Genomic DNA, 72,089 nt, shown 5'->3' on the forward strand with positions numbered 1-72,089 from the left:
GTCTGTGTGTGTCTCCTGTGTATTTGTGTGTGTGTGTTTATGTATGTGTGTGTCTTTCTCTCTCCTGTGCATTTGTGTGTGTATGTGTGTGTGTGTGTCTCTCTCCTGTGCATTTGTGTGTGTATGTATGTGTGTGTGTCTCTCTCCTGTGTGTGTGTGTGTGTGTGCCCTTCTCTCCATCTCTCTCTCTCTTGCTCAATAAACAGATCCCCTATTATTTTTAGGTCACTGAGCCCTCAACCAAAGCTTCAGCCTCTGTTTTCCTATTGGATGTCCTTTAATTGTAACTCTGTACACATCCCATAAATTACATCTGGCACTAGTAAACAATCTGCTTTTTAAGCAAGATCTGGAAGGTTGCTATAGATTTTACTGTAAGGATTCCTTCTCCCCCTCACCCCTCCCCCCCAAAAGAACTGTTTCCATCCATCTGTAATTATGCAGGATATAACAATTTGTTCAAAACAATTGCACGAATAAACTCTGCCGAAAGCCGTCAATCACCAAAATAAAAGTCAACTTGACATTGTAGATTATCCAAGTTCCTTCGGGACCAGTCAAAATGATTTAAAAAGAACATTTCACACACTGCAGATAGGGCCCGGAATGTGATTAAGCTAAGTTTAGTTTCATTAAGTAGTCTTTAGTATAGTGCAGTAACTTAGCCCCAAAATTATACTCTCCCCCCAACCCCTGTCCCCCGACTGGAGAATTTCTGTAGAATTGTCAGCCATTGTCTAAAGAGACGGCAGCCCAGGCTGTAGCTGAACCATGTAGAGCATGAAGGTCCCAGGTTAGATCTCTGGTCTGCACTGAGCGTGTTGATCTCAGTCAGGGCAGCACTTTAATACTCTAATTGGTCTCAACATCACTTGTCTGGGGAATGGAGGGGAGTAAAGGAATCGGACAAATATAACCATACACGTTTGGTTCATTTTATCCGCTTTGAATCACTGTCCAATGCCATCAATTGCAATGCTAGCACATGTGGACATTGATGAAGACTGGATCCGATTCTGACCCTGATCAAATACAACAGCAACTTGCATTAACGTAGCGCCCCTAAAGCAGGGTAGCGTCCCAGAGCGCCTGACAGTAGAGGACTAAGGCGCTGAGCCGGTAGCGTCCCAGAGCGCCTGACAGTAGAGGACTAAGGCGCTGAGGGGGGAAGATGACCGTAGGTGGGTTTGAACAGGAAGGTCTTCAGGTGCAATTTGAAGATGGGGAAGGAAGGGGCAAGGCAGAGGGATAGAGGAAGAGTGATTCAGAGTTTCAGGGCGTAGTGACTGGAAGTGCAGCCACCGATGGTGGAACAAAGTACACGAGGGTCATGCAGGAGGCCGGAGTCAGTCAGCGGGTAATGGGTTGGGGAGTAAGAAGGTCGGAGAGCTGGGGAGCCCGATGAGGAGGGCATCACCTCCTGTGAGGCACTTCGAGAACGACCTCTTTCTGTGTTGTAAATGTTTTAAGCGACTCGAGTTGCTGTAGCTTCTTCGTTGCCAGTTGCATTTGCTCTTCCCCTTCCCTGTTCTCGAAACTGTTTTGCAACATTGCAGCCAACCCCACTCTCACTTCTTTCTTTCTTTCTTTCTTTCTTTCTTTCTTTCTTTCTTTCTTTCTTTCTTTCTTTCTTTCTTTCTTTCTTTCTTTCTTTCTTTCTTTCTTTCTTTCTTTCTTTCTTTCTTTCTTTCTTTCTTTCTTTCTTTCTTTCTTTCTTTCTTTCTTTCTTTCTTTCTTTCTTTCTTTCTTTCTTTCTTTCTTTCTTTCTTTCTTTCTTTCTTTCTTTCTTTCTTTCTTTCTTTCTTTCTTTCTTTCTTTCTTTCTCTGACCTCCTCCAGTGTCGTGTGTTATTTCTTACCCCTTATGTCACTGCTTGCGTGCTTCCTTTCCTTTCCCAGTCGCGCGTGTGCGCACGTGTGTGTCTTGCCCGTGTTCGGGATCAGTTATATCAGCCCATTTAACGTCGCAGTGATTTGGAAAAAGGACTGAAGTTTTCCTGTAAGGTGGTGGGAAGGTGCTTTAACCCTTACAGCGCCACGGAGTGAAAGCATGCCCAACTGATCCTCTTATAACTGAGCACGGGCCGGCAGAGAATCGAGAGGAATTCCAGGGATGGAAAAAAAGTGGCGGGAATGAGATTAAAAGATGTGCCGTGAGCTAAAATAATGGCGCAGTAGTGGCCTGAACATACCATGTTGCCAATGTTCCAAAGTCAGTAACAGTAGAAAAGAAAGCAAACTGGTTTAGTACTGTTGCGATTTCATCAGGTTAGTATATTTGTGAGAACAGTCAATCCACTTTACAATATATTCTGTGAAGCGCTTTGAGACATCAAGCGCTTTGATAAGGAGCTATATCTTATTAAAATATACATGGGCATGTATGAGTTACTAGCGCAGTTGAGGCAATCCGTGCATTTCACTAGGTGTATTGCTTTAATCTTCCTGGCTCCCATCTCTGGACTGGAGCATTAAAATCAGTTGGTCCAAGGGTATAAAATATCTTGGAGTTGCTTTGTCTTTCCCGAGGTATTGTGGCTGAGCCCAGTCTTGCGCTCTCTCTTGTTCTTGCACGTGCGTACACGCAAGTGCACTTGCAGTCCTGCAGCTCAGTGGTTAGAGCACTCGCCTCGCAAGCGAGCGGACCTGGGTTTGGTTCCCGGGCAGGGCGACATGTTGGGCAAGTTTCTTTGCTCCACACGCCTCTGTTTACCTAGCAGTAAGTAGGAATCCAGTTATTAGTCAATCGGCGCATCGGTTTTCCGGGCGTAATAATATAATAATTACTATTAAATATTTGTAATAATAAATATAATTACAAATAAATAATAATAATTTGGTCACTCAGTCCATGACCGTTTGCGGGTTACTGCTGTGCACAATTGGCTGCTGCGTTTTGCCCGCAAAGTGTACGGTCAGTTCACTGAGTATTCTATGTATAGTATATTCTGTGAAGGGCTTTGAGACGCCTCGAAGACACGATAAGGCGCGAGTGATATGAAGTGCAAGGATTATTATTATTATTTTCCTCCAGATAGCGATCAGCAGCACACAGAATGGATGTATTTTGCCCCTCCCCCTCTCCAGCCCAGGAACCACTGAGGCTAATCACAGGACTGTTTTCATTACTGTTAAAAAACACAATTAAAAATAACTGTCAATGCGTCAACAGAGTGAGAGTACAACGCGTTGTCGATTGTGGCTTTGCACCCGTTTCAATGCAGAAACACAGTAAAGTATCTCCCTCCTCCCCCCCCCCCCCCCACCCGTGAAACACTGGATGCAATTTATAGCCGAATGACTATGATGCACAAAAACTCTACAGCTGGAGCTTGCGTGGGAGAGAACCATTTGTGGTTAGAGCTTGGAAGAATCAAAGAATCTGAGATGGAGTCTGCAGTGTATCTGAACAAGGCATAACAAAAATCTCGATATCACCGGTCAGTCTCTCAAATAGATTGGGGTGGACCTCACTGAGTAATTTGGTTCCCTGATGGGAAATTGTGGGCCACTGAAGGCACATTCAACAACAACAGATTGTACTTATACAGCACCTTTCACGTCGGGAGGACATCCCATTCAAATATCACTGTAGCTTCCCACGCTCCTGCTGGTCGGTGCACTGGGACTGCACTTTAACAAGTTATCTGGGGTGAAATTTGCAAGCTTTCAGAAGTCGTAAGGAAATGAAACACTGCGAATTTCACCCCATGTGTTCATTGAATGGAATCCGGACTGGTATTTACTGTCTCCTCAGCATCTTTATGCTCTGAAAAAACCAAAGGCAATCTGGTGAGAATTAATCTAGTCTGGATTGAGTTACAGCTGTGTTAACTTTCAATTTAACTCTTCAGAAGTGGCTGTGCTTGGGAAAGATTCTCTTTCCTCTCCCCCTCCCCGTATGAATACAAAGAATAAACCTCTAGAACTTAAGTTGTAGTTCAGGGAAATAAATAATAATAATCCTTGTATTTGATATATCGCCTTATCACATCGGTGACTTCTCAAAGTGCTTCACCGAATATACTTAAGTGAATTGACTATATTTTGTGGGTGAAAAGCGACAGCCAATTGCGCACAGCAGTGTCCCACAAACAGTTGTGGATTCGAGTGACCAAATTATTATTATTGTTTTTTTTAAGGGTTTATTACCTCAGAGAGCGATTGTTGGTAACTTTGCCTGTTCTAACATCATGGCGATCCTGCTCGGGAGGGTAAGGTTTAATTCCCATTATCACCTTGAGGAATCATTGTTATTCCAACAGGCCACAATTACCATTGATCAGAGGCCGTGGGCAGCAAACATCTACAACTGCTTGATCATTATCAGCTCCGTCTCATGCTCTCGGGGCTGAGGCTTTTGTCAGGCAGGATGTCGAATCAACGATGATAATAATAATCCTTGCATTTGATGTAGTGCCTTATCATGTTGTTGCGATGACTCAAGATACTTAAAAGAATTTACTAGGGAAGAGTAGTGTTTGTGCATTTTGTCGACAAACGAAGCAATCCAATTTGTGCACAGCAATGTCCCATGAGGTGACAAAGCGACTGACCAATTTTATGATAATAATCTATGCATTTGATATAGTGCTTCATCACATTGTCGAGATATCTCAAAGTGCTTCACCTAAAAGTACTGTAAAGTAGATTGACTGTGTATTTTGTCGGTGAGATGTGGCAGCCATTTGTGCACAGCAGTGTCCCACCAACGGCCACAAAGTGAGTGACCAATTTTATCTGTTAAGAGTTTCTGGTTTCTGAAGCTACAGGGGCAGAAATGAGGGCCACAAAGTTTCGTTAAAACAAACTTTTGGTTGTCGTTAAAAATGGTACCATGGAAACTGGCAATGAAACCTCAGCAATCGCAAGCAATGCAGTTTCAGCTGGTTAACCTCCAGCAACATCCCAACACACACTCTGGGGTCCCTGAGCCTTGCCAACCTGTGCCTAATGCTGTACTAGGAATCCTATTTCAGTAACTGCTTTTCTTGCCAGTGGAGGTGTGTTCACCTGACAAAGATTGATTAAATGTTTTCAGAACTTAGAGACCAAGGAATACTCAGCTTTTTGAAGCAAGATAAACTGCCGCTTGTTTAACTGTATTTTAACAGGGTTAGCAAACATAACCCTTTCTCGCCCAAATGCCTTAGGGATTTTCTTACGTTTTTTTCGGTCTAGAGGCAGCTAAGCCTTGTTTTCAGGCGGGAAATCGACTGGCCAACGATTTTCCCCAGATAAAATGTGGTTGTTCACTTCACAGCTGTTTGTGGGACATTGCTGTGCGCAATGCACTCCTGCGTTCACTTGCAAATACACACTCGTATCACTGTACAGGAAAATGCTGTGAAACACTTAGCCATCTCGACAACGGGATATGGCACGATATCAGATGCTAAGATTATGATTTATTCTCTCTAAGTAACATTGCACATTATATTCATGTGATAATCCCTATCCCAAACTTAAAATGTAGTTAATAGTTAGGAGGCGATCAATCCAGCACAAGTAGTGATGCTCTTTAAGACGTCCTCCTGATGTGAAAGACATACTATCAAATGTCATTATTATTATTTATTATTTCTCAGTGAGCTCAGGCCATAATTATTTGAAAGCTACCTTACCGTGAGGTATTGACTATAACTGAGTGCATTTTCCAACTTTGGAAGCAGAAATTCCTCTACTCTCTAAGCAAGAATTGATCTCTTCTTTTTGTCCCTGCTCTTTCAAATTCCCACCTGGAGTCCCTCGTGCTTTTAATCGCGTTCCCACCAAGCTCGGGTTTAGTCAGCGCCGTGAAATGCTTTGAGACTTCCTCTTGGAGTTAAAGGGTGCCATATAAATATAAACGCTTGTTGCGTGCCTCAGATATTCAACAAGGTACCCGGCTACCTCCTCCTCCTTTTCCCAATCTTAGAAGTTCTTCATGGTTTCACTGGAATATAAATTACTCCCCAGCTTTCCATTCTGCACTTGAAGTTCTGAAACAGCCGTGAAATGAATTGAGAACCTCTCTGGCCATTCAGGTGGAACACTGTTCATCAGTTGACTCATTGAAGATCGGTCTGGCATCAACATCTGGTTCTATTTGCAAATCCGATAGAAACATTTTATGTCGTATAAACCTTGGGTAAAATATACTGGTGCAATTCAATGCAATCATGCCCTTGTTTATCAAAGCAAAGACAGTTGCTCCCGGTGTCTGAGCCAACATTCCTCTAGATCAGCAAAATATTATTTTTCTTGATTGAATATTTCTTGATTTATGGCAGTATGGCTTCCTCTGATTATTTTGTTGCCCAACCAACCAAAATGTTGGTTCTCCACTGCTCTAGATTAATTAGTCGTTCAATTCATGTCTGTTTGTGGGACGTTGCAAATCACTTGCAGTGCTTGCCCACACAATCAATACACCTCCAAATGAAGGGTTTTAAGATGTTTTGATGTTTGCTCTTTGACGTTTTGGGCACCTCACCAAATGCAAACATTACTTATTACATTCAGTCCCTGATGGTAAAGGCCAATTGTTGCAGCAATGACTGTTATAAGATTAAGAAAGTTCTGTCCTGTGGATCAGGGCTGTAATTCATAAACCCGAATGCTCGAGCGCAGGTGGCAGAAATCCGGCCTTACCATTCACCGCCAGCTGTGGCTCGAGCACCTCCGCACCTACCACATGCCTCTCCTTTTCACAGGCCAAAACTGACTTTTTTGCTCCAAAGTCATCCTGGAGGCAAATAACAATCCAAAGTCGTTCTTTTCCACCGTCCATCACCCCCTCAAGACCCCTCTATCCTCTCGTCAAATGCCAAGTGCGAAGAGGTCCTAGGCTTCTTCATCTCAAAAATTAAATGCATCTGCTTGGCTGCATCGTCCTCTTCCCCCGACCACTCCATCCTCCGCCACTGTCTTCTTCCCTCATCTACCTTAGTGGGACTGCACTCGCATGGTCTGAGTCCTACTTAACCAACAACCTCCATTTCATATCAGCAAATGGTTTCTCCTCCGCCTGGTCACCTGAGGGTTACCCCAGGGCTTCATCCTTGACCGTCTTCTTTTCCTTATCTATATGCTCCCTCTGGGCGAAGTCATCCGCAGACAGAGGGTAGACTTCCACATGTATACAGATGACACCCAAATCTACTTACCTCCTCCAGTTATCTACTCCAGGTCCACTGATGTCCTATCAGCTTGTCTGGCAGACATCAAGGCCTGGATGAGTGTAAACTTCCTGCAGCTGAATATGGACAAGACAGAAGCCATACTCCTTGATTCCCGTCAACGTCTTCACTCCTGAAGATCTGAACTCCTCAACTTCCCTGGGATCTCCCTCAGACTCACTGGACCAGTGCACAACCTAGGCATCCGGTTCGACTCCCAGCTGTCCTTCCTCCCCCACATCCAGACCCTGACCAGGACTGCCTTCTTCCACCTCTGTTGCATTGCATTTCGCCCACAAATATACAGTCAATTCAATTTACATCATATTCTGTGAAACGCTTTGAGACGTCTAGAAGACGTGAAAAGCACTATATCAAATGCAAGGATTATTATTATTATTGCCCGCCTCTGACCGTACCTTACTCCAAATGCAGCCGAAAATCTCGTGCGTGCGTTTGTCACCCCCTGCTTAGATTACTCCAATGCACTCCTCGCCCGTCTCCCCAGCTCCACCATTCACAAGATCCAGCTCATTCAAAACTCTGCCGCCCTCATACTGACCCGGACCAAACTCCATACCCACATCTCACCAGTTCTGGCCCAGGCTCCACTGACTCCCCATCACCGAACGGATCGACTTCCATTCACTCCCTGGCACTTCCCTACCTCTCCGACCTCCTCACTCCCCAATCTACTATCCGGCACCTCCGTTCGACTGGCATCGGCTTCCTGCTTGTCCTTCGCACCCTCTGCCCCACCATTCGAGATCCCGCTTTCAGCCACTATGCTCCAAAACTCAGGAACATTCTCCCTCAATCCCTACGCCTTGCCCCCTCTCTCCCCTCTTTCAAGTCCCGCTTTAAGACCTTCCACTTCGACCGTGCTTATGGCCACCTCCCCCTGGCTCAGACTCTGCCATTTTAAGCGCTCTGAGGCGCTACCCTTAGGCTGCTATATAAGGGCAAGTTGTTGTTGATTGCCTTGTAATGATCTCGTACATGGAACCTCTAAGTTGCTTTTACAGCCCCGTACATGTATTGCGGGCACCAATATCAGGCTGACGTGATTGCTGGTCTGTCCCATATCATCCTTTGCTTCCCTTTTTAATTTTGCCCATATATTGTCCATGTAATTTCTTCTTCTGTGTTAGCGCTAACCCATTTCAATCTACTAGCCTGGAAATAGTATTGCAAACCCCAGCAGTTCTTTGACCTTCTTAAATGAAATGATAATTGCACTGCCAGGAGGTAATTTGCTGCGACTGCTCAAAACACGTTTGAGTGCAAAAAGAGACCTCTGATGTGTTAGATTGTTTGTCCAACGTGTTGCTTGTGGTTTTCTTGCTGTAATGATAGAGAGGTTTGAAATTAGTCATCTCAGATTGACTTTGGTACAAACCAACACTTTAATTAAAAACGAACAATAGGTTGGTGAGCAACATGGTGCTTTATTGACCGAAGACAAACACCAACGACAAATTGCATTTATACCGCGACTTTCACTTCGGGAGGATGTTACAAGGCACTGGACAGTCAAGGGTTTGCATCCGAACTGGGGGTTGGAGTCAAGAGGGGTGGAGGGCAAGAGGGATGGGGGTGGGAGGGTGATCGATGGCATGGTCCAAGAGGAAGGTCTTGAAACTGGCCTTGAAGGAGGCAAGGGAGGGGTTGAGGTGAAGTGACTCTGGGTTAGAGTTCAGGGGGTGGGGGCAGAAAGGCTGAAGGCCCAACTGCCGATGGGAGGGGGGGCATGGCGGGAGATAGGGAGAAAGCCAGTCACTGCCGAGTGGAGGGAGCGGGCAGGTTGGCAACCGTGGTGGATTAATGATCAAGCTCAACAATTTGAAAGGCTGTTCGATGCAAAAACATCTGCACAGGCTGTCTTTGTTCACTATTTTTTTCAAAAAATGCGATAGATCTCATTTTTATTCTATGTTGTTATTTTATGTTGAGAACTGGATGCGGGAGAACAGCAGTGCTCTATCGAACAGTGGGTTCTTGAGTTAACTGAAACTGGAGATCACGCCACAGTTTGTCTCAAAATGGGGATGTCAACATCAGGGTACCATTCCTGTGATGTGTCATAATTGCCAGCAGATGACTAATTTGCGCAACACTCTGTTTCACAACCGTTTCCTACACCCAACCTAGCCCAGCCTGTCAGCCGTCCTGAGGGTGGATTTCTGAAGCCTTTTTCAAAACCACCGGTTTATCACCTGCTTTCAATTTACCCTCCGCCCAGGGTATGAAATGTTGCTTTGAATGATCGGACCTCGGTGAATAACACACTGGTTTTCCTTTATCCCAGAGTTTGCATCGCCCAATTCAAATGAGATTGAAGCTCCTCCTGCGAAGGCTCTTCTTACAGTTTGTGCAAAGCTGCATTTCGCAATGACGTTATGTTTCAATTGGTGCAGGATTAGGTTCAAAACTGTTAACAAAGCATCTCCATCCAGCTATCACAGGGTGCCTGCCTCTGGACCTTTAGAGGAGACATAAGATGCAGTGCTCTCAGGAAATCTGCCAGTACAGGACAGCAGTTACCATTTAAATAAATGATTTGCATCGCAGGAGATTCTACTCTACACCACAGACAATCCAGTAAAGTGTGACGGCGTTCACGTGACATTATAGTGCCGAGATAATCGGGGGCGAAAAGATTAGCACTAGCACGCTGCTCTGACGCAATCTATTTTAATGTGATCAACTGGTCATTGCTCCCAGATGTGCTGCACCTCTGGTTAGCCCAGGTGTCACTTTTTGCAACTCTTTGCTCTATTTTTTTTATTTTGTAAATTTGCCATTTGACACCTCAGGGTACAGTTCACATCCATCGTAAAGCGTTTGGAGTTGTTACTCTTCGTGGAGGACGCTCTATAAATGCGAGCTGTTTGTTGCCCTTCCCAGGCCTGGTCTGTGAAGGTTAATTTGGAGCCTCCGGATGCTGTGACCCAGTGGGTGATGACATACACCAGTGCTCCATTCCAAGTGTTGTATTTAAGAAAAGCGCTAACGGAATATTAGGTTGTCTTTGGTTTAAGTCTGACCTTTCCTGCTCGTGTATTGAACCAATACTGTTACTGTTAAATCAGTCCGTCACTACAGTGTGAATGAAGGTTGTAAAGATTCCGAGTGAGTCGGTGCCACAACAGATTCTATCCATTCGGCCCTCGGATGAAAGTCAGTAGCACACTGGGTTGCTTCTGGTGCAGATCTCCTCGCCATTAATAGTAACTGGATATTTGTTTGGTTTTGAAGAAAAAGATAACCAGTGAGTTATCGCAGCAGGATTAGCGCAAGTCTTATTTTCAACACAGTTAGCAATCAGAAAACCAACCAATGGTAATGTAACCACCAGTTGCTGATTGCGTGTGTGTGTGTGAAACCATTTCCTTTGAGTTTTCATCATGATCCATCTTCAGAAGAAATGCCACACGCCAAGTCTTAAAACCTCTGTTTAGTGCTAGTGCGAGCAAACTGGGACTTGATAATAACTTGCGATTACCCTGGGGGAACATCTGCTCTCCCCCAACCCCCCCCCCCCCCACTCCCGGCCCCGAGCCCCACTTTGATCACCAGATGAAGCAGCTTAAAATGTATTGTATTGCAGCTGATGCAGCGTCACTATCCTGTGCATTTTAAGCGTGTGATTGCTTTGAAACTTTCAGTCGATTAAACGGAATGGGTATCAACCTCAAGTGTCACACTTCATCGTGGAATGTAGAACTCGATTTAACCCATCACGGGCAGTGCTGCTATTCCAATTCAATCTGAGTTTGCGGCGAGCTGATTGATAAATATGAGCTTTATATAAAGGGAGAAAAGAACCTCCCTTTTTGAAGATAATTTCAGTGATCACTTCTGAACTCTCCGAATTGAATGTGAATGTCTGGCTGTTGTGGTGCCCACGCAGTTATCTGCAATGCCAAAATACTGGCGTTTTAAATGTTTCACAATCCTAACGTTTCATAATATACTTAGTCATTTGCAATCTTGCAGTGTGTATGCACAGGGTTGGTAGGACTCTGTGTATTCACAGTCCAGTATAACTATATCGACAGTGACTTTGCAGAACATCTTCCTGTAGCGTTCTCTTTTGGTAAAAGCCAAAAGAAAATTGCGTTTCATAAGTAACTTTAAACACCTGTATCTAATGCAACATGTAGTGTCTTCAAAAAGTTCCACTTTGGTCTAATGGAAAAAATATGAGCTGTCTTTGCCTATGATAGAAAGTCTCCATGTCAAATCCAAAATCATTTTGTTTCGTTCTGAATATATAAATGTGGGTGTGTTTGGGTTCATGAGATCACAAGATTGAATTGAATGAAGAGGCCTTTTGGTCTATCTGATCTCCTTCTACAATACCACCCTAATGTCCATTTCCCCTCCCCATCACACATCAAGCTGCTATTTAATTGATTCCAGTGTCCTGGAAGCTTGAAGGGGCATAGAGATAAGGCAGGATGGTGGGATTGAATGAACACCTTACTCTGAGAGCTGATGCAGACTCGATGGACTGTCGGGCCTCCTTTTGTGCCATAAATTTCTATGATTTTTTATGTTCATGCAAGACACAGCAAGCAACAGCTAAACTGCAGTTGTCCATTGATGCAAGAAAATCAGTTTGCAATGGAACGAGAGAGTCCCAGTCCATGTGACCAGAATTACTATATACAAACTATATAGGTCAGGTCCTGTCACTGGTTACTGAGGCCCACTGTTTTCCATTTGAAACCCTGACGTTCACACCATTGACTCTCAACAGCTGGGAATAACACATTCCCCTCTTGTCCCTGTGAATAGTGATTCGGTGACACTCCAGATTAACCTGCATTTCATTTGATTTTCTTTCAGAACTGGTTCATAATGCTCCAAGTACATCCTTTCTGTGGAAGATAACATTCGCATCTTAAGAAGTGAAGACTTCCCTGCCCCCCCTTATCCTGGTTTTTACCACCTCGTGTGAGGTGCATGCATTTTTGACTCGAAGCCAGTCACTTTGGTGCGAGTTTCCTCACATCGCAGGGAGCGAGGTTTCCGAGGCTGCTTCTGTAACACTGACTACCTCCTGGAGCAGAGAGCGAGCCTCAATTCCCTCAAGTGTGAAGCATTCCGTCTCGCCTCCGTTCTGGAGAGCTGCTGGAGCCCTCGATCTCAGCGTCATGGCTGCGGCTGTGCAACACACCGAGCTGGTGTTTGAATTCGCCAGTAACGGGATGGATGATGTGCACCAGGTACGTTCAGCAAGTTCAATGTCAATATACATCCTCTCATTAAATGATCAATAGACGGGAGTTAGATATTTGGGCGCTAAATTCATCGCTGGTCCAGCTAAGCTCAGATGAGGATCCAGTACCTTGGGACGTCCTCCTGACATGAAAGACGCTATGCAAACATAATTTGTTGTTGTACTCCACTCGAGCGCGTAGCATAACTAGACTGACATGAGACGAGATGTTCTCAGCTGTCCTAACTCAGCTTCCTCCTTAGCCTCCTTCAAGTCCCGCCTCAAAACCCTCCTCTTCGACCATGCCATAGGTCAACCCCCTTCCCCTCTCCCCTCCCTGCTCCCTTCCTGACCCCAGTTCGGGTCTGAAATTCTGTGCACTGTCCAGCTCCTTGGGACGTGAAAGGCGCTATACAAATGTAATCATGTTGTTGTTGTTGTTCTGCATCCAACAGTATGCAAGTGTGTTCCTTTTTTTGCTTTTCTGGTCACTTAGTGGTTGGGAAACATTTTTAGTGGATTGCATTCTGCCCACAGGCGCTTAAACTGTATTTAAATCTGCACAGTTTTTCTTGTTGTCATCCCTGCTGTTTACTATAGTTGCAGAATGGCAGGGTGATGTTATCAGACAAGAACCAGACAATGGAGGAATTAGTGTTGGGTAGAATACAAATTCTTTCTTGTTGACTGTTTCTACATGTAACCCATCCTGCAGTCTTCCTCTATCTCCTCCCCCTCCCTCCGTTACAAAAATGTCCATTCAAACTATTGCTTTTGCAACCTCCGATACAAATTTAATATACGAGAAGCTGAGGTTATGCTATTAACCTTTATCAGGGCTTCTCAGATAAAGGATAGTTTTCTCATCAAATGATCAATAGAAGGGGTTAGATATATGTTCACTAATATCACCCCTAGATCTGCTAAGTATAATTTTCTAAAATTAAACCAATACATGACAATCTCGCTATTGTGCTGTTCCGGGAGCTAGTGTGACTAAATGAACCTGTTATCTAGATTACCTCCAAAGCTTTTGATGTAGAAATGTAACATGGCATTTGAGGATCTGAATAAGTCTATTGTGCAATTCATTTTACACACTCTCTCTTTCTCTGCCTCACACCAATTTTCTCCTAATGGTGTTTGACTCCTTTTTTCTCTTGACCACTTTACAGTTCTTATCGACCTAAAAGAAAGCAACAATGCAACCAAAATGATCTAAAATCTTAAGAAGTAATTTAGTGACATTGAGAAGAAGTGGGGGAGGAAAGGAAAGAGGCCAGTGAACATGGTCTGTGCCACTTCAGCGTGACTGTCCATGTGAAATGCATAGCACTCTGGAGGGAAAGTCCTTCAAACTTGGTAATTGCAGTGAAGGAACAGTGATGGGATCTGTCCTACTAATGGCTGGTTTTAGATCCACATCAGAAAAAGGTTGGATCTTGGCATAGGCGGCGGGTGAAAATAATCTTGGCCCGCGGGGGTCGTTCCACTTGGAGACAGGCGTAGCTTCCATGCCAGTGCCAATGATGGCCACCTCCTCCTCCCTTCTCCACACCACGCAGGCTTCGTGCCAGCTTCAAAGATGGCTGACCCCACCCTCCTCACTGTGCAGACTCCGGCATCCACCTGCTAATCAGAGGCAAGGCCGCCCCGACAAGGAGCTGCTGGAGTGAAAGTGGATAAGTTGGGAGATGGGCAAGAGGAGCCTCCAGGTTGGACTGCTTCTAAGACAGGCTATGGTCCTCCCCAGTCTCCGGGCTTTCCCCTCCCATTCCCCCATACATAGGTGACTGTAGATAGATTGGGGGGAGGGCTGAGCCCCCTCTAGCTCTAGTTACCTGCTGCCTGTGGGTCAAGGTTGCTTGGTTACTTTAATGAGGTGGGCGATAGTGAGTGTTACAGAGGCGCTGGGGGAAGAAGGCAAGTGGTGAGGGAAAAATTAGAAGCATCAATAACATGACAAAGTCTGACAAAGCGATGACTGATATAACTGGCCCGTGTGCTTCTTGCCTCAGGCACTTGTTGATTTATTTTGCAAATTCAGGGCCAGGCAGTTTGCTTGAGTTTGGTTTTCAACTTCCTTTAATGTGCCAGGTTTTCCATTCTTTGAAAGACACTGTTCCGTCCATCATATATAAAAGCCACGGCTCAATAAACAATCTTTTCACAAAGAGAACTTTCAAGTTTGTGCAAGTCCTGCTCCTCAGTGCTTGGGGGGGGTGGGAACAAGCTCTTTGCTTTTTCACTTGAAACACAATAGCCGAGTAGCTGTTTTTGGTTTACCTTCTCTTGGGAAACTAAGATGATAACAATAATGCTTGCGTTTGGTAAAGGATTTGCGATTTGCTCTAAAGTGTAGTGTAGTGAATGTGTATTTTGTAAGCAAACACAGCAGCCAACCTGCACTCAATAATGTCCCACATACAGTATGAAGTGAATGACTAATTTTATCTGGTGGATTGTTGGCCAGGACACTGGAGAGTGGGGAGTAGGGGAACGTCCTTCTCTTTTCAAACAGTGCCATGGGATTTTTAACGTCAACCCAAAGAGGCATATGGAGCCTTGGTTTAATATCTCATCCACCTCTGACATTGCAGTGCTCCTCCCAACACTGTATTGGAGCATCAGCCTTGACCGTGAATTCAAAGACTCCACATGGGGTTTGAACTCACAACCTTCTGATTCTGAAGTAAGAGTCCTACCAACTGAGCCAGGCTGGGACTTAACCATAAAACCATCATAAGTACCCAGATTGCCACAGGTTCAATAATACACCTGGTCCTGATTGTCCCAGAGAGATGTCAAAGGCGGCAGTCCACAGCGTTGCAATATGATGTGGGAAAAATGAGCTCATCAAAGGTAAAATTATAGAAATTGAAATCAAACAAACCAGGTGCGTTTTCTTATTTTACTTTTAGCGCCCGAGGAAGCTATGCCTTTGTCCGTCAGGATTGTGTTGTGTGCGGGGCGAGACCCTGGGAGCAGATTTAGTGAGGCCTACTTTCGGGGTTAGGTCAGCCTTTGTGTCAGTGAAGTTGGCTGAAGTTGGAGCGCGACCTGGGTCTGGATTTCGCAGCCGTCTGCCGCCCTCTGCTGGACGCAGCTCAAACCTGCCCGTCCCACCAACAGTACCCAAGCCACCCCGGAGCTGCAGCAAGGCAGACAGACAGCTGGAGCCCTGGGAATCGGGGCTGGGCTTCTGAAGATTTTTAAGCTGTTCCCTCCACCGGTTTTGTTACTCGATGCTGGGTGGGGAACGGTTAGCCTTCAGTTTCGCCCACAAAATACCATACAATGCAAAATTACATTTGTATCGTGCCCTTTCACGTCGGGAGGATGCCCCGACATGAAAATATATAGTCAATTCACTTTACAATATGTTCTGTGAAGACCTTTATTGTGCCTAATCTGCCTGTGAGTGTGAGAAGTGCTGCCACCTCAAACCCAGGCAGCATCAGTCCCTCACTCCCTCCTGTAATGGAAATTGTGATCTTATTGGATGAGTGATACATACACTATAATGGGAGGTGATTATTTTACAACAGACTGATGGATGGTTAGATTGGGTGGGGCCCAAATCCACTGAAAATCGAAACACGAATGCTTTTGACCCAGTTTTAACAGAGAGGTGGATTGGTAAATGAGCAAGAAATAATTCTAACATCAGATCACATTCAACAGAAATGTCTCCTGTCGCTTACAGATGCTTTCAGAGACTCCATGTTCCACAGTCTGTTTGGCTTAACCGAGGCAGTCTGAGAGGTGCCATAGAAAAGTCTCTGTTCCGAATAGAATAATGTTTGACGAGATGCCAATCACACCGGAGGCATCGTTGAACTCTTTCTGGGAAGTGTATCTGCCTAAACTGATTGACAAAATAATAACGGATGATAATCTTTGCTTTTCCTCACGTTGTCGAAATATCTCCAAGCGCTACATAGGACTTGTTACGAAGTGTTTGTAGGCGGCCAATTTGTGCTCAGCGATGTCCCACACAGAGCCGTTGCAGGGAATGACTAGAATTTTAAGTGTTTGATTTGTAGCGTGAACAATCCGCAGTGTCGTGTTGTGATTGAGCTGGGCACACGCCAGAGATCAAAATGTTGGATAGGGACTAGAAGAGTCGTAATGGGAGAGCCAACTCTGGCCATGGAATCAGAGTGAATCAGAAAAAAAATATTCTGATGGGAGCGGCTGATATTTGCTTTTCACAATGAATGAAATCTGTTGCTTTATACTTTTCTTTTTTTAAAGTCTTAAAAATCTAACACCTGACCTCGATACATGATTGAAATCCAGTTTGTCCTTTGTGATGAAAGTCTGCCTTTGCCTCTCTTCCCTGAAACAAAGCAACCTGACTTGCTCCTCAGTAACCTGTGTGCAATTGATGGTTGCGGTATAAATAATGATGAATGTTCCAGTAAATGACCTCCCGATCTCAATTTCTACAGGAAGAATCTCTTTCCTTGGAAGAGGAGATCACTGTCTTTGTTTTTTTTTCCCTTCTCTCTCTCTTTCACTTACTCCCACTCTCTTCCCTTGCTTTACTCTTGTTTACATCAAATGCAAGAATTATTATTATTTTTTTTATCTCAGCTTGAAGACCCCATGTCATTCCCGGCTGTGATCGTGGAGCAAGTGCCAAACACTGACTTGTTCTATTCTAGTCTGGATTGTGATGAGACCTCCACCGGAATGATGGATGATACCTCCTTGGACGTCGTGGAAGAACATATCATTGAGGACAGCATTGGGCTTTCAGGTGTGTGTGCGTCTTTTCCGCATTGGATCCACTGCAGTGATTTGGCTTTACAGTGGGCCGAGACAGAAGTGCCTCATAAATAAGACCATTCATTGTGATTTACGGCCCGTTCCAAAGCATTAGGATATGCTTGAATGTGAACGTGCGTTTCAGTCTATTTTTTTCTCTCTCTCTCTCAAACGTCCCTGTTGAAATGCAAGTGCTGATCCTCCATCAGGGTAGTTAGAGAGGAGTAGTCACTGAATGGCACAGTGCTTGAAGCTGAGTTGACAGATCAAGTTAGTTTATTGGCTTGCATACACAGATTCCGAATCAGCTCTCTCAGGGTATCTCGTTCAAGAACTAATCCCTGCTTATTTCCACCATCCCCCCCCCCCACCTCTTGAACATCTGCTTCTTAACAGGAATAGTAAACCTCCCTCTCCCAAATCAAGATCCTGTTCAAGGAACAAGGAGGAAATACTTCTCTCCCTTTGCTGGCAGATTCACAAAGCTTTTGTGACTGGTGCTCTCAACGGGAAATCCTTGCAGGATACTTGTACACAGAACGCTAAGTGTACCGATGAGTGGATAATAAAACCCCAAGGAGTCCTGGTGGTGAGACTTGCTCAAGGAGGTGAGGGCAATGTGGTTTGGAGAACAGCTGAATTAAAACCTGCTTCGCTGTGATGTACGGGAGTGGTAATAAATACAAGAGAACTCACAGCCTGGAGAGTGCTGAGAGCAATACAGAATTGAGATAATCTCACAAACCATTAAGTGTTTGTCCACAATACCCTGACCCTGTTGTGTTTGTTAGTAAGCTATAGGAACCCTTTAGCTTTTGCATGTTACGTGATTGTCACATTCTTTAATCTTCTGTGTGTGCATTTTATCCACTCTGTCATTCAATGGGGGTATTTAAGTACAGGAATAACAGTGCAACAAAAGGGCCACTTCTTTCTTCCTTCAAATGCCACACCAGAGGGCAGTCGTGTTCACCTGGATATGAATTCCTGCTGTGCACTCATTTTTCTGATGCCTTTATATGGACAGTTTGTACTCACAGCGCCTTTTAATGTAGGATGGTTGTCTCAAGCAAGGGAGGGGTGTTTGAGGAAGCTGAGCAAAGGCATGGTGAAAGGGATTGTTTTGAAGTTGAGGAGTTAAAAAGACTTTTGCCAGGGAGTTCCAGAATGGAGGGTTTAGTGACTGAATGTCCAATGTCCCACGGTAGGACACAGGAACGCAATCATTATTAATACATTCGGAATTTCCGTATCACGTTAATTATTGCTCTACATTGAAAAAAACTCAAGTAAGCGAAGGATCACAGCCAATACTGATTGCAAAGTGCCCTGTGACCACTGGCGCAGGTAGCTACTTATGTTTTGTTACCTACAAAATATGCAGTCACTGCACTTGCCAGCAAAATCCTGTGAAGCGCATTGAGCTGCTCTCGCCGTGAAACTCAATATCAAATGCAAGCATTATTAGAATAATTAACAATAATGTTTCCATTTGATACAGCACTTTATTGCCTCGACTTTCTCAAGAAATTTCTCAATTTCTATGTTGAAATAATAAGTAAAATAAAGCTTTTAAATTTTTTTTTGAAGTGTAATGGCTGTTGTTCGTTAAGCAACTGGGACGTCGATCTGTGGCATCAAAGCCTCACAAACGGCAGTGAGACAGGTGATCACATTCTAATCTGTTGTTTTTCCTCTGGATTGTGTTGAGAATGAAATGTGCAGCCAAGACGTCAGGAAAACCCATTGTTCGTCTGACAAAACAGTGCCATAGGATCTTTAACGTCCATCTGCACCACCAGAAAGGGCAGATAGGTCCTCGAATTTTAACGTCTCATCCAAAAGACAGCACCTCTCTTCGTAGGGTGGATTTTAATGTTGACCTTGTGTCCTGAAGTGGGACTCAAACTCACAATCATCTGACTGAAAAGTGAGAGCCCTTCCAACTGAGCTAAACTGAGACTGCCAGCTAATCCGCCCACAAAATGTACAGTCAATTCACTTTACAGTGTATCCTGTGAAGCGCTTTGAGACGTCTCAAATGCAAGGATTATTATTATAATCCACTTCCACCTGATTACCATTGGTCCTACCACTATATTGTCACTGATATCGTTCATTTCCTCGGTAACTGCAGGCTGTTTGTGTGAAACAGCCCCAGTCTCCTCCATGGCCATGCTTCAGCTTGTCTTACCTGACTTGCTTCAGAGTCTATTGATAGGAGTTGATGGTGCTCAACCAGTTATAATCCTCCTGAGGATCAGTAAATTTTATTAATGTTTAAAAGCCTCGCCTTGGCAATGTATTTGCGTGGAATTGACAACATGAGAAGATTTTATTCCTGTAATTTCAGTGCCTGGTAGGTGTTTGTAATGCCACGGTGCTTAAAAAGCATTTCACTTTGCAGCAGTATGATTCACTATCGCTGCATGAATATTTATTATTCATGAAACCGTTTTGCAGTTTGCTTCGAAGCTAGCGGTGTTTTTTTGGCAGGAAAGACACCAGCGGCAGTGAGTATATTAAGTGCTGGTGGGGGTGGGGGCTACACTTTGTTTCTCTGCCCAGCTGATGGGTGAGAATGACTGTGTTTGTGGATCTCCAATGTCAAGGCTGAAAGTGTACCTGTTCCCAAACTGGAAATCGCGGGCTGATACTGACTTTGCCTTTGTGAGTTTCCAAACCTTCGTTGGGCGTTTTGGGCCTTTATTTGGCCGAGAAAGAGCCGGCGGACAGCACAAAGATGTGTGTGATGGCAATGTGGTGAATATCGATTGTGTTTTTAACTCCGGTACCATGTCAGGTGGGCTGGAGATTGTGCGCTGCTGAGCAGGGAGATGCTATGCTACCGGGCTTGGCTTTCCTTTCCCTACAGGTGGCTGTGTGGAAATCCTGCCAATAACAAGCGGGACTTGAAATACTCACCATACGAAAGTGAATGCAATAGAATAACAATGCTTCCATTTGATGTATTGCTCTTTGTCATTAAATCCCACCTTAAAACAACGCTCACCTCCCCCGTCTCCCTTGCTCAGACTCTAACCCTGCCATTGTGAGCTGCTCCGAGATCTTATCCACGGAAAGGAACCTATATAAATGCAAGTCGTTGTCAATGTCTCAAAGCACTTCACGGGATTTACTATAAAGTGCAGTGACTGTGTATTTTGTAGATGAACGTGGCAGCCAATTTGCATGCAGCAATCACCCCACAATCAGCCATGAAGTGAATGTCCAATTTTACCTGGTGGATTGTCAACGAGACCATCGGAAGAAACTCCCTTCTCTTTACAAATACATATATGTGTACATAAATAATTCCTGCCGGGATATTGACAGCATGATGAATTAAGGAGTTTACTGTAGTGTGTTTATGGGATCTTCAGCATCAACCTGAACAGGGCAGAAGGAACAATGTCATACAGCTTGAACCCACAGCCTTCTGACATGGAAGCAAGACTGCTACCAACTGAGCCAGGCTGACACATGTCAGAATGTGATTTGTGTCCATTTAGTGTTCAATGGTGGGAGGGGGAGAGCGTAGGGTAAAAATGGTGCTTATTCATTGCTGAATTTACAGATCTGTTATAAAGGCTGATACATTGGTAGATCTGCTTGCAAACTTTCAAAATTGTTTGACTTCTATCAGTCTTAAGGGGACACTCTTTGTCTTCGCTTTTTCACAATGTGCAAATTCAGTCTTAACCAGTTCTTGGGTTGTTCTGAGAATTGCAGAAAACTGGCTTCAAAATTGATTTAACCGGATTTAAGAATTGTCCAAAGATTCTCACGTTTCTGAAATCATAGGTAAAAGGTCTAAAATGTAGATTGAGGCTGGAATTGGGGTCTTATAGCATCGTGGTTAGAGCGCACGCCTCGCAAGGAAGAGAAACTACCTGAGTTCGATTCCCAGATGATGCGAAATCTTAGGCAAGTTTCCTTGCTCCACACGGTTTGGATGAGCGAAACAACAACAACAACAACAACAACAAGATTCCATTTATAAAGCGCCTTTAATAATAATAATAATAATAATCCTTGCATTTGATATAGCACTTTTCACGTCGGGAGGACGTCCCAAAGCGCTTCACAGAACACACTGTAAAGTGAATTGACTGTATTTTTTTTGTGGGCGAACGCGGCAGCCAATTGCGCACAGCAATGTCCCACAAACAGTCGCAGATTGAAAATGACCAATTTATTATTGTTTTTTTTTTGGTTTTGGAGGGATTATTATTAGGCGTGTGGAGTAAGGAAACTTGCCCAAGGTTTCGCCCTCTGCCTGGAATTCACGTCAGGAGGACGTCCCAAGGCGCTGCACAGTTGGGTCATGACCCGAGCAAGGGGGAAATGGTCAGGGTGAGGGGAGGGGAGGGAGCGAGCGAGGAGGGGGGAAATGGTCAGGGTGAGGGGAGGGATGGGAGGGAGCGAGGAGGGGGAAGAGAGTCGAGAGGGGAGCTGAAGGCACGGTCAAAGAGAAAGGTTTTGAGACCGGCCTTGAAGGAGGAAAGGGAGGAAGCGGCGAAGGCACTGGGGGATAGAGTTCCAGAGCCTCGGGGCTGAGAGGCTGAAGGCCCGACCACCGATGGTAGGGCGGTTGGGGCGGGGGACGTGGAGCAGACCGGAGCCGGAGGAACGGAGGGTACGGGCAGGTAGGTAGGGGGATAGTAGGTTGGAGAGGTAGGAGGGAGCAAGGCCGTGAATGGCCTTGTAGGTGAGGATGAGGATCTTGAAATCAAACCTCTGGGGGATGGGGAGCCAGTGGAGGCGAGCGAGGGTGGGAGTGATGTGGTCCCGAAGCCTGGTGCGGGACAGTACACGAGCTGCAGAGTTCTGAATGACCTGCAGTGTGGAGGGAGGTGGCGGGAAGGCCGACGAGGAGAGAGTTCCCATAGTCCAGCCTTGAGGTGACAAAGGCGTGAACCAGGGTTTCAGCAGCGTGAGGGGTGAGGTAGTGCCGTAGTCTGGCGATGTTCCGGAGGTGATGGAAGGCGGTGCCAGTTGTGGTGCGGATGTGAGGGAGAAAGGACAGCTCAGGGTCGAACAAAACGCCGAGGTTCCTGACCGGCTTTGAGAGGTGGAGAGTGCAGCCTTGGATGCTGATGGTATCGGCGCCTGAGGTGCGGAGGCGCTGACGCGAACCAATCAGGAGGGCCTCGGTTTTTCGCACAACCCGGTGGTTAGTCGATTGGTGGATCGCTTTTCCGGGGGGTGATAATCCCTTGCGGTCACTCAATCCACGACTGTTTTGCGGGACACTACTGTGCGCAATTGGGTGCCACGTTTGACCTACAAAATACGTTGTGAAGCGCTTTGAGAACATCACGAAGGTGCGATGAAGGACTAGATCAAATGCCAGGAACATCATCATCATTATTATTATAATAAACGCTTTTAGGTGAATTGGAAGCACGAGAGCGCTCGTGTTTGTGTGTGTGTGTGTGTGTGTGTGAGAGAGAGAGAGAGAGAGCTGTTATGATCAGCGTCACAGACCATATAAATAGCTGGCAATTTCACAACCAGGTCTGGGTGATGTGGGGGGAGCAGAGAGGTGGGGTGTGTGTGTGTGAGTGAGTGAGTGTATATGTGCATGTGCAGTGCATGTGCTCTCCTGCTCCATTGCGGGAGTGTGTGTGTGTGGCTCAGGAGTTGGGACAGACAGAGAGAAACAGGGCGAGGGAGATTTTGGGGTGGAATTCCCAGTAATCCAACACTTCCGGTTTGGAAGAGCAAAAAAAAGCTAGGAAGGAGAGAGGGAGGGAGGGAGAGAGAGAGAGAATGTTAAGGGAGGGAGGGAGAGGGTTATTATCCCCAAACAAGCAGGGTGAGAAACACACAGACTCCCTTTGGAAGTAGCTTCTGAGACTTTCTGAACCAGATGTGCCAGCAATTTCTATACAATCCCAGTGGATTTCCTCTCTCTCGCTCTCTCTCTCTCTCTGTGTATATAAATATATATCAATATAAATCGGGGTTTAATTGCTGCCAGATTTGGAAACCATGGCGTTTTCTTTTTACCGAGAGATCAGGAACCCGTTAGATTTATTGATCAGAGCAGGTAAGTAAGTAAGTAAGCAGTAAACTAACCTAAGCCAGGGCTGTTGGCTGGCGACACAACGCTCCCTTTCTCTCTCTCTCTCTCTCTCTCCGCCCCCACTCCCCCCCCAAAAAAAAAGTTGTTACCAAACTTGCCAAGAAGTTTTCAACCAGTTTTTTTGCACTGTGTGAACGTCTCTCTCTCTCTCTCTCTGGAGTTCAAACTTTCTTTCTCTTTTGTGTGTGTGTGTTTGTTTTTGTTTGTGGTATGGTTTGTGTTTTTGTCTGTGTTTGTGCATGTGTGCATCTGTGTGTTTGTGTGTGTTTGTTTTTGTGTGCGTGTTTATGTGTGTCTAGGGGGAGGAGGTGGAAGACAAACCGACAGGCAGGGGGTGGGGGCCAGTAGAGAGAATGTTGTATTTTAAAAATAAATCAAAACACCGTCTAACATGGATTTTAAGGGTAATAATAGATTCAGAAACTCAAGCGGTGCAATGGTGCTTTAATTTCATGTTGCAAGGACTGTCTGGCACACACTGATTCTCTTCTCTCACACACACGCACTCCCCAACACCCTGAGGTTAACTTTTGTCAAAGTTAATTACAGCTACTTTTTGTGAACTGTTGTTTCCTTTCATGGGGTTTCATGAACCATCAATGGCAGTAAATGTTTTTATAGCAATGAATCCACGACTCACGACTGGCATCGAGAACCCCATAGGTATCCTTAAATCTGATCCTTTCGCCCACAAAATGTAGTCACTACACTTTACAATATATACTGTGAAGCACTTTGAGACGTCTCGAAGGTAAGGCGCTGTATCAGAAGCAAGGATTATTAGTATTATGTAGCTCTCTCCCTCTGTTTCAAATTCTCTGTTGCATGTGGATTTAAAATTGCTTTTTTCACTTGCTTCTATCTGTTCTTGCCAACTAGAGGCAGAGAGAGCTGCAACATATTATCAGATTCACGGATGCATTTTGGAAAATTTTACACCGTAAAATTGTGTGTACCTTGTCTGTGTGGGGAATAACAGTGCCGATGATCTGTTGGATGTCTTTCCCCCTATTCTTGTGACAAATGATGAGATGTATAACACCAACAACAACTTGCATTTATATAATAATAATAATAATAATCCTTGCATTTGATATAGCACTTTTCACGTCGGGAGGACGTCCCAAAGCGCTTCACAGAGTATGCTGTAAAGTGAGTTGACTGTATATTTGTGGGCGAACGCGGCAGCCAATTGCGCACAGCAATGTCCCACAAACAGTCATAGATTGAAAATGACCAATTTAATTATTGTTTTTGGTTTTGGAGGGATTATTATTAGGCTCTGTGTGGAGTAAGGAAACTTGCCCAAGGTTTCGCCCTCTGCCTGGAATTGAACTCAGGTCTCTCGCTTGCAAAGCGAGTGCTCTAACCACTGAGCTACAGGACTCCACGTATATAGTGCCCATCACGCAGGGTGGTGTCTCGGAGCGTTTAAATGTGCCTGTTTCTGAGACCTTATTGTGCGCAAATTGAACTGCCAGTTTTAGTCTCAAGTACCCAGTCTGGGCACTAGGCAGCCGTTGCACAGGAAGCTCTTGAGATGTTTGGATTTGACAGGCACTGATTCAATTCAAGGCGTTTTTGGTTGTTCATTTATTTATTTGTTTGCTTATTTATCGATTAATCCATTAGTCCACAAAAATAAATCTATACAGTCAATTCACTTTACAGTGTATTCTGTCAGGCATTTTGGGACGTCTCAAAAGACGTGATAAGGCGCTGTATCAAATACACGGATTATTATTATCTATTTGTTAATCAATTAATTAATCAATTAATTAATTATTGAGTGATCCTCAATAGACGAGCTGTGGGGTGGGGGGGGGGGGTTGGAAACTTGCCTTACGGGTATTTTATGTGCTGTAAAAAAAAATGTTTTTAAGTCAAATCACCAGTGTGTTTAACAGGTGGGATTTTTTTAAAAATTAGTCAGACTGGCATGTCACAGCTTTGACCTCAACATTCGGTTTGCACGTCATCAGTCTGTTTATTTCAGTGAGGCTGATGGCCTAGCTATGTCTACATTTAAAAAAAAAGGGGGGGGCGAGAAAATCAAAGAACAGCAACAACAAAAAAAGCCTATTTAGTGACAGCTCATCCTTCACCTAGGAGCTGATGGCAACCAGAGTATCACGGACTTGCCTTCTACAAAAACTATTCCCTCTCGTTGGAGTGATATTGCACCATTATAACGCAGAACGTTTTCTAAATGAATGACCAAGGGAAAAGAAACTACCCCCAAGTAGCGTAAGACGCACTGTTGCAAAGTGTTCAGAGTTCAGTACTGTTCCTGTGACTCTTTTTTTTAATCACGACGCTGGTAGAGGCAATGGCAGATGGAAGTTGAATTTAAGGCAATCCAATGAAAGCACAAAGGAGAGCATACTCAGCCTCTGGTGCTAGCTAATCTGTGAAGGACAGCTTGTCGCAGCGATGCTTGCTTGCTCAGCAGTACTGCAGGATTGCACTTGATGGTATTGTAACAGGATTTTCATTGTAGCAACTTTGATTTACTCCACAAAAGGCTGGTAATAATGTTACGCAGGATAATTAAAAGCCTCCTCTCACGATTTTAAAAACGTCATTTGAAAACACGACGCTATACCCTTGATGTGCGGCGGTGGTGGAGAGAAGCATCTGTAAAAAAAAAAGAAAAAGCTCTTAGCTGCTTTGAATGTAAAGTTTATTGTATCGCTGCTGGTACATTGTCGCTCAGGAGTCATTTGATGTGAGGGCCTGCTTACGCACACCCCTGCTGTAAGAGACATCAGTTAATTCTATAAAATCCTCCCTGTGTTTGTGACAAACTGGATTATTAGACAGAAGGACGATGGACAGACAAGATGATTACAGACTGAATCAAGTCAACAGATTCTGATCATGACGGGAAGTGAGTGAGTGAACGGATGAAGTTGGATTAGTTTGTAGCGGTCATCTTAACCCCTCGTTTAGGTATGAGCCTAGTCATCCAAACACACGCTGTAATCTGCGTGGAGCTGCGCTGTGTGTGTGTGTGTACTTTTTTTTCTTACTGAGCTCTGTGAGTGTCGCTGTGATGATATTCACACTGAAGAGTTGACAATAGAATGCTATAAAGTGACGCAGAAAAAGGACATTCAAACTATCAAGTTATACCGATGCATAATTTCCTTCCACATGATCTTGTCTAATAATAATAATAATCCTTGCATTTGACATACCGCCTTATCACAATGTTGAGACATTTCAAAGTGCTTCACAGAATATATTATAAAGTGGATTGACTGTGTATTTTGTGGGCGAAACACAGCAGCCAATTGCGCACAGCAATGTTTCCCAAACAGTCATGGATTGAGTGACAGCATTTTTTGTTTAATCCCATTCACCTGTTCACGCCTCGAACCCTTTAATATTCCCCCTTCTTCACAATAACAATAATAAAATAACACTAATAGAATAATAAACAAAAATCCTATTGCTGTATTTGATTTCATGTGTGGGGAAGGTACATCTCAAACTGCTTATAAAGTGGAGTGACTCTATTTTTCTGGGTTAAAGATTAACATTATCCTTTTTAAAAGATTCCTATTTATTATTATTGATAATAATAATCTACAAACTAATCCCACTTCATTATTCTGCCTGAACTACAATTTATGGTGGAGAATGCCAAGATCTCTCCACCCTTTGTTGGCTAGATTTTTTTTCTCAAACCTCTGGTTGTCGGCAATAAATGTTTTTTTCTTAAAATAATATATAACGACACTGGTTACATACTAAGTTACAGCTGACTTTTTTAACCACTATTCAGGGGCATTAAGAAAAAGCACTGTTCAGTGACTGTCCCAATGACTGTGAGCACTGCCCCTGTTTATATCCGATTCTCACACAGATGTTGAGCAGTGAACTTTAAACAAAGATTTGTCTCGAGAGAGAGAGAGAGAAGCTGGTTTCGAAAATTGTTCAGGAAGAGTTACCCAGCAATGTACTTTCAGTAACTGGTTCATAGTAACATCATTCCCTTTGGATTTCGATCATTACTGTGTAAATATCATCAGAATGAATATTATCTATATGTATATATATATATATATATGTAAGGCATTGGGTATTGTGTGGCGCTGTCTTTGTATGCCAGCAGGCTAACAGTAACTCTGGTTTTGTAATCACTTCAGCAGACAGTAAATGCTTGACTGAACCACATCAGCATTGTTAGAGACACCACAGGAAGGTAACCAGCTTGCTGTGCCGTGTTTCTGTTGCAGTCCAGTGTTCGGCTGCAGTGCTGTAATATAAATGAGGCAGCACTGTTGCCTGCAGAGGGCAGTTATTACTGTCTCCAGAGGTAGCTCTTTACCTTGTCTCTCCCTGTGGCTCAGCGGCTCTGGGGATGTTGGGATAAATGTTACTTAGTTCTTACAGGAGAATAATACGGCTCGTGCTCTCTACCGAACTTCCTCGTTGATTTGGGAAAGGTGGATTAAGTTGCGACTTGAAATGGCTGCTTGTCCTGTGAGTTCATATGTGCCCAGTTACTTTGGTGGTGTGATTGATAGGCAGAGCAGAATATCATCACTGAGGATATCAGCGCCGTTCTGTCAGTACCATCTCTAAAATGTACTACAAAATAGATAAAGCATTAAACTCCTGGTGGGACTCTGAATCTTAACTAGGGGGTAATCTTAAGAGAATCTTTATTGTGACTATTAAGCCCATCTCACAGTCTGATCACCAGATCCACTGTTTCTCTCGCACTTGCAGTGTCATCAAATAGAGCCCTGTATTGTATTGGTTTGAGCACTCGCCTCGCAAGCAAGAGGACCGGGTTCGATTTCCAGGCGGAGTGAAACCCTAAGCAAGTTTCCTTACACCACATGCATCTGTTTACCTATTAGTAATTAGGAACCCGGTTGTTAGTCAATTGGCGGATGACTTTCTGGGAGTAATAATCCCTTAAAAGAAATGTGATCACTCATTCCACGACTGTTTGTGGGACACTGCTGTGCGCAATTGGCTGCCGTGTTTCGCCCACAAAATATACAGCCAATTAATTTTACAGTACATTCTGTGAAGTGCTTTGTGTCGACTCAATGTCGAGATAAAGCGCTATATCAAATGCAAGGATTATTATCATCAGATATGCAGCAAAGTGAGTCCTGTCGCCTACTGAGCTCCCAATGTCAGGCTGTTTGGTTATTTTTGCGTGCCAGGTGGTTGCTACTTGCTCATTTCACATTATAGCATCACGATTGCCTTATAGAGCTGTAGATCACAGTGCAAAGTGCTGCTGTCTCTTCTCTGGGTGAGATTTACAATGGCGGCGACTGAAGAATGTCACAGTCCTTCACTTGCTTCAAAGAGCAAATCCATTTACTCTGTTGCTTTTGCACTCAAGTTGGCCACAGTTTCTGCTCCGTGGCTGGTTTCCTCTCTCTCTCTCCTCCATAGGAAGGAAATCCTGTGGCCAGTTCCAAAGGCTCTACCTCCACCCTGCCTGAGATCTGCTAACTCAGCACAGGAGTCGGCATATTGTCTGATGGAAGTGAGGTTTATTGCATCGTGACAATAGAGTGGATGAGAATGGACAGGCCAATTGAAAGCGATGCTTAGTTCTGACATGCAGTAATGATATCCACTATACGTCTGTAATTTTTTCATTAACCAAGTGGATTATAGTTAATATTGTTTAATGCACACATGACAGTAATGCAGGATCTGTTCTGTAATCTTAGCAGGATTTAAAGAGACTAATATGTATTACATACAGCATTAGCCAGTGTCACCAGCAGACCCAATACTGAGTTACTGTGTGTTGCTTCCTGTTCTTGGTTATGCGAGTGGGATCTTTCTTGGACTTGGTCATTCGTTACCTGCAGTTCCGACTGGTTCATACATATCTGATAATAATCCTTCCAAAAAAAAATCCGATCATTCAATCCACGACTGTTTGTGGGACACTTCTGTGTGCATTGAGAACCCCATAGTATGACGTATCCTTCAATCTGATCATTTCGCCCACAAAATACACAGTCACTATACTTTTTACACTATTCTGTGAAGCACTTTGAGAACATCTCGAAGACTTGATATGTCAAATGCAAGGAGTCCTGTAGCTCAGTGGTTAGAGCACTCGCTTTGCAAGCGAGAGACCTGAGTTCATTCCAGGCAGAGGGCGAAACCTTGGGCAAGTTTCCTTACTCCACACAGAGCCTAATAATAATCCCTCCAAAACAAAAAACAATAATAAATTGGTCATTTTCAATCTATGACTGTTTGTGGGACATTGCTGTGCGCAATTGGCTGCCGCGTTCGCCCACAAATATACAGTCAATTCACTTTACAGTGTGTTCTGTGAAGCGCTTTGGGACGTCCTCCCGACGTGAAAAGCGCTATATCAAATGCAAGGATTATTATTATTATTAAGGATTATTATCAATATTGTTGTTCCAATGTTAGAAACTGGTTTGAGGGGATTTGGGAGTATTTCAGGCAGGAGGAAAAATAAACAGGTGGTTGTGCATTCATGCTTAAAGTCCCGATTCCTTTAAAGATATGCAACTGAATAGTAACTATGACGTAGTTTTTGCTATAAAGGATAAACTACAGTTATATCACAGTCGCTGTGGCTCTATATTTTTTGAAATTTTTTCAATTATTATGTAGCCGTTTTACTATAAATCCTGTGAAGTGCTTTGAGAAGGACATTCATTTTTTCTCAACATTCTTTTTATTTACATTGTTATTTTTCTGTGTTTTTCCTCCTTTAGAGTGGTCTTTTCCTCCAATATTATGTAGTTGGAGGCTGGGACGTACAGGCTGCTAGTGCTGGTACAATGTGCCAGCGCTGCTCTCCTCCCTGTTCCAGCTAACTGCATTAAAGCTTTGGCTCAAATTCCAGTCTACAAACTTCCATTAAATCGATGCAGAACAATTTTCGCAGTCTTTTGTGTTCCTGTTTGATGCCTGCCTCCACAGCTGGAATCATTCACTCTTTGCGGGACATTGCAGTGTGCAAATTCGCTGCCCCGTTCACCAACAAAATACACACAGTCACACCACTTAACAGTATATCCTGTGAAGCACTTTCAGATATCTTGCCGATGTGTTAAAGTGCTACTTCAAATACCAGGATGATAATTTCTTTATGTTCCCAAGAGTTGGATTCAGATACGTTTATCTGCTGCCTACAGATTTCCAAGACCTACATCATAATTAACACTGAATAATACTCCTTCCACTTGATATAACGCCTTTCGTATCAGGAGGATGCCTGAGAAGCATTGCATAGGATTCATTGTAAAGTGTAGTGACTGTATTTTTACTAGGCAAACATGGCAACCAAATTGCTCTTAAACTCATCAGGTGGACATTAAAGATTCCATTACCCCTTGAAAAGAGAGAACTGTTTCTCCCGGTGCCTTAGCCAACCAATCACATCGTGCCGAGTTGTGGTATATTGCTGGCCTTTCTTAACACACACAAAAAAACAGTCACCACACTTAACAGTACATCCTGTGAAGCACTTGGAGATGTTCTCCTGACTTGAAAGGCGCTATATCAAATAGAAGGATTATTACTATTATTTGGAAATCTGTTTGCCCATCACTAACCTGGTGTGCTTTTTCTCTGCTCTCCCCCTCTCTCTCTCTTTCTCTCCCTTGCAGTGGAAGCTTCCTGTCAGAATGAAGATGAAACGATTGAGGCGGCCGAAGCACTTCTCAACATGGAATCCCCAAACGCCATCTTAGATGAAAAAAGAATGTGTGAGTATTAGTTGCGCCCCTTTTGCTGCCATTTCTTTCAACTCTTCACTCTTAACGCACGTGCATTTATTTGTTGTACGAGTTAACCCAGCATGAAACGAGTGTAGAAGACACGGAATGGATCTGATTTCCTACCGCACCGGCCGTTCTTTGACCTGTTTCTTTTGGGTCTGTCAGTATGAGCAACACTTCACAAGGGTTGGAGCAGTAAAACAAAGTAATGCCTCGGACATAGAAAAATCTGCAGAAATGAATGCAGCTTGCGTGTTAAGAAGACGTGTTATAAAAGACTCTTTGTGTTGGCCGGGGAGCCAGGAGCAATCTCTATGCTGGTCCCAAACCTAAGTGTTTTGCAAAAGGGAGAGGAATTATCCTCAAATCAACCTCTTTGAGACGTCCTCAAACCAAGTGCTATGTGGCATCCTCCTGATGTGAAAGGCTCTGGATAAATGCAAGTTGTTTTCTCTGCAAAGCCTGAATGCATTGCCTTTTGTTTCCCCCCCACCCCAACCCTGTGTAGTTTCTGGAGTCCATGGATTTATGCATTCGCTGGATGACGATATCGAGGAGTCCATTGCTCACAAGCCTGACAGGATCTCCGAGATGATCAGGAACTCTTCGTTTCAGGGGCTGGGTGAGGATGAAGATGAGGATGAGTTGCCCAGAAAGAATTTACACAAACAGAGGAAAAAGAGAGGTAATTCCCATCAACCAGAAATTCAACTGGGTCTGTAGATTTACTCTCTTCATGAAACATTTTTGATAGCGTGCAACATTTGGCAAATTGTTGAACTCCCATTCTCAACTTTCACAAATTTTTCTTTGAATCCAGTTCTTAAAAAGAACTTATAATTTGATTATGAATTTCACCAATTCCGGACGTTTTGGACTGCTATGTTCTTTGAATAAATCTGGGCCCGGTGGGATTTTCTACCCCTGTATCTTTGCAGAGAGAAAAGACTACGTTGTACAATCCTTGCATTTGATATAGCACCTTATCCCATCGTTGAGACGTCTCAAAGCGCTTCACAAGATATACTGTAAAGTAGATTGACTGCAGTTTGCGCTCAGGAATGTCCCACAAACAACCATGGAGTGTAGTGACTGTTTATTTGTGGGTGAACGCGGCAACTAATTAACACACAGCTAAGTTCTGTGAGCTGTTGCTGTCAAAAGTTCTGACACAGGGCTTGAACCCACAACCTCTGACTTCGAGACGGGAGTGACTTAAACTGAGCCAGGCTGAAACCTGTCATTAACAGGGCATTAGCACTGTTGGCAGAAACCTGTCCGTATTTGAGAGAGTGTTAATGTTTATGGACTGTTCACACAGGTGTACATTCGTTTAGGAAATCCTGTTGGTTGCACTGACCACTTTCCTGTGCAACTAAAGCAACATTTTACCTCTAGGTGCCTCCTTGGAACCTTTTTCCACTCCCTCACCCCTTCCAAATTTGTATATTAATTTGAGGAGATGGGTAACAATGGTATCTCACTTTCCTGTGAAACCAGCATCGCACTGGACCTTTCCTCCTTGAAATATTGCAAGCTGCAGATCGCGGGGTTTACAATTGATGACGCCTCTTGATGCCGGTTTAGCAGTGAACCTTCAGGATCAACCTTTTGACTGTGTAGATAACTCCATGTAAATACATCCCTGATCTAAGCTAAGAATTCCACCTTTCGAAAACCTCTCCACTCATATACAAGCTCGCCGGTCTCGGGCATAAAGGTCAAAATCCTATCGGTGGGGGGGGAACCTTGTCATCTGTGTAGAACATTTCTGCAAATTGCATTGATGTTTCTTTGCTATCAGTGAGGGACGCGGTGTTGAGACCGCACAGTGTGTCCCACACTGCCGATAGCAGTGTTAATCAGGACGTAGCGGGCGTGAGCAGCGAGTGACAGGGATTTTTGCTTTCTGTTTTCCCAGCGCGTAAGGTGAAGCCTGCTCGGCCATCGTCTCCCGTCACGACTCCGCACATCCCCTACAGGAAGAAAAATAAAGACGGCAAAGGTACAGATCAGGGAGCGTCCGCAGTGATGTGCTAACCGTACAAGTTCACCTGGTCGTCGGCAGAATCCCTCCCCATTGGTGGCGCTGAGCGAGGGGACAGACTGCCGATGACTTTGAAAGCTTGTTCCGCGCGAGGTTTAGACTTGCGCTTTGCCTGTTGGTTGTTGTTGTGGTGCTTGTGGCGGACCTGTGACTGTTTGGAGAGTAACAGAGCCCTGTGACTCAGGAGCAGTGACTGACCCTGGAGCTCTGTGGGTGGCAGCAGGCTATTGGTGTGTGGCTTGTACACCCATTTCTTTAGCCACACTTTTCAAGGATTTAGCATTAAAAGGCTCGTGCGCATCTTACAGCAAATCAATTTTACCTAACCTCAGAGTTGCTCTGTCAGACTTAATTCTGGTTAAATGTGGACAGACTGTTTCCTTAACCTCCCCCATTGTAACACTGCACACTTTATTTTCAGGCAACACCATTTATCTCTGGGAGTTCCTGCTCGCTCTACTTCAGGATAAGAACACATGCCCAAAGTACATCAAGTGGACACAGAGGGAAAAGGGAATTTTTAAGCTTGTTGACTCTAAAGCTGTGTCAAAATTGTGGGGCAAGCACAAAAACAAGCCTGATATGAACTACGAAACCATGGGTCGAGCCCTCAGGTAAGCGATGCCGATATAAATGCTTTCCTGCCATCGTGTGTTTCAGGTCTGCCTCGTTGAAGTTGCCAAGAGCACCGTCTAAAAGCTGCTTTATCTATAAAGTAGCGTATTACCATTCGTATCATGGAATTTGTTGGAGAGGCGTTCAAAATTACGAGGGGTTTTGGTAGAGTAAATCAGGAGAAACTGTTTTCCACTGGTGGGTGGCTCGATAACCAGAGGACACAGATTTAAGATAATGTGCAAAAGAAACAACAACAACAAAATTACATTTATAGAGCGCCTTTCATGTCGGGAGGACATTGAGATGAGGAGAATTTTTTATACGTAGCGAATTGTTACGATCTTGAATGCAGTTGCAGTTTCATAGAATTCTTCCTCTGCGCTATAGGATGATATTGATACTATGACTGCTTATTCACTTAGATTTCCAGTTCATTTCATCCCTTTGTCTTCGCCTTTCATTGTGCAGAGAAGTGTCAGATCTGAGGGATGATTGCTTTTGGTATTTTTNCTAGGTATTATTACCAGCGTGGAATCCTGGCTAAAGTGGAAGGTCAGCGACTGGTGTATCAGTTTAAGGAGATGCCCAAAGACCTCATAGTCATCGATGACGATTCATCTGATCACGTCTCTAGCCTGAACCCCGGAACCAATTTAATCACCTCGACGGGTCACTTTGCTAAAAACAGAGTTGCCACACGCGGAGTCTTGCAGTCAAACACAACCAAGTTGTCGGTGGTGCCACAGACGGTGATGATGCAGACCTTTAAACGGGAAGAAGATGTGCTGATGACCCACTCGCCTCTCCGGGGGCAACAGACTCAGTTTGTACATACAGTGCACGGGTTACAGACAAACCAAGTTCTCCAGCACACGCTGCCAGAGGTTTCGATAAATGCACCGACCTCTATCGCTGTGTCATCTGCTGCGCACACAATCAGGTAAAATGAGGGCTCAGCGCTCCCCAAGACGCTGTCTCGCGTGAAGGGTGCTGTAGGAATGCAGCAGGAATGTAATGCAGGAATGTAATGCAGGAATGTAGGAAAGTTATTGTTTGTGTTTTAAGATCTGGAACTTGAGCAAGTGCAGTAGAATCCTGTGCTCCCATTTTGCGTCATTCCTTAGTGCAGAGCATCACATTGCATTTCTCCTTATTTATTCACCACGCAATGCGCTTTCAGACACCATCCCACCCCCGTCCTCCAACCTCTCCGGATTCCAACCCCCAATTTGGGTCCAAATCCCTGACTAACAAGCGCCTTGGTATGTCCTCCTTCCTGATGTGAAAGGCACTACACAAATGTAATTTGTTGTTGTTATTCTTACTCTTGCAAACCCCTCAGCCTTTTTCATGTCGCTGTGGAGAGCCTTGGGATTGTGTTCTGTTATAGGGCCTCCTTTGAAATCATATTACCAGACATGGGTCTGTAGAACAGATTGAAAGGGTCTTATTGGAACATCTCAGGGAAAAGGGACATTCCAGTCGGAAATGGCCTAGAGTTCTTTGTGATGCGTAAATACCGTTACTATTCAGTTCATGAATAACCGCATCAGAAGTCCAGTGAAGAGTTTAAGTAGGGCACCTGCTTATCTACTCGGCGACAGGAGGATTGGTGGCCAGGACACCAGGAGAAACTCTCTTCTCTTTCCATATCCTGCGAGGGGATCTTTAACATCCACCTGAACAGGCAGAAGGGAGGGGGGAGGGCTGGGGCCTCGAATGATGACTTTAATAACGTTTTCTTTCTGTTTAATCCAACAGAACAATAAGTGTCCCAGCCCAGTGTCCTGTGATGATGACGACCTCAGGCACACAGGGTCTCGGTACTCTAATGCTCCAATCTGTACCCCTCACCACTGTGCTGGCGGGAACAGATGCCTTGTGTAACTCGCCTCCCAAAGTCATTCTGCGTGCCATTTCATCTTCCGAAGGATCAAAGGACGGGCTTGCGATTCAGGCAACCTTGCCTGCTACGGGTCTGAACGACTCTACCCTGTACGAGACACAGCAGGGCCAGGTGATTGCCACTAGCCTTTCGTCACCCAATATTGGGTATCCGACTGTGATCAGCACCGCACCGCACTCGGCCCTCGACACTGTCACCCAAGTAGTCACCCTCAACAGCAGTGGGCAGCCGCTGGTGGCCCATCGTGCTGGCAGTGTGATCGCCACGGTGCTCAAACCACCCGAACCTATTCTGGACCCCTCCGACTACCACACCGTTGTCAGGTCCAATGCCAACACCTCCAACACCAGGGTAAAAGTGGAAGAACGTGATAGAGGGTTTGCACTCAGTTCGGACACCGAGCCAAACTATCAACACCTGCACACTGTGGTGCTCAGCACCCCGAACGGCCTTGGGTCCGAGTTGAAAGCAGAGGCCGTGGACAGGGACTTTGAGAGCACTCTGCGAGCTGGCCACGGCCCCGAGGACTTCAGCTGCACGTTGCCAAATGGCCTGAATTGTATTCTCACACCCGTAGACAAACTGGAAGCCAGCGAAGAGTCTTTAATGCTGACACTGCAGCCAGGGCACAAAGCAGATCAGGAAAAAAACCTGCTGGGGACCAATTTGGATGATGGCCTGCCCTTCCTCAAGTTGGAAAACGTCCAGATGGTCTTGCATGTGTCGAGCTTGCTCAACCATCCGAGTACTCTGACGGCTCCCAGCCCGAGTGCCAAATCCATTCCCGTGGTGGTCAAAGCAGAGCCAGCAAATAACATCAAGCAAGCATAGCAAGCAAAGCCATTCCTCAGTACGTTACGCTGGACCCTTTTGTTTGATCGTACTCGTTTTGGAGGATTGTACATAAACTATTATTGATGCAAAGTCTAGGTCACAATAGTTACCTATTTAATACTGTAATGGGGATGTTGCTGCACATTCCAATTTTAGAAGTGGGGGGTGGGGGGAAAGGGGGAAATGCTTCTTATCCGTGCTGTAATAGTAGTCAAATTAAATGATCGAACTTCGGGATGATTTTCATGTTATTGGCACAATGTTGAGAAGTCGCTCTTTTCATTTCCTCTATCTCTTCCTTCCCCTCCCCCCCCACCCCTCCGCACTCCGTTTATTTAAACGGGTACTGAAAAATAATTTGGTGGGTCCTCGTGTTAGTCCGTCACTGAGTGAGTCAAGTGACCTGCTCAGGGGTGCTCCGCACAGACAGAGCCTATTGAGGAGGTTTTTCTCCACAGACAAATTGACCACAGCGCTGGGGGTCGGTTGGCGGAAGCGTAGCACAGCACGTCACTCTGCATCAGGGTTCCTTAAGTGGCCTGATTCAGAGTTTAAGGTTGTGCTTTTTCTTCCTCGAGTTACTTGAATCCAGTAAATTCTGTGCATTTCCAAACATCGCAGTTTGAAAACAAACCAAAGCTGCCCAGAGTCAATTGCGTCACTATTTCACAGTAGTTCCTCCACACACCCACCCACCCACATGCACACACACACACGCACACATAGATAGGTGCTTGGTTTGGGGGCAATAGATGGAATTCTATCCATGTCCATTATTCATTCCCCTTTCCCCTCAAAAATACTTTAAAGGTTGAATCCTATTTAGCTATCCACAGAATATAATTCAGGCAAGGCTTCTGCATTGTGAAGTCTAGGCCAGCAAAAGTCTATTTATCTTTTGTAAAGCAGAGACAGAAAGCCTTATGTAGAAAGATTGTTCTCTTATCAAAAATTGAACTCAAGTCACCGCTCATATTGTTATTGAATGTAATTTTTTTTAAAAAGGTGACTTGTTTCTCCCTCTTCTCCAAAAAAGTCAATAATAAACCACAAGATGAAAATAATTTTATATCAATCGTTTATGCCTTGTAGAATTTCAGAATGTTATATTTTTCATATATCTAATAATGAAGAGAAAAAAAATTCTTCAGAGAAAAAAATGTGAAACTGGGATATTTTATAAGAGTGGTGGGATTTGTTTTGTTTCCCCAACAAAAAATGTAAATATTTAACTTTGATATTACAAAAAAATATACATTTTCTGATAATGGTATATTATTTTCTCTCGAGCTCTGTGTTTGAAAAGCTTCTGGTTTGTTTTGTCAGTGGATCTGCCTGTGCTCTCTCTAATTGTTGTTCCGTTCAGAGACCTGTGTTCACGCAGGAATCTCCTGAATAGTCACTTGGTAGAATGAGTTTTCTTTAAAAATGAATAAACCCTTTTATATTGCAAATTCGATAAACTAGACCGGCTTGTTCCTTGTTCCAGAATATTTTTGTTGCGGTTACGGGCGTCTTTACGTGATGTTTCAGGATGCACTTGGAGTTTGGAACCGCTGCTCAGTTGGTTTGGATACTCTTAAGCATCGTGATGGGTTTCTGCATGTGTCAGATACCCGGCTGACCCACACAAAATGAGGAGGAGGAGGAGTGCTGGTAAAATATGCTGAAGGGAATCCCCAATGAGAGGGGCCAGACAGTGGAGTGGCCAAGTGAACCTGTGCTTGTCTCTGTGACCGAGTGGGATTGGCAGAAGTGCTTGCGCTGCTCTTGAGATGCAGTGGAGGCTGTATATAGTCAGACACCCTAAGGAACGGAATAATATTAGTGTGTCCTCCTGGCCATAAAAACAATGGGAGTGATAACACTTGCTGAATGAATGAATTTCTGCTGTTACCTTCAGATTTGGTTTAGTCACTTCCACACTGAGCTCTCGTAGCCAAATACATACTTCAAACAGCAAAACTGCTCTCCGAGTGATAAATGACACCCGCGTCTTTATTTGCAAACTGAATTTGTGTTGCAGGTCACAGATTCCAAGACAAAAAAAAAACGAAAAAAGGGATTGGAGAGCAAAACACCGGCTGAGCACATGTCAGAACATAACCTTTTATTTTATAGTTGAACATTGGCTAAACTGCAGTGTATCGACAGAGCAAACTAACACTCTCCGAGTGCAGTCCAGCCACACAAGCAAGTGCTTCTGCTCTGGGATTAAAATACACCAAGAAATCAGTGCCTTGTTTAAAAAAATTCCGTAATTGCCAGAATTGTGTTTTATTTTCTTGCCAGTCATCTTGCTTTTTTGTCTCGAATCTGGGCCAATTTGAGCAATGCCCTAATGAAAACCATCTTACTTTTGACACATGCGATGCAGTGTGATCTGCAGACAATGGCTCGGTTTAAATTCAGCTCACAGCTTCTAAGCAATGCATGCGGCAGAATAAGTGTCAGTGTGCGTGAGTTAGTCATGCACAGCAGAACATGGAATTACATTGTGATTGCAGTCTGTCAAACTCCCTCCAATTGCCGGCTTGTTGCTTACAGGTGGATTAGATTCTTTCCACTTTAGAAATGCGGGTTGCCACACATAGCTGGCATTGCTGAACTTCACAGCTCATTGATCCGTCTTGTTCAAATAAAGTCATGGTGAAATGAGCAGCACTTCATAATGTGTTGCATATGAGAATTATCACATCAAATGCTTTGTGAAGTGACACCAACCTACCACCCCCCACCACCGGTGAGTAAAGGGAAAGAATAACTGAATGTGTGTTCATCAAATAAATACCTTATATTATCTAAATGTGATTTATGTAGCGTCAAATGATGTAGACTTTGAATTTTAAGAGCATTGACCAATCTGGACAATCTGAGGTTCACTGCAATACAGTCACTACACTTGGCAGCAATTTCCTGCACTGAGATGTGTACGGCATCCTAAGTGCAATATCAAATGTTAATGGAAGTGTCAAAGGTCTCTGACCAAGTGCTTAGGTCAGAATCAGGGTAATACTCTCCTCTAAACTACACCCAAGCCTCTATTGCATTGATGCCACCATGTGCAAATTCAGTGGCTTACAAATATATAAATGCACTGCACTTTACAGTAAACACCTGTCAAATGTATTGAAATGTTTCTACGCCGTGATAAGGCTCTGTACAGAATGCAAGGATTATTATATTTCCATTCTTCAAAACGAACATGGGCTGGAACTGATCATAGATCCTGACATTAGGAATATAGAGATTCCACTTGGGTCTGGATTCATTCTTATGGTCTTAATGTTTCAGAGCATGAAGAATTCGACAAATTCTTTAATACGGCCTTCACTTTTGGACTGGGTTTCCATAAGTTAATTTAAGAACAACAGCAAACGTATCATCCCCGAAGGTGTAGTGGGCAGAGCTGCAGCTGATGAACCTGACAACTCACTGGTTCAAATCCTGCCTGTCCTGGAGTTTGTTGTTCGCAGCCTTAGCTGCTTGGGGGGGGAAGTTAATAAAAAACAGCCAGAGTAAATCTAGACCCAGGCGGAATTTATAGATAAATTGATAGAACATTCGGTCCTTTGCCTGCAGTGCCTATTGAATCAAAAGCCATAACCACGTTTAATTAGATATTTGAAACAAAGCCTTGTAAAAAAGCACAGGGAATCAGGATTAACGCAGAAAAGTCCAGAGGAGAAGCTAGGGCCAGCATAGACTTGGTGGGAAAAATGGCCTTCTGTACTGTAAATTCTGATACCATTGTAAAATGCGTCTACCTGGAGAAGTAGCTCTCTCATCTCTTGAGTCAGAAACTCATGCATTCAAATCCCACGTCAAGACATTGTGCTCAATAGTGTAGGTCGACACACCAATGGAGTGCTGGGGGTATATTTCTTTGTTGGAGGTGAGTTTATCCTGGTTTCCTAGCCAAGAATCTCCCAGGTAAAATTGGCCACTCACTACACTAGCTGTGTGTGGGCCATTGCTGTGTAAAAATTAGATGCCGTGTTCACCTACAAATACACTTCACAATAAAATCCTTTGAGATGTTTCAATGCCGTGATGAGGCGTTCTATCAAACGCAAAGGTTATTATTATTATAAAATGAGAAATCTTAAAATAAAATGTTATACTTGTATAAGATAGCAACTGGGGGAGCTAAATGAGAATTTAGAAGGAACTTCTTCATGCAGAAGTAGTGAGATTGAGTGGTGGTTGAATCATGTCTTCAAAACCCCTCAAAGCACTTCACAGAATATACTGTAAAGCGAATTGACTGTATATTTTGTGGGTGAAAAGCGGAAGCCAATTGCGCACAGCAGTATCCTGCAAACAGTCATGGATTGAGTGTCCAAATTATTATTTTTTTGGAGGGATTATTATAGGTAATCCGTCTATCGACTAAAACCACATTCCTACTTACTGAGAGGTAAGCAGAGGCATGTGGAGTAAGGAAACTTACCCAACTTTTCACCATGCCCGGGAATCGAACCCAGGTCCTCTCACTTGCGAGGCGAATGCTCTAACCATTGAGCTACAGGACTCCACATGGAGCTTTATGGCTTTCCCAAGATCTGTCTAGATGCTGAAGGAACTGGTTTGAGTGGAATGCAGAAGCAGTTGTGAAAGTGAACAGGGATAAAAATGCTCTCGCCAGCTCTGTGCCTGGTCGCAGCCCAAGTTATCGGGTTGAAAGCTTCCTCTCTGATGGCAGTTAAGGGCCCCCGAGTGAAATTAATTTGACGGCTCTCAACTCTGTTCCCAGTGGGCACGAGTTCAAGGCAGAAAAACTGCCTGTAATTCAGGGCTGAACTGACAAGCAAGCAGGCCAGTCCTGAGGACGTCTCGTGTGGCAATTGGAAATGTCATGTTGGAGCAGCAGCGGATCCCTTGTGAGGTCAGGTTAAAGCTAATTCTTTGTTGCAATCTCTTTATGCGAAGTGGTGTCAGACTCCGCCACTGTGAAGCACTCCAGGACCCTATCCAGCGTGAAGGGCGCTATATGTTGTATCTTTACACTATGTAGCACCTTTGATTCGGACACTTTCCCCTGAACATTAAGAAGCACAAAAATGAAAATCACTGGAAAATGTAGTGTGTTTTACTTAAAAGAAAGTGGCTCAACCCGACATGAAACTGTATTTTATTTTACGAAAATAAAACGAAAAGACATTTCGAAGCCGGAATCCGGTGAAAACGTTTTTATATAATAATAATAATCCTTGCATTTGATATAGCGCTTTTCACGTCGGGAGGACGTCCCAAAGCGCTTCACAGAACACACTGTAAAGTGAATTGATTGTATATTTGTGGGCGAACGCGGCTGCCAATTGCGCACAGCAATGTCCCACAAACAATCGTAGATTGAAGATGGCCAATTTTTTTATTATTGTTTTAGGTTTTTTGGAGGGATTATTATTAGGCTCTGTGTGGAGTAAGGAAACTTGCCCAAGGTTTCGCCCTGACCTGCCTGGAATTGAACTCAGGTCTCTCGCTTGCAAAGCGAGTGCTCTAACCACTGAGCTACAGGACTCCATAAATGATTGCGGTTACGAACCTGCTAACGTTCTACACGGGGAAATTTTTGGGGGGCGTGCGTACGTACGAGAGATGTGTGTGGTTTGATCTGTCGCCACGCAGGAATGAAAGCCTGCAGGAAACCAAAGGTGAGTTTCAGAAGCTTACCTCATATCAGCTGGAGTCAGCCATTCTGCTAAGTTTGGAGCAAATCGTGAAGTGTGGACTGCGATCGTCTCTCCACAAGCGCAGGAAGCGTCCCTCCAGGGAAAGAGTGCGCAATCCATTCCAACAACCTATCTCTGGGATTTCCATGTGTAGATGAGATGCATGGAAATCTCAGCTTGGTTTGGACGCTCTTAAGCACGGTGATGGATTTCCGCACGTGTCAGACACCCGGTTGACCGAAAGAAAGAAAAGAAAAAAACCTGCACAGTTCAGGTTGGCGTCGGTGAGAAGCAGAGCACACAAAAAAAGGAAACGGTTAATGTGAAATTCCAGTCAGCTGAGTGTCTTGTTACTATGGTTTCGAGCATTGATTAGTCCACCAGGAGGTGTAACTTTTGATAATGAGATTGTCACCATTTTCACAGATTGGCAATCGGGTTATCAAGACTTCTAACTCCTCACTGGCTGATCAATGGTTGTAAACATAGCAACAGGCCATTGCAACTGGATGCACTCAGATATTTAAACCATCAATTCCTTTACCAGTTTAGAGGCTTTGATAGTGGGGAGTGGACAAGGCATGTGGACTGAAAGTGCAGTTTGCTCTGAGAGCCTGAATGGCCTCCTTCTGTTTTGTAACTTTCTAAGATTCTATTTTGTATCTCTATATTTTGTCAGAAGTTTCCTTTTGAAACTCAACCCCTTAGCTGTCTTCTACCCCCTCCCAAAAAACAAAGCATGGCATTCCGTTATATAAGGAGCAAACCTTCTTGGTTGCATTTGATGTGCGAGTCGAGGAGATGGGAAAGAAATAACTGAGGATTTAGTAACTCTAACATGACTTGATGGCTCAGCGACAAAGTTCCTGTCAAAATCTATTGAAGCTCAGAAAGAAACCTGCTCTTACCCTCTGCATGCTACAGGTCATCTGTCTGTAGGTTTGTTTTGAAGAGAAGAGGGATAAAAAAAACTCGCTTCAGTATGTCAGATGTCTGATTCCAGTCCTGCCTCACACTGGCTTGTGCCACTTGGGTGAGTTTGTTAGTTATATAATTACACTGGAACCCTGTGTTTGACATTCTAGGGGTTGTGTCAAAAGCGAGTGTTGTTAATGTAAACGTTAAAGGCCTCTGGCCAAGTGTTTAGACGATAAAGAATAAATACTTGAGAGTATTCTTTCAGAGAGAATTACATTGGAAATCTGGTCCCAGTGAATGGTGATGGGAGTGTTCAGGCAAAATTGTTGTATTTTCTGCCTTGTTTAAATGTTTATGCTTTTTTTCTTAAAGAAGATTTTTTTTGTGTGCTCTTGACTTGGTTCTTGTACCCCTTGCTGTGCCCTGCACCCGTGGGCAGCCCAGCCCCATGCCCGTGTCCAGTTACCTGGAAATGCAATGTGCCACACCTGTGGTCAGTTATATTAATTCTAATTAATTATGTTGACCCAGTTTGGGTCCAAATTCTTGACTATCCAGTGCCTTGGGACGTCCTCCCACAGTAAAAGGCACTGTCCAAATGCAATTTGTTATTATTATTGTTGTTGTTACCTGGAGATGCCAAGCTCCATGCCTCATGCCAAGTTACGGGCTCTCAGCTGTGACTTTCCCCTCCCTCTTTTGGCAGACACGGTAACCACTGCCTGGTGCCTCCATTGCAGGTCAGACCTGGGAATCAAACAGACAGGACCCACTGCGCACAGTCACATCTACTCCATGATGCCTTGTAACACTGAGCACCTCTGCTCCAGAACAACGATTTTTTAAAAAAATCCCTGAGACTGTTGCCGATAATAAGTGTACGCTTGGCTGCATTCCTTAAGCTTTCCTACCTTACCAGGGGGGAAAAAAACTTTGACATCGCAAAATAATGTGCGCCCCGAGATGAACTAATTCCAATTTCACGTTGAAAATCGATTGCAAAGCACAACATTTTAATTTTATTGACGAGCGCATATCTGCTTCAACCATTAGCAGCCTGCACGCTTGTGTAAGCACCTGGACTGATTGTACTGTGTGATTTATTTATGTTTTCTCGATCAAGAAGTCCATTAATAACTACATGTGCACAGTCTAGTATCTCCAGACCATTCAGCCAGTCACTTCATAAAGGAAATGCACTGATCCAGGAGTACCATGTCAGACAATGTGTGCAACTCATTTTGAATGTCTCCATTGCAACCTGACAGCATTTGTCAATAGCTTTTCGAATCTCCCTTCTTGATGATGTTCTGAACAGTTGAGATGCTGTCTGGTACTTTGGCAGGGGTTTAAAAGAGACTGTTTAAAGTGAGGTGATTTTCAAGAATGTTAATATATACGACGAGAAGGTGCCAGCCCGGTCATTGTTAAAATTGGCCACCCTCTTCATGGCTGTTTGTGGGACAATGAAGTGTGCAAGTTGACTGCTATGTTAATAATAATTATAATCTTCGTATTTGATATACAGTAGTGCCTTTATGTCAGGACGACTTCTCAATGTGCTTCACAGGATTTAATAATAATAATACTTGCATTTGATATAGCGCCTTATCATGTCATTGAGATGTCTCAAAGCGTTTCACAGAATATACTCTAAAGTGGACAGTCTGTGTATTCGGTGGGGGAACACGGTAGTCAATTTACACACAGCAATACCCCACAAACAGCCATGAAATGAATGACCAATTTTATCTGAGGGATTGTTGGTCAGGACACCAGGAGAATTTCGCTTCTCTCGAATGGTGCTATGGGATCTTTAACCTGAATCTTTTACCTGAACAGACAGACCCTCAGTTTAACATGTCATCCAAAGGCCTGCACCTCTAATAATGCAATCACAACAACAAAATGACATTTGTAAAGCGCCTTTCACATTGGGAGGACGTCCCAAGGTGCTGCACAGTCAGGGATCAGGACCCGAGCATGGGGGTAGGGTTAGGGTGGCCGAAGGCACGGTCGAAAAGGAAGGTCGTGAGTCGTGCCTTGAAGAAGGCAAGAGAGGGAGTGAGGCGAAGGGATTGTGGGATGGAGTTCCAAAGAGTGGGGACAGAGAGGCTGAAAGCTCGGTCACTGATGGCAGGGAAGGTCGGGTGGGAAACCTGGAGCAGGCTGAAGCTTGCTGAGTGGAGAGAGTGGATAGATTGATAGATGGTTAGCAGGTCAGAGAGGTAGGAGGGGGCAAGGCCATGGAGGGCCTTGAAAGTGAGGACGGGGATTTTGAATTCTATCCTCCGAGGGATGGAGAACTAGTGGAGTTGGGAGAGGGTGGGAGTGATGGGGTCACCGAGCCTGGTGCCGGAGAGGACACGAGCTGCAGAATTCTGGATGATCTGCAGCTTGTGGAGGGAAGAGTTGGGGAGGCCAACAAGGAGGGAATTTCTGTAGTCGAGCCTTGAGGTGATGAATGCACGTATGAGGGTTTCAGCGGCCTGAGGGGTGAGGCAGTGGTGGAGTCGTGCAATGTTGCGGAGGTGGGGGAAGGCAGAGCGGGGCACATATTATTGGGGGAAAAAGGACAATTGAGGGTCGAACAAGACACCCAGGTCTTGGGGATTTAGTCCACCCAAATGCAGCATTGTATTCGGGTGTCAGCCTACACTGTGAGCTCAAAGTCCCAAATGTTTGGCTTCAGTCATAACCTTCTGACTTGGAGCAAGAATGCCGCTAATTGAGCCAGGCTGAACCTATCGCCTTGTATTTCATTATCACAGCACTAACAATGATAGCATCAAATTACTATTCAAATTTACATTCGTATAGCACCTTTCGTGTCAGGAGGACGTCCCAAGGCGCTTAACCAGGATTGGGACTTGTATATAAATATGTATGTGTGTGGCGTGTGCATATGTAATTTATATATTGGGGGTACAAATCTGGTTCAGTCAAAACCAAATACATTTTAAATGATCTCCAACAATCATCCTAGTTGAACCTCAATTGTTTTCTAACTGTATGAAATGGGCACCATTGACGTATGTTAAATAAGATATATTTCCTCTTTAAACGTTGCCAACCACTTAGTGCTACAGTGATGCTGAGATTTTTAGGACCAAACAACAAATGTAAAATAAATTCAAAGTACTACAGGAGATTGCTTTTAAAATAAAAAGGTGAAAGTAGAGAGGAAATGCTGTTATTGCCAGCACTCTATTTAAAATAATAACATCTCTAGATCAGTATTGGATTGTACATATTATAAATTGACTCCGCACTCAGTTTTGCTTGCCCCAATCAAACTAAACTGAGATTTGCCTGGATTTCTGGCAGGGATTTGCACTAATCCGCAACTATTGGTCTAAATGTAATAAAAAGAACAGTGCAGATGATATTGCTGTGAAGTTTGTAAAAGAGCTTTTATGCATTGATACAAAAGTGATTTGAATGTTACATGATTTGGTTCCAATAGGCAATAGATTGCATTAAACTGCTTGTAATAGAAACTACAGTGATAGACTGAGCAAACATCATGCTATGACTTTGAACATTGTATTGCTTTCCAATGTATTCTTTCCAATGTGTTGGAAATGTTTCTGGTTTGTGTGTTTCTTCAGTGCTTTCAACTTTTTGTCTCTTTTTGTGTAAATATGATGGTGATGTGATAATGCTGATAGTCTGTAAAAATGCTTGTTGAAACAATTAATTTGCAAACACTCGTTTAGTTCCTTGAAGTAAATCCAAGGGTAACAAAATGGACTTTAAAAGATTTAAAAGGTCCATTCTATCTCTGTACCATGTTCCAAAATTTAATTAAAATGACAGTCTTAGTGGGTCATGTCAGTAAGTGGAGACTGATTGGAGTGGTATTTGGAAGGACTCCCAGTCCAATGCAATGCCCCTGATCTCTGTCGGGGAAAGAAGAAGTAGTGGGTGGTATCTGTAATGAACACCTTCAAGTGTGGTCCTGGTTGTAGCAAAGCTGGCTGTAAATGTGTGAAAAGATGATGTTTGGACCCTTGCAGATTTATACAGCAATGAAAGTTGTGCTGAGGTCAGTTTGGTGTAAAGTTGCCAGTGTAAACCATGGACAATGGTGCAAATAAAACAAATTGTGTAAATATTATCACCTCAGCGAGTTCTGGTACTGTAAATGATCCGCTGTGGACTCTAATCTGCGTTCAGTAAATGCATTCTTTCGGCTTCAGTAAAGTGGAAGCAACATTACCATAAGAAACATCTTAAAATTTTAGGCCCAGAAGAATTAGGTTTGAGGATAGTGTACGTAGCCTGTTTTTGTGATCATTTGAATTCTCTATTGCAAGCTGCAGAATCTTTCTCCAGTCCCGCCCCCTGAATACCTAAATTCATAAAATCTTTTGACCCAACTCACTGTCTGTGAAGCGTCTGATACCAGGAAGGGAAACATTACCACAAGAGGGTGCTCTTGACAAATAGTTGTTGGTGCCTAGGTAAGTTGTCTGGTTTGAAAAAAAACTGCCTGTCAGACCTCTAATTACATTGAAGGGTTTTTTGAAGCAATATTTTTTTGGAATCCAGCCAAGTGGCTCAATGTCATTCTTCACAACCCAATTATCTGGACTGTAAGCAAAGCGTGACTGCAGAATTCTTTTCCAATTGTCAAATTCAGGTCGATTTCATAAATACAAAATTGACTAACTAGTAATCTCTGCATATTCAGGCTAATTTGGAAGTGGTACCATCAGTAAGTAGGTCTATTGCAACAAAATAGATTGTTTTTTCTAAAGATCCATGACTGGAATGGAATACCAAACCAATGAAAGATGGTCGCTGCCTTGATGAGACCACAAAGTGGGACAGTACAACCTTAACAGTCAGGTGTTTGTGGATTTGCGCGGTTTTGCAGCTGAATATATTGCCGTTTCAGCTGGGTTTGAATTGAACCCAGACTGCTAGGACGAAAGGCTTTGTTTCTCTTTTGGTGAATTTTGTAGTGAAATAGGTTGCTCCGCCAGCCCCCCCCCCCCGCAATAGGTTGCTCCACCGCCCCCTTTCACAACAATTCTCTCTTGAAAAGATTAGAACCCTCTCGCTCTTGTGTGGGTTGACCAACCTCCTTTGGTCCACCTCCTCCATTAATTGTTGTTTGACATTGTGAAGCACTTAAAAAGACCATTTTTCCTGCATGAAAAGTGCTATATAACTACATGTTCTTGTTGTTAAGTTGGAGTACTCCCAACCCAGTTTCTTGTGGGAGTGATTTGGAAGAAGAACTAACACAAATCGCTACGGCTGTTCTCATTTGGTCTTTGTGGTTGCTTGTAACCTAATTCATGTGGTTTGCCCTCTCCGAACAGAGATAGTTATAGTTGTTGTTGATCAACTCATTAATCATAAATATGCACAAAGAAAATGTCTGCCTGTGGCAATGTTCAAAAAAGAGAAAGGAGTTTCTCCTGGTGTCCAGGTCAATAATTCCCCCAAATAAAATTGGTCTTTCACTTCATGACTTTTGTGGGACATTGCTGTGTGCAAATTGGCTGCTGAGTTCCCCTACAAAATGGTCACTAAACTTTACAGTACACTGTGAAGTGCTTTGAGATGTTTTCCAACATATCAAATGTAAGGAGTCCCATCCAGGGAAATAGTGCACACTCCATCCCAGACATAGGGAAATTACCGTGCAAACGTGGAACTCTCAGTAGTTTGGCTTGAATGCTCTTAAGCATTGATGATAGGTTTCTGCATGTGTCAAACTCAGCCTGATCAAAACATAAAAGGCTTCACAGCAAATTAGTTGACTTGTGACCTGCTTTACTCTCGCTGTGCGGAAACAGAGTGAATAATCAGCACAAAATCAGAAATGTAAGGCTCAGGAGGTTAAGGCAATCTGCCCTCATTGAGAAAGTAGTGTTTTTGTGTGGATCTGGTTAACTAGCTGTCTAAGAGGAAATGACATTGGGGCTCAGGATGAAAGCATAGTCACCTTATTATGACAGTTTCACAAGGGTCTCTCCTGGACGTGTGCTTGGTTCCACGCTTATCTTTATCAATCAACTGATGCATATTACGAGAAGTAGAGTTGTTCTTTTTGTGAGTAACGCTCTGTGTCTAAGCCAACTCCCCCATCTGAAAGTGAAATGGCAAGTGGATTTCTGCAGGCAGAGATGAGCAGAATTGACAGTGGGTAGATGTATAGAGTGCTAATTTCCGCGCTGGGAAGACCAAGTCGATAGCTATTGAAAAAGATGCATTGCAATTTACCCACCTTTACTGCAGAAGGCCAATAGGCAGTGTGCTTATCTTGCTAGTTCCACTTAATCTATCTACACTGGGAAAAGGATGTGGTAAACATCTAGCGGCCGAGCGAATATCCTCAAAAAATACTTGACCTTGTTTTTGTGTCACCTTGAGTGTTTTGCTTGCTGCAACCCTTTCAACAGGCTACAGATGAAACCCAGTTCTTGCTATTGGACTTGTGACAAGTGAATGCTTGACTTGATCAGAATGGCTTGCTCAACGCTGAACCAACCACCTCTGCAGGATTATGACCCAGGCGAGCATGAGGCATGGCAAACGAAGGTACATCGAAAGAACACTGTAGAGAACGCGGATTGCCTCAAAGATTGCTAGTGTTTGAACCAGACAGGCTCCCACGGGTGAGCTTGCACGTTGTGTACAGTTTTCTTTGGATGCACCCTGCTTGTTATGCCACATGCTCGTGTTGTATTTTTATGGCACTTTGGAGTGTCAAGCCATCTCAAAGAGTCCCCGTTTTTGTAGGGAAATTGATCAATATATGAAATTGAGTGTTAAAATCTATCTGTACGTTTAACCTATCGGAGTAGGAATTCTATTCAGCATTGCTTGCATTGCCTTTGGCGATGTAGGCTTTTAATGGGATGTCCCATTATAATCGCCAAAGGCGCTGCGCATAATGTTGAACAGAATTTTTTTTACCCAATTGAGTCCTCGGCTGAAGTTACAAATGTTTCTGGTAAGATGATGTAGGCCTCCCCTTGTAACCAGCATGACAATATCCATAATTCAGCAGTAATCAGCAGACTCGCAAGAGAGGCGAGTGAATGGAGTAAAACAAAACACTGCTCTTGTAGAGGTTTCTCTTCTGAGATTGAGGTCTAAGGTGCATTTGAGTAGAGATTCCACTTGGCTCTGGATTTACTCTATTAATGCAACATTTAAGGGTGTCCATAATTTGCTTTCTTAAATAAATTTAATTTTGAAGCCGGTTTCTTTTAACAACTTCAAAGGACGAGATGTTTAAACCAAGGTCCAGGGAGGAAGTTAAAGGTCCAGTGGCACTATTTGAAAAGAGAACTGTGTTTCTTCCAATGTCCTGGCCAATAATTCCCCCACCACCAATAAAATTGGTCACTCACTCCATGGCTGCTTTGTGGAACATTGCTGTGCTCAAATTGGCTGCCGCATTTGGCCACAAAATCCACATAACACTTGACAATATATCCTATGAAGCACTTTGAGATGTCTCGACGACATAAGGCGCCATATCAAATGCAATGATTATTTTAAATAGGCAACAAAGTTTTAAAAACTGATTTTAACAGTTTGCCAAATTCTGGACACTCTGAAATGCTATAGAGTAAATCTAGACCTGGGTAGAATTACATAGAATGATATGCCATGGTGCCCAAATGGTGTGTGCCAGTGTTTATACTGCACATGAGCTTCCCTCATATGTGCAAGGTGGGATTTTATTCTAATTATTAGGGTTGGGAAAACTGATGGTTTGCAATGACAGTGACTCAGAGTACTTAACAGGTAACCTCCTCTCTCCTCAAAACAGTACCCGTTGCCTTCGTTCCTTCGGGTCTGGCCTCCTCCTCGTCCCCCAAGTCCTCCGCTCCACGCTTGATGGCCGTGCCTTCAGCCACTATGCCCCGAGGCTCTGGAACTCCCTTCCTCACTCCCTTCGCCTCGCTCCCTCTCTTCCTATTTTGAGGTCTCTGCTGAAGACCTTTCTTTTTGACCATGCCTTTGGTCACCTTCCTCCCCTTCCCCCTGGCTCGGCCCCGGGATCCGTTACTGTAAAGCACTCTGAGACGCCGTCCGGCGTGGAGGGCGCTATATAAATCCAAGTTGTTGTTGTAACTCTCCTGATAACCTGCAATGTGGCCTGACACACAATAACTCCACAATTCACTTAATCCTAATCCTTGCATTTGATTATGTGCCTTTCACATCTAGAGAACTTTTGAAGCACTTCAATGGATTCACTGTGTAGTGTCGTGACTGTGGATTTGTAATGGTGAATCAGGGATACCAGGGATGAGGGATTTCAGTTATGTGGAGAGACTAGAGAAGCTGGGATTGTTCTCCTTAGAGCAGAGAAGGTTAAGGTGAGATTTAATAGAGATGTTCAGAATTATGAGGGGTTTTGAAAGAGTAAATAAAGAGAAACTGTTTCCACTGGCAGGTGAACCAGTAACCAGAGGACACATTCAAGATAATTGGCAAAAAAANCAGGGGAGACGAGAAGAATATTTTTTAAGCCGCGAGTTATTACGGTCTGGAATGCACTGACTGAAAGGGTGACGGAAGCAGATTCAATAATAACTTTCAAAAGGGAATTGGATATTTACGTGAAAAGAATTGCAAGGCTATGGAGAAAGAATGTGGGAGTGGGACCAGTTGGTAGCTCTTCCACAGGCACAATGGGCTGAATGGCCTCCTTCTATGCTGTAAGATTTTATAATTCTATGAATCCTGTGACCTCTGGCCAGGATTTCCTGTTTGCGACTGAATTGTATCAGTGAATCCCACTGTGAACTGCTGTGTTTTTTTTTCTCACCTACTACAGGAAGAGTATAATAAAATTTACCCTATATTCCACCTGAGTTATGGTTGACATGGGAGTGCTTTATGCAAAACCGAGTGTCAAAAGTAGAACACTTTTTGCATTTTCCATTCTTGATGTCCCTCGGCTTTAGTGTAATAAAGTAGATCTTCCTTTGCACACAGCCAGTGTTATTATTTCTGACTTAATTTTAGCTATGAGAGCAAGCGGGAGAACAAGTTGTCGGCTCTGTTCAGAGAATGCTGTGAATTTAGTCATTTCAAAGATTTCACATCTTTCCTGTACTAGCTTACAATATTCATTATCTAAAGTTCATAGAATATCAATAAGTGCATAATTAATCTAACCGGGGAAATTCAGTGTTAAGGTTCAAAAAACTAGGTTACTGAAGCTGATGCTACTGAGAACGGTAGTGTTTTATCTATATTGGGGTGTTATTCTCATTTGGCTGAACTAGTTGAACGTCTGTCTAAATTTATAATAATAATGATAGTACTACTAATAGTAATAAATAAAAATAATAATCCTTGCATTTTCTATAGAACCTTATCTCGTCATTGAGATGTCTCAAAGTTCTTCACAGAATATACTGTAAAGTGTAGTGACTGTATTTGGTGGGCAAAACACAGCAGCCAATTGCACACAGCAATGTCCCACAAACCTTTGTGGATTGATTGACCAAATTATTATTTTTTTAAAGAATTATAGACCCTGGAAAGCGATGAGTCAATTGACTAACAGCCGGTTTCCTACTTCCCTTCCTAATAATTTGGTCACTCAATCCACAACAGTTTGTGGGACAGTGCTGTGTGCATTTGGCTGCCGCATTTCGCCTACAAAATATACAGTCAATTCACTTTACAGTATACAATTCACTTTACAGTATATAGCGGGTCAGTGTGACATACTTATGATTCAATATTTACGTGATTATATTCTGTGAAGCGCTTTGAGATGTCTCGAAGATGTGATAAAGCGCTATATCAAATGGTAGTACTCTATTATTATTATTTACTGCTTGGAAAATGGGCATGTGGAAACTTGCCTAAGGTTTCTCCCCGCCCAGGAATCGAACCCGGGTCTTTTCATTTATGACTCTACCTTTAAGAGTAGGGAATGGAAATTCAGCAAGTTGCATTGTTTTGGGGGCACAGGCAAAGCCTGAAGGATTGGTACCATTTATATCAGAGTGCTTAGAAATTAAAACAAATGCTTTTTGTCTCACATGCGCACACAGCAGTTATTTTAATTTGTCACAGTCATTAGAAATTGTTCAGGCCATAGAGTGTTCTTGAATTAAATGTAAAAACCTATTAACAGGAATGATTTTTTTTTGCTCTCTGACTCTTTTGCATATTATTTATGTTCCAGTGTAGCTGATACACACCTCTGGAGACTTCTGGAGAGAAGAATCCTTTTCTGTGTGAATTATAATAATAATAATCCTTGCATTTGATATAGCGCTTTTCATGTCGGAGGACGTCCCAAAGCGCTTCACAGAACACACTGTAAAGTGAATTGACTGTAAATTTGTGGGCGAACGCGGCAGCCAATTGCGCACAGCAATGTCCCACAAACAGTCATAGATTGAAAATGCCAATTTTATTATTGTTTTTGGTTTTGGAGGGATTATTATTAGCTCTGTGTGGAGTAAGGAAACTTGCCCAAGGTTTCGCCCTCTGCCTGGAATTGAACTCGGGTCTCTCACTTGCAAAGCGAGTGCTCTAACCACTGAGCTACAGGACTCCACAATTATCCTGAGTCTTTGGTTTGCCTGGCTTGCTAACTCCACTGCTGACAGAAAGTAAATGATTGTTTTCCAGACTGCAGACAAAGCCCGTTGGCTCTCTTATATTCCATACTCTTCTCTTCTTCCCGTAAGACACAGTCTCTGGCTCACTGCAGCTCAGATTGTTAGAGAACTGAATGTTTGCGCTCAAACCAATGTAGACTGTGTTGGAGTAAAGTTTCTGCGCGTCAGTGTGACATACTCATGATTAAAGCAACTTACGTGACTCAGATTCTTTACTAAGGACAGCAGCGTCCCACAAACAGTCATATATTGAGTGACCAAATTATTATTCTTTATTTATTTTTGAAGAGTTCGTTACCCCCAGAAAGCGATCCGCCAATCACTCCCAGGCAAAATCCTTGTTTACCCTCCTAGGCAAAATAGTTGGTCAGAGCGAGTACTCTCTCTCTCCTCTCTCTCTCTAGAGCGAATGGGCAAGATGGGGAGGTGAGTGAACATCAGATGAACAAATAACAAAAAAGAGAGATCAACTTTCCTTCACAGAGCAATCGAGAGACACAGTGTGATCTGATTGCAGATCCATTTTGGCGAGTTCCTATTTCTCACATATAATCTGGGCAGTGCATGGGAAAACCCAAACTAATTTTGTCTGTTCTCTGCCATACATTCACAGTCGATGAATGGCACATTCGTACCACTGAACAAATTGTGGGTTAGTGATTTTTACTTGTCGGTTTGTATTTTGCCCCAGGTTAGTACACACATTGTGAAAAATGTCAGGGGACCAAAAAGAGTATTTTTTTAATGAAAAACTAACTGGGATTAATGCAGAGTCCTGTCAAAGAAAGAGAAATAATAGAAGAGTGCGAACCCAAGTTCCACTCTTCTCAGCCTGGCAAGCCACACTGCTTCTCGGGTGAGATGCCGCATGCAAAGCCACAACCAAGTAATTCATTCAGCCTGATATAGAAGAAAAGTGGACATTTCTCCTCTTAAACTGTGCCTGTTCCTGGCTGATCTTGGAAGGTAATCATTATCATCATTATAATCCTTACATTCGATAAAACTTCTTTCACGTCAGGAGCACTTCTCGAAGCACTTCACAGAATATCTTGAACCATTATATTATGTTAATTATATTATTAAGCGCTCTGGGACCCATCCCCTATTGTTCTCGGTATATACATTATCCAGTGTAATGACTGTGTATAGCAGTACTGGAGATATCTGCAGTACACAGATATCCTTCGCTGCTTTCTCTCTCGCCATTCCCTCTTTGTACCCCTCCAATCCGGCTTCCGCGCTGCCCACTCTGCTGCCTTCGACACTGTCGACCATTCCATCCTCATACACCGCCTCTCTGCTTTATTTAATCTTCGCTGACCTACCTTTGCCTGGTTCAATTCCTATCTCTCTCTCAATTCCTATCCTATCTTCAACTCACCAAGCCAGTCAGGAACATAGGTGTCTTGTTCGACCCTCAACTGTCTTTTCTCCCCCACATTCAAGCCATGACCCGCTCTACCTTTCCTCACCTCCGTAACATCACCCGACTCCGCCACTACCTCACCCCTCAGGCCACTGAAACTCTTGTTCATGCCTTCATCACCTCCAACAACAACAACTTGGATTTATATAGCGCCCTCCACGCCGGACAGCTTCTCAGAACGCTTTACAGTAACGGATCCTGGGAACGAGCCAAGGGCAAGGGGAGAAAGGTGACTAAAGGTCGAAAAGAAAGTTCTTCAGCAGAGACCTGAAAATAGGAAGGGAGGGAGTGAGGTGAAGGGAGTGCGGAAGGGAGTTCCAGAGGCTCATGGCATAGTGGCTGAAGGCATGGCCGCCGAGGGTGGAGCGGAGGACTCGGGGGACAAGGAGGAGGCCAGACCTGGAGGAATGAAGGCAACGGGTCTGTTTTGAGGAGAGACGAGGTCAGAGAGGTTGGGGAGTGCAGAGGAGTGCAGGGCCTTGAATGCAAGGGTGAGAATCTTGAAATCGATCCTCTCTGGGACAGGCAGCCAGTGCAGTCTGGCAAGGACTGGGGTGATCGGGGAGCGGAGTTTTGTGTGGGTGAGATGCGGGCGGCAGAGTTTTGAATTATTTGGATTTTATGGCTGGTAGTGGATGGGAGACCGGCAAGGAGGGCATTAGAGTAGTCCAGCCGAGAGGTGACAAAGGCATGGACCAGGGTTTCAGCGGCTTTTGGGGAGAGGTATTGGCAGAAACTAGTGATGCGTCGGAGGTGGAAGAAAGCGGTGCTGGTGAGGGACCAGATGTGGGGGAGGAAGAATAATTGGGGTTTGAACCTGACACCTAGGTTGCATATGGGTTCGGAGAGTTTTAGGAGGAGGTCGGGTAGGTGGAGGAGGTGAGAGCCGTGAGAGTTTAGACGTTGACGAGCGCCAAAGAGTATGGCTTCCGTCTTGTCAACGTTCAGCTGAAGGAAGTTTACGCTTATCCAGCCCCTGAGGTCTGACAGGCAGGCTGACAGAACATCAGGGGACTACGGGTCGCAAAGTGAGGTGGAAAAATAGAGTTGGGTGTCATCTGCATACATGTGTAAATGTACCCCATATCTGCGGATGACATCCCAAAGAGGGAGCATGTAGATCAGAAACAGGAGGGGGCCAAGGATGGATCCTTGGGTATCCCACAGGTGAGAGCGGGAGGAGAAGCAGTTTGTGCAGATGTACTGCTGGCGGTTTGTGAGGTAGGACTCGAACCAGACGAGTGCAGTCCCACCGAGGTGGATGACGGAGGAAAGGCGGTGGAGGAGGATGGTGTGATCGACTGTGTCGAATGCAGCGGAGAGGTCCAGGAGGACAAGGAGGCAGAGGGAGCCTTGGTCACAAATAGAGAGGATGTCGTTTGTGACTTTCACAAGCGCAGTCTCTGTACTGTGGGCAGGGCGGAAACCGGACTGGAGGGGTTCGAAGAGGGAGTGGGAGGAGAGGTGTGCGCAAAGTTGGTTGGGCTCCAGTCAGCCTTCCCAACTCCTCCCTCCACAGGCTGCAGATAATCCAGAACTCTGCAGAGCATGTCCTCTCCCGCACCAAACTCTGTGACCCCATCTCCTCGACTCTCGCCCGACTCCACTGGCTCCCTGTCCTTCAGAGGATCCAGTTCAAGATCCTGGTCCTCACATACAAAGCCCTCTATGGCCTTGCCCCACCCTACCTCTGCGACCTCCGAAGCCCCTACCAAACCGCCCGTTCCCTCGGCTCAGCCGGCTCTGGCCCGCTCCACGTTCCCCGACCCACCTACCCCACCATTGGCGGGAGAGCCTTCAGCCACTCTGCCCCCAACCTCTGGAATTCCATCCCCCAATCACTCTGCCTCGCCCCTTCCTTAGCCTCCTTCAAGTCCTGCCTCAAGACACTCCTCTTCGACCATGCCATCAGCCAACCCCCTTTCCCTCCCCTCCTTTACCCCCACAACCCCAGCTTGGGTCTGAAATGCTGTACTCTGTCCAGGGCCTTGGGACCTTCTCCCGATATGAAAGGCGCTATACAAATGTAATCTTGTTGTTGCAGAAATTGTGGGTCTCCAGGATGGACTGCACTAGGTGGTATTCAGCAGCCTCAAATGAAGATTGGGCAGAGGACTGGGGAGAGGCTTGCAAATAATGAGAAGAATCCTATGTGCTGTGGACAAAAAAAATCTGAGAGTTAGCGAGATGTGCTGCAGTGGAGAGGCCGACAGCTCGTGAGAAAACAGTCTTTTTTGTTTTTGAAGAAAAGAAAACTCTTGACCTTCACCTATTATGATATTGGATGCGTTTTTACAGAGACAGAACTGAAATGTCAAAGCACCTCACAGGTAATTACTGTCAAGTGCAGTGCCTGCTTTTGTAGCTATTTGTACCGGCAAGATCCCATAAACAGCCAATCAATCTGTTGGCCAGGACACCAGGAGAAATCCCCTTCTCACTTTGAAACCGTGACATTTGCTTGATCGCCCTTCATATAGGCTCATCCAAATCATGGTGTCTCTAAACATGCAGCACTCCCTCATCGGGGGGTCAGGCCTTCAGCCTTTCTGCCCCCACGGTTCGGAACTCTATCCTACAGTCCCTTCACTTTGTTCCCTCCCTTGCCTCCTTCAAGGCACATCTTAAGACCTTCCTCTTCGACCGCTCCTTCGGCCTCCCTCTTACCCCTACCTCCCCCTTTCCTCCATGCCTCCTGAACCCAACTCGCGGCTCGGGCCCAAATCCCTAACTGTCCAGCGCCTTGGGATGTCTTCCTGACGTGAAAGGCATTGTGCAAATGCAATTTGTTGTTGTTGTTATGACACTGAAGCATCAGCCTAGACCAGTGGTGGCCAACCCATGCCCTTCCACCCCACCCTCCCAACAATCGCACTAGTCTAAGTAAGTCCACGTTCGATCAGCAATGTGTTTCCAGGTCTTTCTTGATCGAATTTCAGATTTTAGTAACGTTTAATGTTAAACACTTAGGGTTATGTACCATATTCTGAATTGTGCAAAAGTTGAAATGCAATTATGATGAAGAAATGGATAGTTAAAGCCATGAGCTGCGAATGATTGGGGGCTGTTTATGTCAATAATGCCCTCGCCACTTTAGAAATGTTCCTGTCTTATTAAATATTTATTTGATTGAGGGTTGAAAGTAGCTTTCCAGAACAAGAATTGCATTTGATGCTGGGAGCTTCTGAAGATACTCCTAATCTAATGTCTCTGCTTGGAATGCCAGTGCATCTGATGTCGAAGCTGTGTGGAATTGCGAAAAGCTCCTCTCTTTGTTATCTGCATTAAGTTAAAAGACAGCGTTCCCTGGAGATGCACAAGGTTAGTAAATGTGGAAACCTGCAGCGTAATTCCTTAAAGCCCTGAAGGTTTTGATGCCTCAAAATAGCTTTAATCCCGAAATTAGAGTAAACCGTATTTCTCTGAATGTCACCTAATAGGGTGGTGACCAGAAAAGGTGGGGGGGGAGGTGTTATAGAATAGTTTTCACAAACGTTTCATTCTAAATATGCATTTTAATTCATTTTCATTGTTATTGGCTGAATAAATGGCATCTCCCACTGTTACCTAACAACTATTTATCAAGCACAATTTGTTATTTGCCACTTGCCAGTATTGACTGCCAACTGCTCATCGCACTTTCAGCAGTGTTCTCGCCACACTCACTACGACATCACCACAAATCTGTTGTTCATTACCTGATGAGCACAAAAGGGATAATCAGTAAAGGTGTGAAGCTGTAACAAATGGTGATTTTTTAAAAAAAACAAAAAATAAAAGAACAAAAGGCACCGAATGTTCTCTGGAAAGCAGAAGGTCTCTCTGGTACCTGTATTATCTGGCTTTGTGCATACAATTTAACTGGCTGTCGCGTTTCGCCCACAAAATACGCAGTCAATCCATTTCATAATATATTTGGTGAATCGCTTTGAGATATCTCAACAACGTGATAATAATAATAATAATCCTTGCATTTGATTTAGCACTTATCACATCTTTGAGACGTCTCAAAGCGCTTCACAGAATATACGGTAAAGTGAATTGAATGTATATTTTGTCGGCGAAGGGCGTTATATCAAGAACAATAACAAACAACAAATTACATTTGGATAGCGCTTTTCATGTCGGAGAATGTCCCAAGGAACGTCAAATGCAAGCATTATTATTAATTATTATTATTATTTACACAGACAACTGCTGAGATACTACATTGTTGGATTTCAGAGCAGATGATGATGAATGCAAGATATCAGTGGTTTGGATCATTTTAGTTTTACAGTCAGAGTTCAAATTTACATAAAATCTTTTTGGGGATATTAGTTTGGAAAGGAGTCTTTCATTGATAATTGATCAAGGCTCCTTAGAAGTTTAGGTTCGCTATAGCCCAGAAATAATAATCCCTCCCCAAACAAAACAATAATAAATTAGTCATTTTCAATCTACGACTGTTTGTGGGACACTGCTGTGCGCAATCAGCTGCCGTGTTTCACCCACAAATATACGGTCAATTCACTTTACAGTCTATTCTGTGAAGCGCTTTGAGACGTCGAGAAGACATGAAAAGCGCTATCTCAAATGCAAGGATTATTATAAATTACACAGTCACTGCAATTTACAGTATATATCCTGTGAGTGCTTTAAGCTGTCCTGACATGAAAGGCACTATATCAAATGCAACGATTATTATTATCTTACGAAGGAGCTTTGAGACACCTTTTTTGAGTATTGAACCCACCCCTAGTGTTCACTGACTCCCGCAAAATGACCATCAGTGCTTTCTAATTCTTCTCTGCTATCTCTCCACTAACACTGAAGTACGCTTCATTCATCCCAGGAGATTTAAAGCTTTTCAGCTCCTTTGAGCCTCTGCTTTCCTAATTTCAAATCTTGGAGCAGCCGTAGCATGTGTTGGATTTAAGAAGGAATATAGTTAGTGTAAAACCTCCACGAAGTAGACATTCAGTATGCTTGACAATTTGTGGTTCAAACTAATTTTCAATTCATTTTGGGTCTCTGAGGATCTTATTTGCTTCCTGACTACCCTCTTTCTATTATGTATTGGAATATTTTGGCATTCTATTTTGCATCTGCTCTCATGCCCCTTTCCAGTTCTTTTGGTATCCAAGTCTATATTTTTGTTGGCCTGCTTCTGTCATCTTGTTCTCAGTCCAATGATGACCCTCTCTCTACAAGCTTAGCAAATCTCCCCCCACCACCCCCTTAATCTCTCTCTTAATTTTCCTGTTGATCTATTTCATAGCAATTTAGTTTAATTTGCCCCTGCCACACTTGGATACATAGTTTCTAATGGTTTTGAAGGACCTCCATTTATCTAATATGTTTAGCCTCAAGTAGTGCTCATCCGCAAGCTATTTTGCTAAGCTTAGTCATCATTTTGCTAAAGTTCACTGATCTAAAGTTAGAAACTAACGATTAGTTACTTGCTCGCGGTATTTCCCAAATTAGATTGAATGTTATGGTTTTAGGCTGACGATTGCCTCATGGGTTCAGTTAGTTTTATTCCAAAGAAGTCTGTGGAATGTAGCAATGTCAGAGGTTCTGTCCTTCAGATTAAACAAGGTCCGATCTGCCTGTTCAACTCGACATTAAAGATCCCATGTTACACTGCGTGAAAAGAGAAGGGAATTTCTCCTTATCTCCTGGCCCACCAGCCCCCCCGATAAAATTGGTCATTGACTTCATGGCTGTATGTATGTGGGACATTGCTGTGTGTAAAATTGGCTGCTGCATCTGCCTAAAAATACACAGTGAAGTGCTTTGAGACGTCTGGATGATATGATAAAGCATTATATCAAATGCAAGGGATATTATTATTAGTGTAATTTTGAATGAGTTAGATGTGAAGAATACTGTTGGTCTTCATTTCCTCTCCCCCACCCTCTGTATATTTTAGTGGATTCAGTTTGTACAGTACATCACTAATGAGGACAAAAATGCTTGACTGCTTAGGTTTGTCTAGAAACTATCTGCGATATTTTGGAATAGAACTACCTTGATGTATCTTGAAACTATCATCTCTTCCAATGCTCCTTAGCTTGGACTTAATTGGCTCCCCCGATGCTGCTAGATAGGAGCGTAACCTAATTGACCTTGTTTACCAGGGTAGAAATAACACCTCCTGCATTCATCAACGGAGAACACTACCATAGCATCAGCGGCCTGTAGACATAACCCTGTGCTGGGGATTTCAACTTGCCACGTGTCCAAGCAGCAGTTTGGTCAATTTTGATTCTTGCTGCCTCTGATCGTCCACTCCATCCTTATCATTGCTGCTTGTTGGAACTTATCTATTCCAACAATATGCCTCTCTGCACCCTTCACAAGTCTGACCTCTCCGGTAGCTGAAATCTGCGTTTATTCAGCTGTAACTGTGCACCTTCTGATACTAATAATAACCCCAGGCTGCGGCTTGAGACCACAAATGTGTCATCTTAACTATGCATCCTGCCTAGCAAAATATTTTCAATCTTACCCAGTCTCTTTCCAGGAAATGGTTGCTAATATTGCAGAAAAATAGCAGCAGCCAGGCACCCCGGCATTTAGCTTAAATGGAGATAATTTAAACCTTTGCTTTTTGAGTGTGATTTTCTACCCCGCCCCCTCCTTTCCGTGTCATGAATATTGATGTGACGGATTTCATTTTTAAATGACTGCGAGCCCTAATCTTCTCCATAGTCTGCGTGCAAGCCACATACGCAGCAGTTTCTGTTGTCTACACGTGAAAAAGATTTCTCCACGTTATTCCGGAGAACCTTTTGCATCATTAATTTGTTTCAGATGGCCTGACTGGTTCCCCATCTGATTTCAGCTCGCGAGGTATTTGACAGTCAGTCCATTTTTTTTAGGACTGGAGTTTTATTAGACCCAAAGGGTAGCAGGATTAATGATTTTGCAATGCGAGCAACCTTGAAATAATCGGAAATCCCTAGGACTGCATACCGTAGTGAACAGATACTTCAAGGTGATGTTTAAAATTGCATTCTTCTATCGGACAGCGTTTCCACAGTATGGTTATAAAGATTCTCAAACTCAAATTGCATTACTCACAGTTAAAGGACAATTTCAGAAGCTCCCGCACCTACTACACCCCACCCCTCCCTCCCCATAAATAAGAATAATAATCTTTGCATTTGGTATAGCGCCTTTTACTTTGGTTTCATGTCTGATCTGAAAGATTGCACCTCCAGCAATAAAGCTCATCCCCAGCATTGTGTTGGAACTAAAGGCGTTTCTTCTGGTATCCTGACCAACAATTTCCCATAACGAATTGATCATTAACTTCATGGCTGTCTGTGGGTCAATGCCGTGGCTGAATTGGCTGCCAAGTTCCCCAACAATTGCACAGGTACTACTTCTCACACTAAATCCTGTAAAGCTCTGAGATTTGTTGATGACGTGATAAGGTGCTACATCAAATGCAAGGATTAATTGTTCAATGGTGTTAAGGCACTGTCTTCTTATTCTTTCAACAATCACAAGGAAGGAAGCACTTTGTGATGTCTCAGTGACCTGATGAGGCGCTATTTCAAACTTATTATTATTATCAAAAAGAAAATCTATCCAAAGACCTTTCTATTAGTACCCCATGTCCACAGATTAGAATTGTATGTGAGGACAGCCGCAGACTCCGCAGTGTGTTATATTCTTTGTAACTCCACAGCAAGAATTCCACCATTTTAGCATTCACATTCTTTGTTGCAGAGCAGAATAAGATTCCTGGCACGGCCAGAGGCTTGGTTCTCAGTGAAAGTGCATGTGGTGGAAAAACAATGTTGAAAAGTGATGAGTTTATATTTCCTGTCTGAGTTGGAATTCTGGATGAAAAAGAGCTGCAGCAGTGGGGGAGCAGATTAACTCTTCAGTGACTGGATGTGCTCTGGCTTTTGTTTATGTGGCCAAATTGTGTATATTTCTATCTTGCACCGTTAATTTTAAATCAAATATTTAAGGAGTAGAAAACGTAGAAAGCGAATGTGGCAGCATTCTGGGAATAAACTGGAAGCCGGCACCTTGGTTTCCTTGTGCTTTCGTTGGCATACATGACTGAATGTTAAAACAATCAACTGAGGAATTTTTTTTCCTCTATTTAAATTACTCCACTAGTTATCTCCACTCCACTCTTTAATCCATTTGACTGCTTGTTACTTTTACAGGGGTATGGTTCCACAGGCACCAGTTAGCATCCAGTACAATACAATACAAAATCACCTTTGTATAGCATAAGATTACCTTTCATGTCAGTGCAACAACAATTCACATTCCGCAGGTAATAATCCCTTCATAAAAAATGAATAATTTGATCACTAATCCATGACTGTTTATGAGACCCAACTGTTTGTGGGACACTGCTGTGTGCAAATAACTGCTGCCTACAAAATATACAGTCAATTCATTTTACAGTATATTCTTTGAGGCGCCATGAGACATCGCATGGATGTGATAAGGCGCGATATCAAATGCAAGGATTATTATTTTTATACAGCACTTTCACATTGGAAGCACATCCCAAGGTGCTGGACAGTCAACAGTTTACACCCGAGTTAGAGGTTGGAATCAAGGGGGTTGGGAGCCAAGGCGCATGGAGGTGGGAGGATGACCAAAGTCATGGTGAAGTGGAAGGTTCAGAGACTGGCCTTCAGATAGGTAAGAATACCCAAATACCCATCTACTTCTCTCTTAAAAGTTGTTATTGAATCGGCTTCCACTACCCTTTCAGGTTATGCATTCCAGATCCGAACAACTCGCTGGGTGAAATTTTTTTTCCTAACCTCCCCTCTGATTCTTTTAACAACTATCTGAAATCAGTGTCCTCGGGTTACTGACCCACGTGCCAGTGGAAATAGTTTTTCCCGGTTCAACCTATCAAAATCTCTTATGATCTTGAAAACCTCTATTAAATCCCCTCTTAATCTTTTCTCCTCTAGGGAGAATAATCCTAGTTTCGCTAACCTTACCTCATAGCTAAGGTCCTTCATTCCTGGTACCATCCTGGTAAAACTCCTTTGCACCCTTTCCAACCCCTAACATCTTTCCTAAAGTGCGGTGCCCAGAACTGAACGCAGTGTCCAACTGAGGCCTAACCAGCATTTTATAAATATTCAACATAACCTCCTGACTTTTGAATTCTATGCCCCTATTTATAAAGCCCAGTATCCCATATACTTTTTTTTAACAGCTTTATCTACCTGTCCTGCTACCTTCAGAGATTTGCTTATGTGGACCCCCAGGTCTCTCTGTTCATTTGCCCCCTTTAAGATTGTACCATCAGCTTATACTGCCTCTCCTCATTCTTCCTACCAAAATGCAACACTTCGCCTTTCTCCACATTAAACCTCACCTCTGACGTTTCTGCCCATTTTACCAATCTGTCTAAGTGTTCTTGGAGTCTGGTGCTATCCTTCTCACCATTAAGTACTTTTCCTAGCTTAGTATCATCTGCAAATTTGAAAATTGTGCTCCCTATATCCAGGTCCAGATCATTAATATAGATCATCCTGAGAGGTTTGACCGTCCTATCTTTCCTCTTTGTGGTCATGTATTTGGACTGTCCCCAAACTATCTCCTCCTTGAAGGCTTCCCATTGTTCGTTTGCTGTCTTACCTGCCAATCTTTCTTTCCAATCTATCTTGGCCAGATCCCCTTTTAGCTCACTGAAATTAGCCCGCTTCCAGTTGAGGGTCTTTACCTTTGATTGATTGTTGTCCTTAGCCATAACTATTCTAAACCTAATGATATTGTGATCACTGTTATCCAGATGCTCTCCTACTGAAACCTGCTCCACTTGCCCCACTTCACTTCCCAGAACTAAATCCAGCACTGCTTCCTTCCTCGTTGGGCTGGAAACATGCTGATCCAGAAAGTTCTCCTGCACATATTTCAGGAATTCCTTTCCTTCCTTGCCCTTTACACTGTGTGTTTCCCAGTCTACTTAGGATAATTGAAATCCCCCATTATCACTGCTCTATTGGTTTTGCATCTCTCCAAAATCTGCTTGCAGATTTGCTCATCTATCTCCTTCCCACTGTTTGGAGGTTTATAGTAAATACGTAACAGAGTAACAGCTCCTTTTCTGCTCCGTAACTCTAACCAAATAGATTCAGTTTTTGGACCCTCTAACACATCATCCTTTTCCAGGACCGTGACCGTGTCCCTAATGAGTATTGCCACCCCTCCTCCTTTTTTCCCTTCCCTATCCCTCCTGAATAGGTTGTAGCCAAGAATATTCAGCTCCCGTCCCTGTCCTTGCTTGAGCCAAGAATCCATAATTACCACCACATCATAGTCCCATGTGGCAACGTGAGCCTGCAGCTCACCAAGCTTATTGGTCATGCTCCGTACAGTTACACACATGCACTCCAATACTGACTTAATCCGCTCTACATTTCTCCCCCGTTTCTTTCCACTTTGTGCTGGACTATTCCTTGTTTCATTACTATTTGTCTCTCCTCGTCCACAGTGTAACTTGCTTCCCCTCCCTGGTGCTACATTCTGATCCCCATCCCCCTCAAAATCAGTTTAAACGCTTCCCTACAGCATTTGTTATCCTTGTTGCAATGACATTGAAGATTTCCCATCTGTCCCGGAAGTGGTCCCATTGGTTTAGAAACCTGAAACCCTCCTTCCTGCACCATTTCTCCAGCCAGGCATTCATGTGTTTGATCCTCCGGTTTGGTAATCACTTGCATAACGCATTGGGAGTAATCCCGAGATGACCACCATTGAGTTCCCGCTCTTTAGCTTCTTCCCAAGCTTCTGATATTTTCCCTGTAGAGTCTCAGCCCTTTTATCACCTACATCATGGATCCCAACATGGACCATAACTTCGGAATTTTCCCCTTTCCCCTGTAGTATATTTTGCATCCGTACCGTGAAGTCATGCACCCTGACCCCAGGGAGGCAGCATACCATGCGCGAATCCCGTCTTTTATGGCAGAAACGCCTGTCTATCCCTTTAACTGTTGTATCCCCGATAACAACAGCGTTGTCATTTTTCCCCTTATCCCCTGAACATCCGTTACCTTTTGACTCTTTTCACCAGAGGCGTCCTCACCGGTATCCAGTTCTGAGAACCGGTTTGTGAATGCCCCACTCGATCCATAAATCCTTCAGCCTCCCGTATTCTATGTAGTGACTGTAGCCCTTCCTCAGTGACCCTGAGTTCAAGCTCAAGCATCCGGAGGCACTTCCTACACATCTATTTGTCCAGAACATGTGAACCATCCTGGAGTTCCCACATGGTACACAGTGTGCATAGAATGGGTCTCAGCTGTCCTGCCAGGTTTTCAGACGTGTTTTGTCTCAACAGTTTCGGGGTAAATAGGTAAAAACAAGCACTTCATACCTTTTATTCCCTTGCTCACACTCCTTATATACTAAACGCCTACTCAACACCTACCACCACAGGAATGTGACCTTTTGTGCAGGCTCTTGGGGGTTTGTTTCTCCTTTACAAGTTCTCACCTGCACCGAATTCCCCCTCTACATCAAATTCCCGCTCTCACCTAATTCCCAAACAGAATTTTTACTCTGTTCCTCCTCACTCTGTTGCCTTCTCATGCTCCTGGGCTCTCTGCTCCTGTAAGTTGGGTGAAGATGGGAGTGATTCCAGTATGAAACAGCAGAGAGTGGGGGCAGAGTGGCTGGTGACTGGCCTCCGATGGCAAGGCAGAAAGGTAGGCGATGCAAAGCCTGGGTGGTACCACTTTCCTTGTGAGTATAGATGGGGAGTGATATTTGGCAGCTATTGGACTGTGCGAGAATCTCAGTTGAGCCCTACAAGCAGGAGGAGGTTGTTCAACCCATTATGTTAGTATTGGTATTTGTTCCTTCAATTATGTTGTCTAGTCCCACCCTAATTCCCTGCTCTTACCCCAATCTTGTCCTCATCTGATGCCTACACATGCCCACTTCCAGGAGGGTCTTTGGATAGCGCTCACAGGTGGAAATCCTGGTTGGTTTAATCCCTATCATAGCAGCCTGAGTACTGAGAATAACAAACTGAGTTGAGAGTAGGAATGAGACCCTTCTGATCTTTGATATCTCATCGACTCGCCAGATCAATTGGCTGTCATCGAGGGAGAGGCATACATTTTCAATTTGTTGCACGGTTTAAATGTTAGAGATATGGAAAGTAATTTTAGTCAAAGATGACAGCAGCGCAGTTTAAATCTATTACAATCCTTTAATAGGTTAATCATAAAAAAAAGTCCTACATAAATCAAACTAAGTTTAAAAAAAAATCCTTTTGAGGTGGTTTAAGCATTTTAATAGGATGTTTTTTGATTTCTGACACTTTTTTTTCTTAGTCTCCTCAGTTGTGATTGAGAAAGGACTGCACTTCCTTAAGATACATTTAAACTTGCTGATTATATTTAAAAGACAGCCACAGCTAAGGCAAGAGATTTAATCCTGACCGTGTTGAATAAACATGAATTCCAATATAGCAAATGCTGAGATTAGGTGCGTAAACGGAACTTCCAATCTTACTTGCAAACCTACTATACATTTCAAAGATATTTTGCTGATTTCTGCTTGAAATGCAGCAAATTGCTACGCTATGCCATAGGGCTAAATGGGCACGTATTGCAACATGGATGTTTCAATGCATTATCCTTGAGGTTGCTTTTCCCCAGTGCAGTGAGCTTCTGATCTCAGCAAGGCTGTTAAGGACAGCGCAGTCACTTGTGGTGGTCAAGCGTTCACAGTGATGAGTTTTTTGATCCTTTAATGCCGGCTCTTCCTGCTATTGTGAAGCAAAGTCCTCCAAGCATTGGATTGTTCACCCACTAATCGGGACAGTGTGCGGTTGCATTAATAATCAATTGTAATCAAGCACCCTGGGATGTTGAAGGGTGCTATGTAAATGCAAGTTGTTTTGGTACAAGAGGAGCCATAGACATTTGGTGTAAAAGCTTGAGGAGCCGGTGTGTGATGCTATCTATAGACTTGTGACTAAATGTCCAAATCAGTATATTCCATTCCCCCCCCTCCCCCACACACCCATCCTCCCTTTGTGAACCAATGGCTAAGCCTACCAATAAGCATGTCCACCTAAGATGAATTTATAACCAACTCACAGGGAAGAAAACTAGAGAAAGAGCAAACATTGGTTCACCTTTGGCTGTCTCAAGAGGGTGGTTGGCAGAGATCCACGTATCCTGTCTACCTTTTGATCGGGTAATACTGAAACCAGAGTAGAAAGATTTATCCTCTCGGCAAAGAAACGGAAGATCACCTGCCTTACCCGTTTGTACACGGTTGTTTTTGAGCGAATGGGAACAGACACTTTCGAAATACATAATGCAGAACTGTTCACTCTAATGAAAAGCTCACTTCTTTTTTTAAAATAAAGGGAGTCAAGGCAAACCAGATTGTAATATTCGGGGACCTTCTGTGAGTGAGGAATGCAAACACCTTTCGTCTGAACGAAAAGAACATGTGTGCGCTCTTTGAAGTTGATGGATCCCTTCCTGCTTTCCTTTTCCGCTCCGTCCAAAATGTAAGAAGTTTCTTGTAAAGTTTACGACACTGACATTTGATAAATGGTGCCTCACCATCTGTTGCTAAAGAGATTGCAGTAAATTCTCAGTTATGGCTGTAGCTTATTGAGCTGGTTTTTGTTAACTTTTTAAGAGCAGAATGTCCTCAGTGCCTTTCAATATAGTCATGTTTCTCTGTTCTTTTCTGAAAGTTTGTAGAGTCTTGCTGGAGTATTGGTAGAGCACTTGCCTCGCAAACGAGAGGATCTGGGTTAGATTCCCAGGCCGAGCGAAATGTTAGGCATGCTTCCTTACTCCACACGCCTACTGTTTACCTAGCAGTAAGTAGGAACTTGGTTGTTAGTCGATTGGCGGATTGCATAATAATCCCTTCGAAAAAAATAAAATAATTTGTTCACTCATTCCACGACTCTTTGTGGAGCACTGCTGTGTGGATTGGCTGCCCTGTTTTGCCCACAATATATAGTCAGTTCACTTTACAGTATATTCTGTGAAGTGCTTTGAGACATCCCCTAGACGTGATAAGGCGCCATACCAAATGAAAGGATTATTATTATTAACTTACCCAATGTACATCATCCCGATGAATATTGAGACAGCACTGAAGAAACAGGGGTTACAAATGTATTCTTAACTACACAACAATTATCGCATTGAATTTGTTCTGAAACGCTGCATTTCTCACCCCGATGCCTCATGCTGCACAACATTGAACCCTCCCCAGGGTTTTGCTTTTATTCAACCCTGCTCATTATTAGGTTCTAGGTAATGATGAAGGAGGCTCTGCAATTTATTGAGAGCTTCCCTGAACCTCTGGAAATATGCACAGAAATTAATTCTGCTTTGTATTTGTGCTGCGTCAGAGGTCAGTTTTGTGCAAATTAAGGCAAACATCTGAAAGAATGGAATTGCAAAAAGGTCACTTAGCCCATCAAACCATTTCCCTCCACAGACTAGACAAAGCCTATTATAGTACACCATGTAGTCGAGCATGGCTAGTGGCAAGATATTTTTCTCTCTTAAAGTAGATATGCAGAACAGGCACCCAGCAAAAGCATTTCATGCTGCATCAATTAACGTTGAAAAAACGATAGGTATTCGCTTGTGAAAAGTTTTGGAGGATTATAGAGATGGAGATTACACAGACTGAAATGATTGATTTTTGCAATGAAGAGTAGAGATTGACTGAAACACTACTCCATTACTTTTGGGGTTTCAGGCAGTATCTTCAGAACTATCATTTAAGCTAGATGTTAGCATCTTAAAGAGGGTGAAGGAACAGAGAGACCTGGGGGTTCTTATAAGTAAATCTTTGAAGATGGCAGGAAAGGTAGATAAAGCTGTTTTTAAAAAAAAAAGCATACGGGATACTAGGCTTTATAAATAGGGGCATAGAATACAAAAGAAAGGAAGTTATGATAAACCTTTACAAAATGTTGGTTAGGCCTCAGCTAGAGTACTGTGTTCAGTTCTGGGCACCACACTTTAGGAAGGATGTCAAGGCATTAGAGAAGGGTGCAAAGGAGATTTACCAAGATGGTACAGGGAATGAGGAACTTCACTTATCAGGAGAGGTTAGAGAAGCTAGGATTATTCTCCTTGGAGCAGAGAAGGTTAAGAGGAGACTTAATAGAAGTTTTCAAAATTATGAGGGTATTCGATGAGGTGAACAATGAGAAACTATTTCCACTGGCGGGTGGGTCGGTAACCCGAGGACACTGATTTATGATAGTTGTTAAAAAAAACACAGAGGGGAGGTGAGGATTTTTTCACACAGCGAGTTGTTCGGATCTGGAATGCATTGCCTGAAAGGATGGTGGAAACCAATTCAATAACAACTTTTAAGAGAGAAGTAGATATTTATTTGTGGAAGACAAGATAGCAGGGCTATGGGGAGAGAGGGAGGGGAGTGGGATTGATTTGGATAGTTCCTTTAAAAGAGTCGGCACAGACACAATGGGCCGAATGGCCTCCTTCTGTGCTGTATGATTCTATGATCTCCCAGCTGATGTCCATGGGAAGCTGCTTACTCCATGATCTGTGGAAGGAGTTGGCTTCATGGTTGACTGTCTTCTGGTCTGTACGTTCACATGTTTTGCAGTCAACAGAATCTGAGATAGTCACTGACAACAGAGTGACACATTTTATTTTTAAGGGTACTCTCAACTAGGAATATATGCTCAATGTAACTTTGCACTGTGAATGTTCCCAGCTTGCTAAAAACTGCAATATAAAAAAAGTTCTTACATTTGCTAGAGTGCCTTTCACAACTCAACATGCTTTACAGGATACACTGTAAGGTGCAGTGACTGTATTTTGTAGGGGAAAAACAGCAACCAATTTACGCCCGGCAATGTACAACAAACAGCCATGACTTGAAAGATCAAATTTTATTTGGGGGAGTTGTTGACCAGGACACCCTCCACTTTTCAAATACTATAGTGCCACGGGATTTTTAATGTCCACTTGAAAAGACATAAACAGAGGTCCAACATCTTATCCAAAGTACAGCACCTCCAACAATACAGACCCCAGACCTACATCACATATTATATATGTGTTCAAAGTCTCGACATAGAAGGGTATGGGTTCAAACCCTGACTCCGAGATGGGAAGCTACCGACTGAGCCAGGCTGTCACAATAAACATTCACCTTTAAATTCAGTAATCTCCATCTTCATATTCGGTTGCTTATTTTTTGATTGAAGTTCAAAAAGCAGCTTTGTACAATTCACATCTTAATGGTGTCAAATACAAAAAGGCTTTTAGGAACAAAGTCAATGTTACAATCACCTCAATGAAACTTCTTTAATGTATTTGGCACCAGTGAAACGGTTGTGTATTTAATATGTTAATATGTATCTCTATCTAAATACGGTATACAAGTGCAATCTTTGAATGGTTAATCTGGAATGACTCCAGGAGGCTAATATCAACATGATGAAAGGGGGCTTTGATTTAGCAGCCGTGTATCTAAATCCGATGCCTCCAACCTAGCAAAATTTAGACTTTAATTTTCACCAATTTTGAGCGCGGCAGCTTGAAGATCAAATGCGTGCACCAGCAATTTCTTATGAAATCATTCTCACTTTGAGAAATGTGCTTGTTACATAATATATATTATATATACTATATATATTTTATATATATATATATATTATATAAAAAGGTTCCAAAAAGAATTCTTTGTGGCAAGGTAATAATTTCTTGCTGCCAAAGTAAAATTCAACACCTAAAATGCTTCAGTGGCCAGTTACAGTGAAGGTTAATAGTAAAGTAATAACACAAGAGCCCATCCACACAAAACAGGGGTTTTAATAGGTTCTAATCGAATGACAAACTCTGAGGGTGATGATGGAACAGCTTCTAAATCCATCACCAATCCCCTCTCCTGGCCCTGAAGCAATTTGTGCAGCTTTAGCGCTTGTCCAACTTTCATAATAAGAATAATAATCCTTGCATTTGATACAGCGCCTTATCACATAGTTGAGACGCCTCAAAGCGCTTCACAGG

At 43.6% G+C, this 72,089-nt stretch overlaps 1 protein-coding gene across 1 annotated transcript; it reads left to right on the top strand.

The window, feature by feature from the left end:
• Positions 1 to 12,016: 12,016 nt before the first annotated feature.
• Positions 12,017 to 37,866, top strand: LOC103177614 (ETS-related transcription factor Elf-1). The gene is made up of 8 exons (XM_007891854.2): positions 12,017 to 12,393; positions 16,986 to 17,151; positions 30,894 to 30,992; positions 31,513 to 31,689; positions 32,926 to 33,009; positions 33,473 to 33,665; positions 34,184 to 34,609; positions 35,431 to 37,866. Exons 1-8 carry the CDS (start codon positions 12,322 to 12,324, stop codon positions 36,404 to 36,406), a joined length of 2,193 nt encoding a protein of 730 aa, XP_007890045.1. The 5' UTR covers positions 12,017 to 12,321; the 3' UTR covers positions 36,407 to 37,866.
• The last annotated feature ends 34,223 nt before the right edge of the window (positions 37,867 to 72,089 follow it).

Source organism: Callorhinchus milii, unplaced genomic scaffold (genome assembly GCF_018977255.1).
Source record: "Callorhinchus milii isolate IMCB2004 unplaced genomic scaffold, IMCB_Cmil_1.0 Scaffold15, whole genome shotgun sequence".
Lineage (NCBI taxonomy): Eukaryota > Metazoa > Chordata > Chondrichthyes > Chimaeriformes > Callorhinchidae > Callorhinchus > Callorhinchus milii.

Bases quoted from the DNA above. Each gene is read 5' to 3' on its own strand.
- LOC103177614 (XM_007891854.2), top strand. From the start codon at position 12,322: ATGGCTGCGGCTGTGCAACACACCGAGCTGGTGTTTGAATTCGCCAGT. The intron at 30,993-31,512 runs GTGAGTATTAGT...AACCCTGTGTAG, and splicing joins CTTAGATGAAAAAAGAATGT to TTTCTGGAGTCCATGGATTT. The intron at 31,690-32,925 runs GTAATTCCCATC...CTGTTTTCCCAG, and splicing joins CAAACAGAGGAAAAAGAGAG to CGCGTAAGGTGAAGCCTGCT.